This window comes from Oenanthe melanoleuca, chromosome 14 (genome assembly GCF_029582105.1).
Source record: "Oenanthe melanoleuca isolate GR-GAL-2019-014 chromosome 14, OMel1.0, whole genome shotgun sequence".
NCBI classification, from domain to species: Eukaryota; Metazoa; Chordata; class Aves; order Passeriformes; family Muscicapidae; genus Oenanthe; species Oenanthe melanoleuca.
The window spans coordinates 15,669,577-15,736,256 of record NC_079348.1 but is presented as its reverse complement, the minus strand read 5'-3'; the positions used below and the strand labels follow the sequence as shown (position 1 = coordinate 15,736,256).

At 46.5% G+C, this 66,680-nt stretch overlaps 1 protein-coding gene across 6 annotated transcripts; it reads right to left on the bottom strand.

The window, feature by feature from the left end:
- Positions 1 to 14,849: 14,849 nt before the first annotated feature.
- Positions 14,850 to 46,440, bottom strand: TBC1D24 (TBC1 domain family member 24). Of its 6 annotated transcripts, none has more exons than XM_056503267.1 (9): positions 46,349 to 46,440; positions 35,353 to 35,589; positions 32,672 to 33,706; positions 30,534 to 30,551; positions 25,577 to 25,735; positions 24,556 to 24,619; positions 22,400 to 22,495; positions 20,440 to 20,674; positions 14,850 to 18,784 (listed from the first exon to the last, which is right to left on the bottom strand). In XM_056503267.1, exons 3-9 carry the CDS (start codon positions 33,628 to 33,630, stop codon positions 18,630 to 18,632), a joined length of 1,686 nt encoding a protein of 561 aa, XP_056359242.1. In that variant the 5' UTR covers positions 33,631 to 33,706; positions 35,353 to 35,589; positions 46,349 to 46,440; the 3' UTR covers positions 14,850 to 18,629. The 6 variants fall into 6 exon arrangements, with proteins under 6 accessions (XP_056359242.1, XP_056359243.1, XP_056359248.1 ...); XM_056503268.1 differs by having other exon boundaries at positions 35,459 to 35,589; XM_056503273.1 differs by lacking the exon at positions 22,400 to 22,495.
- Positions 46,441 to 66,680: the final 20,240 nt, after the last annotated feature.

The following is a 66,680-nucleotide window of genomic DNA, read 5'->3' as shown; positions in this document are numbered from 1 at the left end:
GCCGCATCCCCCACGATGCATCCCGTATGCCCTATTCCCCGTGCCATGTCCTGTGTCCCATGTGCCATGTCCTCCACAGCACATCCTGTGTTCCATGTGCCTTGCCTGCATGCTGTGCCCCGTTCCCTGTCAGAGCCCTATCGCCTGAGCTGTGGTGACGTGTCATGGGCTTCCAATGAGCATCAGCTGCCCCCTGGGGCCTTGCTAGCTTGGGTCCCCTCTAGGGGCTTCCAGCCCCGGCACTCCACATCCTCCCAGGGTCCAGGATCGGTAGCATCTGTTGGAGTTCTACTCCCATCCCATCCATCGATCCTGCTCACTTGGATGTGACAACCACCCTCTGGCTCATCCTTTCACCCAGGCCAGAGGAGAGCAGGGGGGCTGGGTTTGAACCATGGTATCATCCTTCATAGGCTTTGCCACCTGCTTTCTCCTGCAGGCACTCCCCTGAGCCAGCCCCGTCCCAAAACATGCCAGATGGATGCTCCTACAGCCTGTCCTGGAAGGGTGGCTGATGTCATTCTGTTATCCAGGATTTGGGGTTTCATTAACAGCTCCTGCTGCCACAAACCTGGCTGAGCTTCCCATGTCCCAAAACACCAGATCTCTTAATTACTCAAGGGCCTTTTCTCCCAGGTTGCCCCTTTTCTGGACACCTCAGCCTTGTTAGAGCCCACAGGGAAGCTGAGGACAGAATTTACTTTGGCAAATTCCTTCCTGCTGCTTGAACACAAAGGGTCACCTTGTCTTTGTGGGGTCATCCAGCGCCCATGGCAGGGGCTGGCTGGAAGCACAGAGAGGAGCAGGCTGGGGGTCAGAGCCACAGAGGGAGACTGTTCTGAGCCCTGGCAGAGGTGAGTGCAGGGGCTGTGCATCCCATGTGTGGAGCACACTGTCACCACCACCACCACTGCCATAGCACTGTCACCAGCAGTACCACCACTGCCATCACTGCCACCACCAGCATCAATGCCACCTCTGCCACCAGCATCCCCACTGCCACCACCATAACTGCCCCCAGCACCACAACCATCTTCACTACCATCACCACTCCCTCCACTGCTGCTTTTCCACCCTGGACATGTTCTTTCTCAGCGTGGCCATTGTTGTCATTGCTCTGTGTGGTGACTGTCACTGCTAGCAGTGTTTCCAGCAGCTCAAATTAACCTTTCACTACCAAAGAGACAATCCCTGCCTCTAGGGCCCAGAGCAAATAGTCACCGGGTGAATTTCTCACTGCTCAGGCCACTGGCAGCATCAGCAGTTTGTTCACGAGATTTGGGCTGGTGAGGGGAGATGGGGCCTGGCCTGTGGTGCCTCATCCCACCCTGGCACTCAGGTCTGTGCCCTCCTGGTGCTCACCTGGGCTGAGTCTGGCCATGCTGCCACCAGCCCTCATCTGGAGTGGACATCTCTCCCAATACTGTGCCTGGCTTGGCTGCAATGAGGGGACTCTGCAGGGTGCAAAGCCCAAACAGAGAGTGGCATGAGCATCCTGGCCGCCAGGGATGAGCCCAGATATCTGCCCCATGGAATTTATCCGTGGGTGATGGGTGCTGTCTTGTTGTTGGGTGAGAGCTTCAAAGCCCCAAGGACACCAAGAGACTGGAGCTACACCAGCATCAATATTTTGAGCAGGGACCCAGGGCCCAGACTGGATTTTAGGAGCCCCTAGAGGATGCTCTTCCCCCTGTGCCTCTCCTGGGTCCCGGTGGGCCCTGGCTGCAGACGGAGCGGCTCCATAGCCGCACACCCCGGAATGCTGCCGTCTCCTCCTCCAGGGCAGCTCCAGCCCCGGCCCCGCTGCCCCTCGCTGGCTGGTGGCTTCCCACAGACCATCCGGCCCCATCCCCGCTCCTCGCTCTATCTGCCGGCGCACAAAGAGCCTCCTTGTAGCTGGGAGCTCACGAGTTGTGCCGGTGGTGGCGCTTTGGGGGAGCCGTGTCTCCGGAGAGCCTGAGCCGTGGGGCCCGAGGGCTGAGCTTCCCTCCCTCCACTCTTTGGAACTGCAGGATGCTGGGAGTCTTCTTGCCCCTGCATTGTGGACAAGCACCTTGAGCCAAGCCCTCTTCTCCTTCCTTCTCCTCCTCCCATGCTCTTCATTTGGGACTCAGTCAATATCTCTGGGCCTCAGTTCTCCAGCACTAATAAATAGTCCAATAAATTGCTTGGATTTCAGCTGAAATTGCTGATTCATAGCAAGGATATTTTTAAAGATCTTGGCAACAAAATTTCCTTTCAAAACGTTGCATTTTACGTTTTCACTGTGGCATGTCTTTATTCAGCCTCCTCCTAGCCAGGTGGAGCCAGGCAGGTCATGGTGGAGCCAGCGTGATTCCCACTGCACATCCTGGTGCCAACACTTAAGGATTTGCACAGAGGGAAGCTCTGGGTGCTGGAAACGAGAGCATCTACCTCCTTTCACCCACCCAGGACTGCCCAGTCTTCCTCACTCTCTCCACACCATCCTCGACTGGCCAGGCCAATGCAGGGACTGTGTGCTAAGCATCCTCCTGAGATGCCCGTGGAGCCACACTGGTGGCCCAGGTGTGGCTGTGATTGGTGGAGTGAGTGGACAGAATGCACAAAGCCCATGTAGGCCAGAGGAGGGGAAGGACTATTTGGACACTAGTGACAGCTCATGTGCCCTTGCCCTGCTCCCTGTCATGCCTGGCCAGTTGCAGCAGGTACCCAAGAGCAATTTAAGTCCTTTCCACAATAGTGCTCTTTGAAAGCACTGTGGCATTGCCACCACCAGCAGCACTGCTGCTGCAGCTGCAGCTGTGCCTCCTGGCCCCTGCAGGCCTGGGAGTGATGGCATCCTTGGCTGGGGGCTCTCAGTCAGACCTGACTCTCTTCTGGCCCCATGGTGGCTGCACACACCTAGCCTTCCCCAGGATGTCTCTGTCCCCCTGCTACCCCTCAGGGAGACACCAGGGCTCTCATGCCAGTTCTGCATCTGTCTTGTGGATGTGCAGGGGTACTTCTTCCTCAGGAAAAAGGCAACAGAAGGAGGGAACCAAATTCAACGCACACTGGGAGGCGGACACAACATCAAAGGCAAAGAGCCAGAGCCTGGATGCACAACATCCCGAATTCCTGTTCCCACAGCAACCAGCACTCAGCCCCTGGCCCCGGCACCAGGCGCTCGCCAGGCTGGCACCAGTGCGCCCACGTTCGCCAGAGGGACGGGAGAGTGCCACCTCCAGTTCTGCCTTTTCCTTTTGAGCTGGATTCACCACACAGCATGGCATGACACTGCACCAAACCAAACCCAGCTTAAGAAGGAGTTTGTGTTGCCTGTTGCTATGCCAAGGAAGGAGATGAGGGATGAAGTGAGCTTTCCAGCAGGTGCAGGCGATAGGTGCCACCACCTTTTGGGGGGTTTTCTCTGACTGGCCTCGTGGCAGATGACTCTCCTGCCACCCTGGGCCTTGTCTGTGCATGGAGCAAACATCCTGGAGAGCAATTTTAGAGGGCTCCAGCTTTTGTCAGCTGCTTCCAGTGAGAAAGAGCTGGACACTGGCTGATCCATGCTGACATACGGGACTCCAGAGCTGCTGCCTTGCCCTGACCCAGCTGGTTTTTGGCAAGCTGGAGAGCTGTTTGCCAGGGCATCTGTTTCTAAACGTCACAGCGCTGGTGATTTTGCCTATGTCATGAAGCAAGGTGGAAGGGTTCTGGAAAGCCATCTGGGAGCACCCTGTGCCTCCAGGACAGGTCTGGGTACAGAGGTGCCAGCATGGAGTTGCACTGTTGCAGGACAGAGCTGCTTTGGCAGGGAATGCCCTGAGTGCCACGAGGGAATTTGGTGTAAAGGTGTTAAAAATGCAGCTCAAGCTCAGGACAAGCCCAGATGGACTTTCAGTCTGAAGGTCTGATACACGCAGTGGAGCTGAGCTGGTGCTGGGATTAGGAATGAGAAATGCAGGTCTGCACTGTCCTCAGCCTCAGCATCAAGCGCTGGCCAGCCACGGAGCAAACCCTGCGAGCATTTCCTCATTCAGCGTCTCCTGCGGTGTCTCACCGAAATCACAGGGCAGGAGTCACGGGGGCCCATCCCCCGGCTCCTCCTCCCTCCCCGAGGCAGGACTTTGGGCCATTTGCAAAGGGGTTTCTCTTGCTCTGTTTGGGTCTTAATTAACTGATGCTGACCCTGAGCCGTTAACCCTTACCTGGGATTTTCCCCAGTGCTGGACTTCCTGATGAGGCAATCAGGGGGCTCTGATCCTATCCTATCCTATCCTATCCTATCCTATCCTATCCTATCCTATCCTATCCTATCCTATCCTATCCTATCCTATCCTATCCTATCCTATCCTATCCTATCCTATCCTATCCTATCCTATCCTATCCTATCCTATCCTATCCTATCCTATCCTATCCTATCCTATCCTATCCTATCCTATCCTATCCTATCCTATCCTATCCTATCCTATCCTATCCATCCTATCCTATCCTATCCTATCCTATCCTATCCTATCCTATCCTATCCTATCCTATCCTATCCTATCCTATCCTATCCTATCCTATCCTATCCTATCCTATCCTATCCTATCCTATCCTATCCTATCCTATCCTATCCTATCCTATCCTATCCTATCCTATCCTATCCTATCCTATCCTATCCTATCCTATCCTATCCTATCCTATCCCCTCTGCTTTCTCTCTGTCTAGGACTTTCCTATCCTGTATAAACTCTCTGATCTTCCCCTTTCCCACACCATGCTTCTCTGTGAATGCAGCTGGGAAAACATGCATGTTCCTACAGATTCTTCAGCTCCTGGGAATGGTGTGGAGAGAAGTTGGGTTTTTTCTGCCATCCTTTTCCTGAAATGCCCTGTCAGGGGCCTCTCCAGGACCACATACTGTGTGGGGCTGCTCTTCATCCTTCTTTCCACGGGGCATCCATGCTGGCTGTCAGCATTCAGCTGGCAGTGGGGATCAGCCAGGGCTTCCCACGAGGAGGTTCTACCCGTGGTTTGAAAATAGCATTTATTTGCTCTGGGTTACCATAGTTACTGGTGGAAGTCATGTGGCTCCTGCTGCTGGGTTGGGAGATTCTCTCCATTGTAGCATCACTGTCTGGTTCTACCTTCACCAATGGAAAAGGCCGGAATTTCTTGGGCATTAGGTAGGTTTGGCATGGGATGCCCCCATCCACCCTGGTACCCTTCAGCAGCCTGCTGGCTGGTCCTGCAGTGCTGTTGTGGATTTTCAGTCCTCAGTCACAGGGTTTGTAATTCTAGGAGGAGCCAATATGGTTTTCCCAGCATGGCGCCTGTCCCTACACTGTATCTTGAAGCTCTTGGAAGCAGACACTGAAAGCCAGCACATCCAACCTCCCACCATACTCCAGCCCTGGTTTTTGGGAAGCTGGTCTGCAAATGGGAGCCTGGAACAGCCGACATATCCTGGAGAGGCAATGCTGGAGACACGGTGAGACGGGGATGCAGCATGGGAAGGACGCTTGGTGGCTGGGAGCCATGTGTGGGCTGTGCTCCAGGGCTCCCTGCAGAGACAACCAGAGAAGTACAAAACCAGTGCTTGGGTTAGTCTGGCACTGGGGCCTTCCAGCCATGGGGTTTTCCTGCCAGAGGTGGGTGCAGGCAGTACTTGTTATCTTCCCACAGCCAAGCAGACACCTCCCCACAGAGAGAGCCTGGAGCCAGCCTGGGATGCTACTGGGATTCTCCTGCCTGTGGATATTCTCCTGCTGCCCTGGTGTCACCAAAACTGTGGGAAAAACAAAAACCCTCCAACAACATTTTTAAGTTAGAGAGTCAAGGCATTACTTTATTATATGGTCAGGATGTTGTTCTGGCCAGGATGTACTGCAGAAATTATCTCATCTACACAAAGCCCCAGTGTGCAGAGAGAGTTATTCCATGACACACGCTTTTACAAGATTTCCCCCAAACTTTATACAGTCAAAATCCATAGAAATGCACTGTTTCAAAGCTGATTTGTCCAGAGTTGAGTAAACCCCAGTATTCAATTTCCCATTGGATCCGAATCTCTTCGCCTCCCATGTTAATTAGATCTTCGTTCTTAGATTTTTTTCTAGGTCCTTTCTGGAGGATGGAGCTGTTGGCAGACGCTGAGAATAGGCAGCCATAGGGCACCAAACATGGGAAGGATGATTTTGGGTCATTACACTCAGTTTTGGGGAGAAAATTTGGCCTGGTGAGGGCAGAAACTTTCTGTCACCTGGGCAGGAGCTGCTTCAGAACCATGTGCTGGGCTGCTCCCAATGTGTCCTTTGTCACTGAGCTGGGACAGTGCCATGGCTCTGCCCCCACAAGCTGCTTCTTCTCTGTGCTGCCTGCTCTCCCTTGGCCTGTGGCCCTGGCAGGTAGGGAGGGAGATAAACCCTTGGCTGGCTGGCAGAACAGCACCTTCCTGCAGAGCTGCTGAGCACGAGGTGCAGAAAAGCCACTGCCATGAGATGCACCAGGGCAGGAGTCTCTTCTCCCCTCCCTGCCTGGCTCAGCTTGTATCAGAATTCTCACTACCAATTAGCAACTTAAATCCAATCCCTCTGGCACTTCCCAGGTATTCCCACACACCTGCTGTGCTTGGCTCCTCCTCCCTTGGCTCCTGCACTCTGACGGAGCATCACCTCTGCCATGCCACCATGCCAGCCTCTCCTCCAGGGTTCCCATCCCTATGGAGGCCTCAGGAACCAGAGATGAGGCTGAGATGGTGTTGGTGCCAGTGACAGCTGTCTAGGAGCCCCTGAAGCTCCTGTCCTCTGCAGCTCATGGTGTTACCCCCACCTCGCACTCCCTTCCTGCACACACACTCTGTTGGGCTTGACTAATGCCAAGGAGAAGGATATTAGAGAAGAATAGAGAAGGGTATTTTTAGCTGGGTGAAGAATTTGCCAAAACAGGGTTAGATTGTCCTCATCAATTGTTCTGTGCATGGGTTGGGGCGACCAGTTTTTCTGCAGATGTATTTCTGGGTGAGGGTGCTGGCAGTGCCCCAGTCTCACTCTGCATGGCCAGTGGAACCACAGCAGCTGTGCTCTGGCCCCTGGCAGCCCCCGTTAGCTCACAGTGGGTCAGCACATCCCACAGCCTTATCTCCCTGCCCCGCTGTTGGGCAAAGGATGTGGCAGATGGTGCCTTTCCTGGCCACGTCCCTGCTGCCCAGGACCACTCAACCTAAAATGCTGTGGGTGAGCCAACTTAACCAGCACTTGGTTATCGCTTTGTTTGAGGAAAGACAAACTGAAAGGCAGAAGGAATGTGTTTCATTTGTTATGGTTATTCCCCTCTTAGGCTGTTGTTTCCTTGCTCGATTTGCTGGGGAAAACTGAGCCTTGGCTGCCCCTGGAGCTGCTGCTGAGCAGTGAGGCACGAGACCTTTTTATTTTAAGCGTAATTTTTGTGTTTCCTGGGTTTGGCGTCTCCCTTGCAGGCAGTTCCTCTCCTCCAACCCCCACTGTGAAACCAGTGGCAAAAGGAGAGTTGGCTAATCATGGCTAATCATGGGGACAAGGTGACATCTGCTTCCATGAGCCTGGCCCAGGTGGGCAGCCCATGGTACCCACTGGCACTGGCGGCTGCAGGACCAGCGCCTGTTTCCCAAAAGCATGGGAACCTCCTCTGGAACGAACAAGCTGGCAAGGAGCAAGATTACAAGAATGCAGGAAAAGCTGTGGCTGTGGGAGGGAGTTTCTGTTCCTCTTGGGCTGGAAGAAATGCTCACCCAAACCCAAAATCCATATCCTGAGACCGGGTATGCTGGTTTGAGCTCTCAGCGTCTGCCCTATCTCTGGCTTCACGTGCTGCCTTCTCCTCTTAGCCTCTGGAGAACGAAGTGCTGGTGCCCGCAGCCAGGGACATACCCAGCCCCAGGAGATGGGATTTTAGAGCTGCCTTGGCAGGACAGAGAAGAAAAAACTGCACATTTCACCACCAGTCCAGCCCCAAGGCTGGGATTTGCCACACTACAAAGGGGACTGAGCCCTGAATGTCTCTGGCTGCTGGAGACAGGAGAAGTGGAGGCAGACCCACGTGGGACCGCAGTCTGGGGCCCTGTGTGCTAGAGGCTGATTGGGATTTCCTCTGCCCATGCCCATTGTCAACCATGGGTGTGGCATCCAACAACTCCTTTGAAGGAATCTCCCTCACGCCTAGTCAAAAATGGCCTTTTTCAGACCTGTCCTAGCAAAGATAACACACCACAGGGAAATTCAGAGACCCTCAAAAACTCCAGTTCAAGTTTTCTGTAAAGTGGGGGGCAGCTGGTTACCTGCAGGTTCCTGCTGGCCATTCACATTTGTGTTATAGGTGCATCCCAGGCCTCAGCCCATGACCATCACTAGTGGCAGGAAACGTGCCGCCCTCAGGGCTGAAATACCCAAGAAAGATGATATTTGATAGGAGAAATTACTGTGTGCCATGGACCTGCTCACCTCAATGCCACCAAAGCAGCAGATTTGCATAATGACCCCAGAGTTTCCAAAGCCCAGTCCTCTGTTTTCTAGTGTTTTTTAGGCTGCCCATCCATCATGAAATAGTTTAAGTTGGAAAAGATAACTGAGATCATTGAATCCAAGCACTACTCTAGCTCAGCCAAGGCCACCACTAAACCATGTCCTAAGATACTCTAAGCCTACTTGTTTCTTGAACACTTTCAGGAAAAATGATTTCATCACTAACTGGGCAGCCTGTGCTGGTGCCCAACTACCCTTTCCATGGAGAATTTTTCCTAATATCTGAACTTCCCCTGGCACAACTTGAGGCCATTTCCCCTTGTCCTGTCCCTGTTCCCTGGAGCAGAGCCTGACACCCCTGGCTGTCCCTTCCTGTCAGGGAGTTGTGCAGAGTCAGAAGGTTCCCCTGAGCCTCCTTCTCTCCAGGCTGGGCCTGCTCTGCTCCCTCAGCCTCTCCTGGGGCTCCAGCCCCTTCCCCAGCTCTGTTCTCTTCCCTGGATATGCCCCAGCCCCTCAGTGTCTTTCTTGTTGTGAGGACCCCAGAACTGATCCCAGGATTGGAGGTGCCTCAGCAGTGCCCAGCACAGCGGATGGTCACTGCCCTGGGCCTGTGGTACATGCTGGTGCAGCAAGGTGTCACTGGTCACTGTTGACCACAGACAGCTGTCATGGGCTAGGCAGGCATTGGGCTCCCTGCTGGGGCAGAGCCATTGCTGCATTAATCATTGAGGTTTGGAGAAGACACAGCCAAGATGGCAAAGTTCAGTGGCTGCAGATAAAAAGAGCAAGAGTGTTTGCAGATGACAAAAGATCATACAGGGATGTTGGCTCAGGAAAGGGGAAGAGGGAGAGGAGACTCAGTGGAAAGATGTGGGGGAGATATGAAAACAATTAGTTCCTCTTTCTACCATATCCCCTAAGCACAGCAGAAATGAAAAGGCAGCATATGTTGAACAGATTAAAAGAAGCTGATTTTATATATTTTGTTTATTAGCTCAGAAAGTTTAGGCATTGTTCAGAAAGGCAGAGATAAGGACAGACATGGCCCAAAGCCCAGGGAACAATAAAAGTGACAATCAAGCACTGTGTTTTTCAGCACTGCTTTGAGGGTTTAAAAAAACAAGAGGTTTTACAGTGGGCATAAAAACAGCTTTGTGTCTCATTTTGGGAAAGGGGGAAACACCATCACCTTAGTCCCTGATGGAAACAAGACAGCTGGGATGAGTGAAGCCACACCACGTCCTCACAGCCCAGTCCTGCACTGGACTCTCCTCTTCCAAACACTCTCCTCTCCCTGGGGTGAGAAAGAGGCTGGACACTCTTGGTGTGTGCTGGGAAAGGGGAGACACCTCCCTTCAACATAGGGGGACTGTGATTAGATTGCAGCCCTGTATCTTAAGATTGGGACAGAGAGCCTCCACCAGCCAAACATCTCAACCAAATCTCAGTTTGGTCCCTCCTCCATCTTCCCTCCAGGATACACAAGGCTCTGTCCTCACCCATTCCTCACACACAGCTGGCTCCAGGCTGGCTGACCCCAGAGGAGAGGGATGGCCTGCACAGTCCCAGGCCTTTCCAAGGAACAGCCGTTTCTTCCACACAGAGATTTTTTCCCATCAGCTGACACAGTCAGGATCACATGGGGAAGCTGAGCTCAGGTTATTTCAGAATGCCTGTACATGTGTATTAGTAATATCTGCTGAGGCACTGGCTCACCCCACTACTGCTTGTTCCCTGGACGCTTGTCCTCGTGCTCCAGCCCTCCCTTCCCATTTCCATGCTTGCAGGAAAGCTCCTGCTGCAGCAGCCCTTGGAGATCTCTGCATCTCACTGGGAGCTGGGGCTGCTGGGTGGGAGGCAGCAGCTCCATGTGCTGGATCTCACCAGGCAGCACTGGGGATGGCACAGCCTGCAGAAATGGCAGCAGGGAACATTTGGGATTGGGATATAAGGATTTTTGGCCCCCAAGGGCTTTCAGGAAAGATATGTCCATGGTTGTTTGGTGACAGTGGGGAACCAGCAGCAGGGAGGACGGGCTCAGGACAAGGTCCTTTGGAGAACACAAGGGTTGCTGGGGCCAGGGCAGGGCTGCTCCACAGAGGATAGTAGAGGGCTCCAGGCATCAAGTGGGACCTGTTGGATAATCCCCACTTCTGAAGCCTTGGGAGAAGGGAGACCCTTATACCATGCATAAGGAAGAACAGAGCTGCTCCCACAGCCTTGGTGTGACCAGGGGGACTGGCATTGCTGTGGCAGTGCCTGGAGCCACAAGGGCTCACTGTTGGACATGGCTGCTCCTGCCCAGAGCAATGTGTTTCTGCAGAAAACTGCCCAGAAGTCCAAAACTTTCCCCTTTTCCCTCTTCCCTGTGCTTGCAATGCAGCTCTCCTGCCTGGAGGGGGTATGTTCATCATGTGCCTTTCATCCTCCCTTCATCCCTAGCAAGTGGCTTTTCACACGGATTCACATCCCTGGATTTCACATCACTGCCCTTCTGAAAACCTCCCAGGCTGGAGGCACACAGAGCCTGGGAAGGATGAGGACCTGGAGCAGCTATCTCCCAGGCTCTTGGAACCTCTACAAGTTCTCCTCTTCAGTAGGGTGCAGATTAAATATTAAACCCTTAAAAACATCCCCTGCCTGAGAAAACCAGTGTAAAGGCAGGGCAGAAGCTGACTGGAGTGCAGCCTTGTGTGTACAAAGAAACACAGATCCAGCCCTGGCAAGCAGGCTCCGGCCGTCCGAGGGACGAACCACGGCGAAGGTCATGAGCAAATCAGGCCAAAAGCTTCTGCCTGGAGTGAGTGTGTGCTGGTTTGTGGGATAAGTGCCTGCCCTTCCACTTCCTTTGGGCAGCCCTGGACCCTCTTCTTTGCAAGCAGCTCTCAGGACAGCCCAGGACTGGATCTGACCCAGCTGGAGGTTGCTCTGACTCAGGGAATAGGCTGGAGTAAACATCTGCTCCCACCAACCAGAGGAATAGCCCATTTTCCTCCTAAATATGGGCTAGAAATGCTCCCCAAGAGACTGGTCTGAGCTGAAGGCATCTCCAACACTGTCAGAGGGCTGAGCACAAGGCAGGCAGCTGGTCTGGAGAGGTACTCCCACACATCCTTGAAAAGCCCTAACTTGCCCCTGCTTCCCTCCCAAGGCTCTGTCGAACACATTAATAAGATTTTCTCAGTGAGTCAGTTATTCCTCCTGTGGTTTCGACTTCTGCAATTTCAAAAATCTGTTCATGAGTCTGTTATTGCTCATTAGGGAAGAAAGCCATCCTGAGGAGACCCACACCCTCAAGAATTCTAGTAGCTATGGCTCTGCAGTCCTTAAATTGAACTCAGCTGAACTGCTGAGTTCAGTTTCCGAGCCAGAGTCGGAAACTCTGGGGCACAACACATGGTGGGCCGCAAGAAAAGCCGTGACTCTGAGAAATATTTCACCCCACAAGAGCACAGTATCCTGCAGGAGCTGTGGTTGTTGTTCTGAAGTGCAAGAAAAGCCTAATGAACTCGAGAGAGAGGTTATGACTGTTTGTTGGGCAGATCCTTACAGGAGCATCCACAAGTACTTCTGTGAGCTGTGGAACTGCTGAAATCCATTTTCCTCTGGCTTTGTCTGAATGGTGGGTAACTGGGAGGGATTCTGCTTCCCAGCATGGTTCCAGCCCCACCACAGCCCTTCCCTGCAGGAAGCAATGCTGGAGTTCACTGCTTTGCTTCTGTGAAACAGGCAGCCAAACCTGGGGAAAACCAGATCTCTGAGATATTGCTAACTCTTTCTCCAATAACTTGGTCTGAGTGTGGCCATGGGGAAGGCCTGCAGCTGTGGAAGCCCAGTTCCACTGTTGCACTGTGCCCAAGGGCTATCCTGCTGTCCAGCTGAGGGGAGAAGGTGGCTGCAGAGTGCTGCACTTCAAAGACACAGCTGCTCATGGCAAAGATCTGGGGATGCCAAGGACTGATGCAGACGTACCCCTCGTGCCAGCTGGCTGCCAGAACCCAGACTGCAGGGTGCCACAGCTCAGCAGGAGCCCCACAGCCACTGGCTTTGTGCTGCTGGAGCTGGCAGGGCTATCCTCAGGCAGGTGTGACTTGCCATGCAGGAAGTCCATGGATAAGATACCAGGCCAGATGTACAGCTGGACCCAGCTCAGCAGTGGTAGTTTGTGGAGATTCAGCCCTAAACCTCCCTTGAACAAAACTGGACAAGTTGCTGTTCTGCAGGATTCACAGTGTGCAGCCAACCTTGCTTGAGTTGTGGTCTTTCTTGGGCTTGAATTCAGAGCATCATCAAGCTGAGTGTGCCAAGCACGGTGTACTCAGATCCTTGCAGCAGATAAGGATGTAAAAGGGCAAAAAAATGTTCTAGGAGAAGGATTGGCTCCCTGCAGCACAGCCAAGAGCTTCACAGAGTGAGGGGGCAAAAGTGGGTCTTCACATAAACCCAGAGAAGTTTAAGGAGGAGGATTTCAGCATGAGGAGGATGTTTAAGGAAGAGGAACAGACTGTGCCCAGCCACTGCCAGTGGGAGAGTTCTGGCTGCAGCCAGCTAGGCTGCTGAGCTGGTGCAGCCAAGGCTGGTGCTGCTCTGGAACGCTCACGGATCAAAAATGTGTACTCCCAGTCATTTATGGGACAGAGGATCCAGCATTACACAGGCTGGGAGGATGAGATACTGATCACTGGCTTGGTGGGCTTGCACTTTTCCCCATGGGACTCCAGACCTGCCTCCTTCATCTCATGGCTGAGGGACCAGGAGGGTGAGCCCAGTCAGAAATCCTTCAGTCAGTGACACATGGAGGGCACAGCCATAACTCTGGAGGACATTTAATGACAGAAAGGGAGGTGGCTCAACATGTGGCCATAGATTAAAGCTGTGTCAGCAATGGGAGGTGCATGCTCAGGGTAAGGACAGTTCTGGTACCTTATCTACCCTTGTCCAGCAGCAGCCAGCTGCAGGTTTGCAAAGCAGGAACAAATACACTCCACTTTTCCCCAGCTGAAGTCTGTACCCAGCTCCACCCAAGAGCCGTTTGTGTGGTCTGAAATCAGTCAGCAGCAGCCTATGTCACCAGTGTACAGCCAAGGAGTGCAGCCACGACCCTCCCAGAGGCTCAGGCACAGACTCTGCAGCCCACAGCTGTGCTTGGGAAGGGCAATAGCAGGGCAGAGCTGGAAACACCCAGTTAGGGGCTTGAAAAGGCAGAAAACCCTTTAAACTCGCTGCCAGAGGCAATGTTGTGCCACAGCTGGTTATAAAACATCTCTCAAGGAAGCATGTGTCTCTGAGATATTTACACAAAGGCCTGTACAGAAAATCCAGAAAAAAAAGCACAACTGGCAAACAGGCTGTTCTTATACTGCAGTAGCACAGCAAGACACAGCACAGCCTTCCTTTTCCAGTTTAGGCTTCTGAAGCTACTACCAGCCATAAGACATCATCCAGAACCTTTCCACCACTTTGTAGGCAGGACACCAAGCTTCTGCTGTCTGATGCAATCAAGCGCATTCCCCTCTCAGGTCTCAGTCACTGGGTTTACAGCAGCTGTGAGGTCCCAAAACAGCTGCCTGCACTGCTCAGCTCCTCACACCCCTCACTTACATCTTCCTGCTACTAAGCACCCTCATGATTAAGTTTACAGCCTTTAAGGAAGTTGTAAAATTCTGATTTATGGTGTTTAAGACTCAGGTCACCTTTGGAAACCATGTAAAGAAAGCCCTTCTGGATTGCAAGGATGGATTTACTGGAGGCACAGGAGCAGGCTGAGAGGAACCTCTAGTGGCCACGGGCTTCCTGTGCAGCAAACCTCCTGGCAGTACAGAGCTGGCCAGAGAATCAATCATCTGGGAATTGTTTCTGCCAGCTCAGCAATCCCTTTTCCACACCGAGCCCTAAATCACAGCTCTGCTCTGTGGTTCAGCAGCACAGGCAGGCCAGATTTGTATATGAGCTGTCGGGTGGGAGTTTTTTGGGGGGAAATACCCAAATCCCTTTGGTCTGACATCAGCCTGTTTAAACCCCCAGATTTGGTGGAATTCCACCTTTTTCATTTACACCCTTGGTCACTGCATGGTCTGATTGCAACTTACAGGTGCTGGTGGACAGAAGACACCCCTAACCTCCACTCGAAACCTAGGCAGGGCTGAGGCAAACCATGCTCCCTGGCTCTGCAAAGGGAAGACGGCTCATGTCAGAATTTGCTATCTAGAGACTTTACAGTCAGTTTGACACCTGATCTCAGGGGAAATCTTGTGAGATCTGAAATCAGGAACCGTGTAACCACCTCACCACAGTGAGAGTTCTGTCAGAGAACACATGCTCCAGAGTTTCTCTCAGTTTCAGGGTGCCTTTTGCTATGAGATCTACTGGAAGGAAAAGAACAAAGGACAAAGCCAGCAGCCTCCACAGTCAAATACTTTTAATATAATCCAAGACTCTGCACAGTGACAAAAATACCATTGACGTAGGGTAGTGATTTCAAGATAGGGTAGAAAACCAATTCAGCAGCACATCACCACTCATCTGAAGAAAACACCACCCCAAATAGTACACACACACTCAACCTGACTATGAATAGTCTGAAATTCATGACAGAGAGCTGCAGAACAGCCAGGTGCCCACGCCTAGGCTGTACCCAACAGCCTGACTCAGTGTCACTCACAGAAGCTGAGCTCTTGCAGTTCCATGGTTGTGGGTCAGCTCCTGGCTGTGGCATCAGTGGCATCATGGGCAGAGGAGATCACGCCTCACCAAAAATAAGGATGAATTTCCAAGGACAAAGTTCACAATTTCAATACACACACATGAAAAACAGTTGATAGATCTGCACATGTCACCCCTCTGTGGGTTACCACAGATCTCTATAGGCATGGTTTAACTCTTCAAAGAAAAGTACTGGCCCCCACTCCATTTTGACTTCAGATATGTCATGAGAGAGGAAATGAGAATTTTTCCTTTCCCTTTGCTGATTTGCCTCTATTAACAGAAGATTGATTAATGTGCTGTATCAGAAAAAGGAGCATGCCAAAGTGCAGGAGCTGCAGGAAAGACAGCTCAGGTGCAGTGAAGTCTGTCCAGCCTGGCTGCAGCTGGATACAGTTCCCATGGCCTGCAAACAGCTTGGTTGCCATTTACAGTGAAGTCAGGTTTCTGATGTCAGGAGTTTCTAATCTTTTCTGCCTTCAAGCAATATGACAAAGCAAAAAGCAGCTTCTCAGGAAAGCACAGATGCTCTCACAGAACCGAGGTGACCAATGCCCAGCCTGCAGCTCCCAGCCCAAGCTCATCCTGTGACTCTGGCACTCTTACAGCTGCCAGCAGGATCACAGACAGGGATTACAGCCTACTTCAACAGTTGTTCAGAGGTGCAAGTAATAACTGACTAAAGCACTTAATGGCTGGAGTACTTGAGATAACTCCACTTTCTGATAAGGTGTCCATTGTAGTCATTGTCTTCAAAACCAGCCTGTGCCTCCATCTCGAGACCTCCACATGAAACAAACGGTTTGAACTTTGATATACAGCTGGTCAACAACGATTAACTACACAGAGAAAAAAATGCCTCTTTGCTACTCGAGAGACGACCAAGTAAAAATGCTGTTCTTCTAAGGTGTCTCACAACCACAACAGGAATGATGGATAAGGATTTGCACACGACAAGGAATATCCATTTTTACTGAACACAAGGACCATGTGAAGTTGCTGCAGCACTGTAGAACTGCTCTCCCTGGATTACTGCAGCTTCTTGCTCATCCAGGATATTACAGTTCAAACCACACAGACCAGTCCCACAGGGTGGCTGTAGCAGGGCAGTACTTTACCAAGCCAAACCAGTCTTGTGCCTGGTATCCAGTACTGCTCCTTGGATTCTCACACTGATATCCTATGATGAGTTTCTGAGCAACCAAGAGTTATTTCAGATTCCTAACACCCAAATCACTGCGCACCAAGAACAGAGCAGGGAAAGGAACATGTTTCTGAGGCATGTTTCTTAGATATGGCTTAAGATACTGACATAGTTGCATCTGGCAGGGATGGGAGTGAGGAAATTCCACCACACTGCCAGATGCAGCCAAGTTTTTGCAGATAAAATTTATTCATTTGGAGTAGAACATTACACTCCCACAAATCCTATCAGCACACAGCTCCAGGGATTTTCTGACAACAAGCTGGAAATTAATACTATTGTGTTTTTGAGTTGTTTTTTGTTCCCAAGGGCACTTCCTCAGACAAGTTCAAAAGAGGAGACTCAAACCAAATGGAAATCCCATCTACACTAAGGAGAACCTATACTTTTGGGTGATTTCTTTTGTCTGAGAAAGCTTGTGGGATACCTGCAAGGGCAAAGTAACACGGGTGGCTTGGAAAAATAGAGGGCAGCATCAACCAGTGTTTGCAAAAAGCCAGATATGACAGAGTTCTTCCACATCAAAATATATCAGTATAACTGAATTACCTCTTGCAGTTCAATCAAGCTTATGGTAAATCAGTGAAAAGAAAACAGGGCAGAATTCATTGTGTGGGAAGGAGATAGGGAGGCTCAATGCTGACTTTCAGAAGGGTGAGAGAATCCAATTCCAAATGGTGCAAAAGACTTCTTAAACTGTTCTGCACATAGGCTAATTTTTCAAAGAGTTACTTTGACAGAAATTCAAAATGGCACCCTAAAAAGCAAATCTTATTTCTTCCAAGTTTATGCATATACTCTGCAAGAGGCAATCAAGTCGTGAGGTACCGTCAAGCTGGACAAGCCAACATGACCAAGAACTCACCTCTGACCTCTGAGTATGAACGTGATCCTGTTCAGCCTAGCTTTTATCATTATTAATTTAAATTATTTATTTTAATGAACTTCAAGCTTTAATAGCAATAACATTAAGTAGCAAACTGACTTTACAGCAATTTTTTACATTGAACTGTTTACAAAATCAGTAATTTATCTTTCCCTTCATTTTCCCTGTTGTCATAAATCTTACTAGTGAGTTACTCAACGAAGCCCTGAGCATCCTGTTGTATGTTCTGGACTACTCACTGATGTTTATTTGTGCTTCATGTGGGAGAAGTTCCACAACAGATAGTGCATAAAGACTCTGGGGAGTTCCCTCCAGGCATTACGTGCCACAGGGCATGCCTGCAGTGAATGTAGGAATGCTCAAGAAGGAGCAAAGCCTGTTTGTATCACCCGAACCCTACCAGAATATACAGGAAGAAAACTGTTACCTTCTCAGGAGGGATCTCATCACTGGGAAGACATCTGGAGAAACAGTGTTGCCTCCAGTTCTCCTGGGAAACTGATTCACTCCCAGATTTGCCTCCTGCCTTCCTTTCTTTACTTGTGGGGAGAGGATTAAGTTCCCGTTATCACCATGTCTAATTCCCCAAACACACTGGGATATCAACACAGTTATTTTCAGATTTAAAGCTTCATTTCAGCTCCCAGAAAAGATGAGGAAAGGAGCATTTCTGAGCACTGCAGATACTCTCTGGCTTTCAGCTGCCTGAGACAGGGAGTGACTGCGAAGTCATCCTTCTGATATGGAATAGGAATGTAAACAAAATCAAGACTTGGAGATATCACCATCCAGCCTGGATGCATTTCTCAGAGGCAGACTTCTCAAACATATGCAACAGGAACATGTCAAAGATTTTAGTACAAGTAGATCAGCACTCATGGTTCTGGTGTGAATGTAAGAGCTTCATAACTTAATAGTACTGATCTGTCTACACAGTGTCTACTCATAGGAGAGCAGTGATTTTATGAACTACTGTTTTATGTGAAATCTGAGGTCACTAGTGTTCCCTGTGATATTTTGATATTCCTGGCTCAGGCCAGGTACTGGTGCCAGTGGCTCAGGGCTCTGCAGCACAACTCAGCCATGGCTGTGCCTCTGAGGAACTGTGGACTTAATCCTATCACATGATTCAGACCTGTATCCACCACTGAACCCACCACATTTTCATTTTTACCAACAGTCACTGAATACAGATCCCTAGACGTAAAGGGACAAGTAGTTAACCAGATACATTACTTCACCATGACCTGTCTTAAATAAAGTAAGAGTAAACAACTAGGCCTGCATGCAAGTGCACTCACAGCACTGAGCCCAGCAGGATGTTCTAATTCAGCTTCTGTATCGGAATTTACCTGGACAACTGAAAAACTAGCTGATTAATGATAGTCACATCAACCATTCATGGTGTCCCTGAAGCCCCATACCTCCAGGATGGAGATCTGGAAGCTTTCAGAGCACAGTGGCTGGTTATTGAAAGTGTTGCAGTGGCTGGTTCTCCCGTGGTTCAGATCCGCATCGAGGTACAGAGCCTGGCCATCACCACCACCTGGGAAGAGACAGAGACAAAGACAGGGTGAGAATGTCTCTGCATTTCTTGGGAAATTATGGGAAACAGCTGTATAAAGACTTTAGTGCTTTTCCCAAGGGGAACAACTGGAAGCCTTCAGCAATGTTTGTTTACTTGCTGTCTTCAGGTATAACAATATATGATGAGATGTATAGGTTTTGAATGATAATATCAGAACTGCATTATTTCTCATTATTTCTTTTAATAATGATAAAGAAAAGTAATGCAACTCAGTAAGAACAAAAACTACCTGCATTTAAGATTTCTGTTTCAGTGCTGGAGGATATTGGAAGCTACAACTGCAAATTTTTCTTCAGTAAAGGAAAACCAAATAATTCTGTTAGCAGTCAAAAATCAAAGCTGGGAGAACAAGATCAGTAAGTAACAGCATTGGCTTGGTCTTCTAAATCACAGTAAAACATGTAAGAGTTGAAAGCATTTTGGTTATCTGTGGGTCTGTGTCAAGGTTCAGCCAGAAAATGCAGAGAAGTGAAATAAAGTTAGGCAGAAATGTGTTAGGAGAACAAAAAGAAAGATTCCCTGTTGCTTACTGGGCAACCATCAAAGACAGTTACTAAAGCCATCTGAAGAATCAAAAGGGTGGGAATTCTGGTCCACAACTGGAGCTGTGTACAATATTAATTTCTATGTATCTATGCCCAGGCCTTTATCTCTCTTATTACCATCCATAGTGTAGTATATGGTAAATATAAGTGAATCCCTTCAATAAGGCTGATAGGAAGAGTTGGTGGGACACATCACACCTTACACCTCCCTGAAAGGAGCCTGGCACCTGGTGGGGGTTGGGCTCTGCTCCCAGGGAACAAGTGAGAGGACAAGAGGAAAATGCCTCAACCACCACGGAAGATTTAGGCTGGATATTGGGAAAATTTCTGCACTGAAAGGGTGGTCAGGCATTGGAACAGGCTACCTAGGGCAGTGGTGGAGTCACTATCCCTGGAAGTGTTCAAAAGCCATGTAGATGTGGCACCTGGGGACATGGGTTAGTGGTGGCCTTGGCAGTGCTGGGCTGGACTTGATGGTCTTAGAGGGCTTTTCCAGTCTAAACAATTCCATGATTTTATGTTTCGAGCACATGCTGCTAAGTGGAAAATCAGCCAACACTTGACATTACAGAGGAAATTATAGACCAGCTGCTCTCCTAACAAGTGTCAAGTAAAGACTTTTGGGAAAATGACAACTATGATTTTAATCTGTTCCTTTTAAATCCCATTTAAGTGACAACTTTACTAAGCAGTCTTTTGCCAAAGTCAGCAGCACCACAGATCCAATAAAGTTCCTGGAGAATTAATATGTTTTACAGTTTACTCTGTGTTTCAAAAGCCTTGATGCAAATTAATCTCCTTTTTGAGAACTACTTCTCATTGTGCATTAGGCAGTATGAAGGAATGGCTGAACTTAAATCCATGAGTTACTCTCTTCTCTAAAATGCTTGTATGCAGGTTTTCCCACAGAATATTTTGGTTGGGAAATGATGTCAGGTTTTGGGCAATTTTACCTCTACATGTAGTGATACTGAAATTGATAAAGGGGTCAGGTGTATTTACCATGTATCTAAGGTGGACAGGAAGAAGTGGGGTAGAATCTGTGCTCGAATTCTCTCACTGACTCACCTACAATGATGCACTCGCTGCTGCCAGCCATGAACATGGAGGCTGTTTTGGAAGGCAAGTTGAAGTGCCTAGCTGCCAGGAAGGGAGAAAGGCGATCTGAGGGGTCTGAGGGGATGCTGCTGGAGGAAAGGCTGCTGGAAGCTGTTTGGGCATGGTTTTCTGTCTCTGATCCAGTCGAGGCTAGTTCTGGGTGTTTTATGATCACCCACTCGTAGCGTTCCACTTCTGGCTGCAGCTGCAGAGAGGCAGAGAAGGGCAGAGCTGACGTTAGTGTACACATACTACACAGAGCTCTGCTCAGAAAAGAACATTCCAGCCCCTCAGTCTCTACCCGCACAGTCAGCAGTAAAGCTTGGATCAACCTTTCTTTTAGGCCACATGTTATCCTTTATTCCTTTGCTTTTTAGGTGATAGAAGAAATGATGCAATAACCTCTGAGTTACCTTATTACATCTCTCATCTCTAGATCATCTTTTTCTACAACTGCATAAAATAAGGGTGGAATCAGTTGGGGTAAGGCTCTGCTTCCAGATATAACAAGAGACAGACAAGAGGAAATGGCCTCAAGTTGTGCCTGGGAAGGTTTAGATTGGATGTTGTGAAAATTTCTGTACTGAAACAGTTGCCAGGCACTGGCACAGGCTGCAGTGTGAAGGGGCAGAGTGACCATCTCCGTCAGTTCTGCATGGCCTGGTTCTTGCTAGTGGGGGGGCCACAGAGGAGGCTTCTGTGAGAAGCTGCTGGAAGCTTCCACCATGTCCCACAGAGCCGATCCCTGATGGCTCTGAAGATGGACATGCTGCTGGCCAAGGCTGGGTCAGTAAGAAATGGTGGTAACACCTCAGTGATAACAAAGGAAGGGGAAAGAGGTGCTCCAGGCACAGGAGCCGAGATACCTCTGCAGGACGTGGTGAAGAGCATGGTGAAGCAGCTGTACCCCTGCAGCCCATGGGGATCCATGAAGGATGCAGAGATCTGCCCACAGCCCATGGGGATCCACAGGGGATGCAGAGATGCATGCACAGCCCATGGGGATCCACAGGGGATGCAGAGATCCACCCACAGCCCATGGGGATCCACAGGGCATGCAGAGATCCACCCACAGCCCATGGGGATCCACAGGGGATGCAGAGATCTACCCACAGCCCATGGGGATCCACAGGGGATGCAGAGATCCACAGAGAACTGCTGCTTGTGAGAGGGGAACCACACTGGAGAAGTTCACAGAGAACTGTCTCCTGTGGGAAGAACCCCACGGTCTCACATGGGTGAGCATGGATGCCTCTCCCAGAGCAGTGGAAGAAAACCTCGAATGCTGAACGGACCAAACCCCACATACCCTGTCTTCCTGCAATGATGGTGGGAAGGAGGGAGGGGCTAGGAGGAAAAAGGTGTTTTTAAGGGCTTATTTTACTTCTAATTTTTGTGCTCTGATCTCGTAAGTAATAAATTCACGCCATATCTCTAAGCTGAGCCTGTTTTTCCATTGGAGTGTTTTTTTCCCTGTCCTTTACTCATGAGCCCTTTGCTAAATTTTTTCTCCTCTGTCCAGCTGTAGCAGAAGAGGATGAGGGGCTTTCATGGATACCTGGCATTTGGCCAGTGTCAAACCATGACACCATCCTTAGAAATGTTCAAAAAAATGTGCGGATGCGACACTTGGGGACATACTAGTGAACACTCTTCAGGGTATTAGTAGTTCTGGGCTGATGACTGGACTTCATGATGCTAAAGGTCTTTTTCAACCTTGCTGATTCTATGATCTTTTAAGAAAATGTGCAGTTCAAGGGGAGAAAGAGTCACCACAAAACTTAAAATTTTTCCACCATATTAAGAGTTCAATAAACTTTATAAATTAGAAAGGCATGTAATTTAGCTCTTTAAGTGGAAGGGAGGTGATAGTTAACCAGTACAGTCGTTCTGTCTTGCTACTGGGCAGCAACAACAAAATTTTACTCACCCTAAACACAAAGCATTCCCCAGTTCCAAAGAAACTCAGCTTATTCCCACCTCGTCGGCGCTCACTCCAGTCAGTGGACAGGTAAGCCCCACAGACCTGGCACAGACACCACAGTCAGGCTTCCCATTGAAGGAGAAAGTGTGTTAAACCCACTGATATTGACATTTCAGAGGCAAAAGCTGCTGACTTGACTTTAGCTTGAGTTTCAGAGTCTCTATACCAGTGGATTAAAGCAGCACAAGTACTTGTATCTAAAGACATATTTAACAGCTTTAATTCACCAGTGGTTACCTCTAAATCCTAAGAGTGTCATAAATTATTTCTTACCTCTGATGCCTTAAGGGAGAAATTTTCTAACACAACCCCAGGTACCAAAGCATAGATCACTGCAGGGCTGTACAGCCTGACTCCCTCACTTTGGCAACCAAAGCAACAGTGCTGTCTCAAGTTACAATATGAGCTCTGCCTGAACACTTTCTGGTCAAACAGTGGCCTTGGTGGCTTTCTTACACTTCAAAGTGTAGGTTAATCAAATGCTGAACTAGCTTAAATATTTAGAGCAGCCACTTGAACCACATGGGGGCTACTAGTCTCCAATAAAGAGAAGCACCCTTTGAGGGCAGAGCTGGTCTCTGGAGTCTTGTATTTGCACTAGAATTTTTTGCTACCAGCAATACACATCTCTGCCAAGTACAGATAGAGGAAACAATGAAGCACCAAGAGTAGGATGAAAACATCTGTGTTTTTTTCTCCCAGAAACTAGAAAAACAATTATAATTATACAGAATTGTTCTAAGATACATTTGCTGTTCGGCCTTCGTGAGCATTGCAAGCAGAGCTCCTAGGACAAAATTACTGAAGATCAGACTTGTTTTATACAGATAAATATGTATTTAGACTTAAATCTAAATTTAGATTTAGAATTAAATCTAAATGACCCAGAAGTCCATTTGATAAGATATGCCTAAGGGTATAAGAGGCAGAAAATCAGAAGGCAAATTTTCTTCATTCTAAAAGTTAACTGTAGACATACAAATAAAGGATGAACAACCCTTCACAAAAACCCTCCAAATCCATAAGCACAAAGCAAACCCCCATATTTTTCTCCTAGGGTTTTTTTGGTTGTTTTATTTTATTTTTTTTTTTTCCTAATACATGTTTTATTTAGGGGTGAGAAATAAACCATCTTAAAAAAACCAGAATCCCTTACAAAGCCAGACTTTTGCCAGGCTCCAAAACAAAAAAAAAAAACTTGTTCCCCCCTCTACCCTTTAGACACCATGGGCATTCCATAAGCCACTGGCATCTCAACACGGGTCTGAATGGGCAGAAACCACAGGCAGAACTATGAAATGGCCTGGAGGATGAGCATTAGGTAGATGTAAATAAGAGTAGAAATAGGCATGTTCATTCACAGTCATCCTGTAGAGATATAGGAATAAAGCCCACAGTCTGCAATAACAGCTCAATAGCATATAGAGAATATTTAGAAGTCATGTACAGTGGCACACACAACACCACCATTATACAAAGTGTGCCCTCCTGAGAAGGTTCTGGGAAAACTTCTTATTGTATGTGTTAACCTTTTAAACAAGCACGTTGCTGTTTTCACATTATGCTGTCCAATATTGTTACACACAGGAGCAGAAATAAGGGATGTGTGTGCACTCCTCCTCAGGTTCTCAGAGTTTCCTTGGCTTATTTCTTACACAATCAAGAGTGCGATGAAGCTAAGGATTTTGTTTCCATATCATGTAGTCCAACATTACTCATACCATTTACATTCTGCTTCTTTCTCTCCTCATATCCTTGAGAAAATGAAAATATCTTCTATGAATCATAACTTTAGCACAATTCTCACTCTGTCCCTCTGATTCTGCATTTCAGAGTCTGTCCAAGAGCAAAATGAGCTACTCTAATCCATCACCCCACACTACTTGCAAGAGAAAAAGCAGTTAACCAAGACCTGGTTTGCAAAGTCTGCTCAAGAATGCATAGTCCTACAACCAACAAATAGAATAATTTAAAGCATGGTTTATTAAAAATCCAAAGCCAAACCTTGCTTATTCATTTTATTATAAACAGCTGTGTGTTGCAACACAGCAATGAACACTGCCCAAACCCCAATTTAATCACTTGTCTTTTGCCTCACTCACCTCTTTTGCTGTTGTCTTGATGAGGAGCAGAGTTGGTTCATGTCCCTCACTGTGGGAATAGAACCTGAAGTGCAGAGCACAACAAAGTGAGCCCTTGACTGCCACCACATGCAGCCCCTTTCCTCCTCAACTTAAGGCACCACCTCCTTCTCCAACTGATGCTGCAGTAAAAAAACACCTGAAGACTAAGAATATTCCTGCAAATACTTTATACAGTCCATGTAAGTAATACAGTGAGTGTAAATGAATACTATCAAGCAGCTGCTCTCTACTCAGTCTCCTGTACAATTTATGTCTCTGAAGAATAACTAGAAGCTTACCTAGATCAACTGCAGCATTTAATGGCATTTTGAACTGAAACAACCTAAAGAATTGTAAAACAACCTAGAGGACTGATGGCAATATCTGAAGGGCTTTAGGTCTTCATGGAAATTAATTGTGATGCATTCTCTTTGCTTGCTTTTGCTCTTCGTTATAGGCACATAAGGCTGGGAGAGTAGGTCACTCCCTGCCTCAGTACCTCAACTGCTGATGGCAAAGTCATTATTAGGAGCTATAGGGCTATAGTCTTCTGTACCAAGTGCAAGGACAACTCATATCTAGTTTATCTCACTTAAAAAAAACCAACCCCAAACCAATCAGATTCACAGGTAATTTCCAGTTTCTAGTTCTCTTCTTCCCTGGATCAGTTTGAATGTGTTTATCTATCGAAAGTGCCTGCAGAGCAGCTATTGAGTTAACTATTCAAACCCTTAAGGGACCAGATTCAGACCTGCAGAATCTGTGAACTGATCCAAGTTTGACTTTTCCAACTGATCTTGAACAGTTTAAAATATTCTGGCATAGGAAATATCCCAGTCAAATGCTGTAGACAACAGGAATTTCTCACATTTGTATTCCATCGTTAACGATATTCTTCAGATCAAGTTCTGACTTAGAACTGCCTTTTTGTCAATCCAGCAAACACTTCAGCAGTTGCTTCTTTGTGCCCTACAGTAAAGAAGAGGAAGGTTTTCCTTACCTGCTCAGACTACAGCCATGTTCCAAAGTGGTGAAAAGTAGGAGGGGCTGGCACAGTGCAAATCGCTCTGGGATCCACGACCAGATATCCCGCATCTCCTTCACACTGACAATTTCTGATTTGAAGTTTTCAGCATGAACTGCCAAGTGCACGTTCTGCCTGACAAATACAACACAAAACATTGAGAAGCAATAATTTAACAAGTTTTGGATTATTGAACTGAAACATGAGAAGACAGCTGAACACTAACAGCATATAAATTATTGGTCAAAGCTCCAGCCCACGGGATTAGGTGGCGGTGACCCAGTGAAGGTAATAAACTACTGCAATTAGGTGGCGGTGACCCAGTGAAGGTAATAAACTACTGCAATTTGACATAATCCTCAGAGGCAGAAATCTGGCTTGACTGTATGAAAATATCCCTCTGTACGGCAGTGGTGGCCTGCAACTTCACACAGAGAAGACACAACATTGAATCACTAAAAATGACCATGGCCTTATATTTGCTGTTTTGATAGTCTCATTGGCAGTTGTATTTAAGTACAGAGAACAGAATAACTAAACAAATAGCTGGGATCTAATAGGAAGGGGTAGTATTTTTTTCTATCTTTGAGGTAGTGCTCGTATTGTGGGATTAGAGAATTCCTAAACTCCCCAGAAACTCTAGAGGAATCAGTACTTCCAGGGCAAGCAATTTTAATCCAAGCTTTTGAGAAGTTCCACCTCTTGGAAACATGTCATTACCAATGACTTCCACTTTATTATGAATCAAAAATGTTCCTGGGATCATGGTTACAGACAGAGCCGGAGGACATTAAGGCACTGACACTGGGAAGGAAATCCCTGTATGCCCCAGAAGAGTCTGATACAGTTAGAAGAATTGATTCATGGCTTTTAAACACTTGAAGGTAACAATCATCACCATCTTAACCAGCCTTCATTTTTCAGGTTAAACAAGCACACAAACCTAGAGCCTGGGGATTAAACATTATTTGCTTCCACTATGTTAAATGCTTAAAATGCAATGGTGACAGCCAAGGACACACAGTTTACACAAGTCACTGAATTACTGGGCAGCCAGGTGTTAAATAAGTAAAGCTTTATTACTTTGCTCTGCATGCAAGGGTTTGGGTGCAAGTATTTGCCAATTTCTGGGCAGTTTTTGACCATTACACATTTCTCTCAGTTTCATGATCATGAAGGGGCCCTCAATAATGTATGTATTGCCCTCAATATTTGCATAGATCTAGAAAGCTTAGCTCACTCCCTAAAGCAAACAAAATATATAAATTTTTTATTTTTCATGCTCATAGTACCAAAAAATCAGCAGCATTTGCAATGCAGAGCAGTGCCTGGAGACACTAGGAACTGCTTTTTAGAATTCACTGTAGGCACCTTAGTGTCAGCATTTTGAACAAAGTGACTCTTTAGGTCATTTAAAAAATTACTAAAATTACTGCTTATTTTACCAAAATGAACGAAATCAGTCTTTGCATTGCTACCCTGCATTATTTAATGCAAGGAACTTCTGTGGGCAGCTATTTAAGAAGATGCAGCTATTTATGGGTTTCAAAACTTACAGTATCAGTGACTAGGGACATTATTTGTACTTCTAAATACATCAATCTGAGGCAAAGGAGAGATCCATTGAAACAAAGTAGGAACCCAGCCTTGAACACCCATGCCCACAATCTTACTTTAGGTCTCACCCTCTGTGTTCTGGCAGGTCTGCAGCTAAAACTGGTGTCACTATGGAACAGAGCTGAGAGACAAAGCCTTGGTTTCAGTTCAGCAGAAATTAAGATTTTTCTTCCCCCACATTAAACAATATTCAGGGCAGTCAACTGTTCATTAGAATGAATTTCCAGCAGAAAAGCAATGCTGATAAACAGATAAGAGTCAATAAGAAATATCAAAACAGGTTTAAATTTACACCTCAAGCAAGCCTCAGAATTATTTGTATGCCTGGTCTGTACATTTTTCACATTTCTGTGAGCTTATTTGGGCAACTAAACTACAGTTCTTTTTTCTAAAAGGCTCTCACATGCAGGGTATCTTTGCTCTCACCTTTTTTCCTTCTCCTGGCTACTCTGAACTGTTCATTTAAAGACTTTCCTACCCAAATCCCTCCCAAAGCCTGTGTTCACCAGTATTCTGAACACATCCCTTTCAGTACCCTGTGCCTTCTCACAATTCTTCCATGCAGGTAGAGATCACCTTTTCAATCCTTCTAGTCTTTCAATCTTTCTAATAAATCCTTCTGATTTACTAGAAAGCATTTACACTGTATTGGCCATTTAAAACTGTACCAGGCATACAAAGTTCCTGCCCTTTGAATATCATGGTAAATAATTTTATAGTTAATGGCAGCATGTAATTAAACCAAAGAACATGGCCACAGAATATGAAACAAAATTACCTATTTCCCAGTAACCAGCTGAGGATGGTTGAGACCGAAACCTGACCCTTGAGACAGGTCCACATAGAGCCTGCACCTATCAAACCAAACTCCATGATGCTGAGCAAAAATAAAACTTTTTTGGGAGCGTTTTAGAAAATTGCAGCTAGTTACAAGTATCTAACCTGTAGTAATTCTCTTATTTTTGACAGTATTTATCTAATGACACTGAAAATCATCTCCTTCAGTTTGGCAGTTGCTTTTCAAAGTAGTAAATGAGTGAAAATGAACAGAACACAAATGGGCTACAAAAACAACCAAATGTTTTGGTTTATATTAATTGAGGAAAATTAAGTTCAGCCTTTACCACTCCACTCCTTTCAGGGTCATCTGAGTCTACCATTAGAACTGAACAAATTCAGAAGGTTTTACCCTGCATTAATGTTTTTCTCAGTTACAGGGATTCACAGAACAACTTTCTCTTGATTGCTTGTGGAGGCCCTTGAGCCTATCAGGGGAACTTCTAAGGTAATGCCCTGGAAGAGTCTGCCACAGGCTTTGAGAATGCCTCAGTAGTTGGAACGAGACAAAGAGGCTTCCCCCGTGGTGCTCTGCAGCTCTATGTTCATCTCCCTCTATTCCCTATAGGTGACTGCCCTTCTCCCTGTCCTTGCACTGCCCCCACGTCCTCAGAACATTGACCCCATACTTAACCTGGGACACTGCAATGATTTCTGCCTTTTGTCCCTGGACTCCTTCAGTGACTTTGCAATAATAAACCTTGCTGGAACTCTATCCTGGAGACCCTTCCTGTATTTCTGGCCTATCTGTGGTGTGTATGAGTGTGGATTCAGTGACTGGCTGTGCCTGCCCGAGTGGCTTCCTCAGAAGATGCTTTTGGAAAGGTAGCAGCAATCACCATCCATTTCCATGCTGCTACAATTGCTGATATTAGAAAGACTTGTTCAACTGCTATTATTCCAAGGAATTAGATTTGAAAACCAGCACAATGAATGTTTAATAAAGCAGCATTTGCTAATTTCATAGGAATGTTGCTTTTCCAGCTATACAATCTATACAATGTGCTTCAGAGACCTCAGTCTCCAAAGGTAAAGCCAAGGCTGAGGACATGCAGCAGTATCTGACAAAGTGAATGTGCCCTGTATTATTAAAAAACCCAACAAATACCCAACTCCAAAGATTGCTCACTGAATTACATCTTCCTGCTCTACTCTGGCTTGGGTCAAGTCTTAGAGGAGATGCATTATCTTTAAAATCTATTATAATTTCAGTGAGGGCATAATTGTATGGTAAAAGGAGATTTCTTTTTCAGTCATAAATAGCAATATAAGTAATTTGGAGTACATAAACCTGAAACCTAAACCTGTGGTCAGATCAGCATCTCTGATGCTCTCCATAAGTCCCCTCAAACCCAAACTGCTTCCTAGCATAAATCAAGGCTTTCTGCTGCTTGCAGAACAACCTATCTGCAAAAATAATACACAGATGCTGACTATTTGCTTGACTGGATTTAACAGCTTACTGATTTATTAGAGGTAACACAGAAATTCTGGTATGAAACATGATTTGCTAAGTCTCTTAAGATGTTCTTTCAAAAATAAAAACATGAGGAAGTTAATTCCAACTTTGATTTTATAAATTAGTAAAAATGTTAGTGTGCATCACTCACTAAAGTTAAGTCAGGGCACCTGCAGCAAGGCCAGAGGATTCTCAAAGGCATTAATTTAAAACCAAACATCTGTGATATTTAATACTTACAGGGCAGCCTTTTTCTTTCCAAGTTCTCTGCTTATCAGGTACCACAATCCAGTCACTGGGTTTTGTTCTTTAAGATTTACTTTTCAGGCTTAGACTGAAAAATTACTTCATTAAACATTAATGCTCCATGGCTGAGTAACTCTGACCTCCTTGACACAGAAAAAGAGTCTTGTCTTCTCCACTCTAAAAAAACTCTACCTACTTAAAAATAAGTATAATCTACTATGAATAGAAACAGGTCACTTTTAGGCATGTGCCACGTTGGGGTCAGTCCAAAATTTTTCCAATTAACTGCAGAAAGCTTCCAAAGAACATAAAAAGTTGACTCTGTTTCACATCTAATACAACAGCATATACAAGGTTTGGAGGTGGGATGATATCTAACAGCTCTTCTGAGCTGTTATTTGACATGTTTAAAAAAATGACACTTTTTCTTCCAGAGTAGAAAGGACCATTATTAGAATGGCCCTTTATAGCCATAACCATAAACCCACCACATATTTTCTTCATGTACAATACTCTTTCCCACTCCAGAAAACACAGGTGTATTGCTATCTGAAGTGCTGCACTGACTCCTTGGGCCCACTACCCCTTCTGTCCCAGCTCTGCAGGTGCTATGAACTAACTTTGCAGGAGGGTATTCAGGAGATGTGGCACAGCAATCTGACAGCTGCCCTGCTTCTCCTGCCCCAACGTTAGCAATACGTGACGGCCTTGGAAAAAACAAGCCAAAGACAGCAGGAATGAGCAAAGTGCAAAGCCTCAAGTGTTTTAACCTACCTTTTGGGAAGTGCAAGACTGCAAACAGGAGTGGTGCAGTGGAGATGGAATGGACAGAAGGAGAACATACAAGGAGAAAGACAAAAAAGATAGAAAAGATCAGTGACTTCCTACATCCATGACAAAGTGAGTGAAAGGAGCCTGGAGAGAAACAAAGCAAGGTTTGATTTGAGTCACCAAGCACTAAAAAAAACAATCAGACAAATTTATATTTCTATTTCCCCCTTTTTTTGTTATGAGATGGGAAAATAAATCATCTTCTCCTTGCGCAGGCCAAACACAACTGGAGAAGAGAACTCACTATCACCCATGGAGCCCTGGAGAACAGCTCACTTCTCCTGGACTTCCATCTGCCCACACTGGGACCCAAACTGAGCCAAACCAAGCTCCTGGCAGCATTGTACCTGGGGACATTGAGAAATTTCAGTGGGTTTACAAAGGTAGCCAAGAGAGGATGAATATTTTTCAGTAGCAACTCTGCCTCACCAGTAACTACTGGCTTTATTTGGGTATATTACTGTATTTTTCCTTGAAAACGTCACTGTTGTGAGTGAGAATTTCTCTGCAACATTCAACACAGCAGAAGCTTTTGGAGTGTCTGTGGTTGGTTGATGTATGTTTTCTTTTTCCTGAGTTTATTTAAATTAGTTTTTAACTTTTATTTTTATTGAAAACTCTAATTCTGTTTTAAACAATATACTCAAGGATATTACAACTTTCCTAAACTTCCTAACAGGAGGACACAATGGAGGAGTCAATGTTTTGTTACAAGTCTCAAATACAATGGTCTGAACTGGCTACAGTGTGACGATCCAGTGGTTAAAGGCCTTGAAATATTTGAGTATGACAGCAAAATAATGAAGCTAATTGTAAACCAAGCTGTGAATATAAGAAATTAACCCTTGGAAGAGACCAGGGGGAGCTTTACATGTATGTGGACTCATGAAGGAGGTTCAGCTATCTTAGGCTGAAATGTACTGAGTATGTGTTGCCATGCTACAGAATGGTATCTGTTTGCAACGGTTGTAACTAACTCAGCAATGCAGTTGGCTGCAAGATTCCACTACATCAGTGGAGATTTTGAGAAAATGAGACTCTGTGACTAGAATATCAAGTTCAAGATGTCACACTCACTGACCCAGGGGACTTTTAGAAGTGACCTCTCTTTAGAGGGCAGGGCAGTTCATAAAACTGTCCAGCACTTAAACTTGAGAGCTCAAAAATGGTTGGGAGAAGTTTTCTGTTGTCAGAGGCCTCTGGAAAAACAGAACATGCACACACATTTGCATTTGGCAAGATACTAATTTTGTTCAGATTAATACACTGCTGCCTTTTCTATATCCATCGAGAGGCCTTTCAGTTGAGCTTTTTATTAGTATGACTTTTACTGTCACACCAGAGCAGGATTTCATTTACTGGTTTCAGAGTTGGTTCTTCCTCCCCTTATTTCTGAGAAGAGCTTGTGATTATGCAACAGTTTCTTGGATCTGTATAGTCACTCCTCCATGGTTCTTTCAAAATTATTTTTTCTAATAGTGCATGAACCTGGCACAAAACAGGTCAACTCCTACCTGTGAGTACCATACTCTTGACATCGAGGAGGTTTGCAGTCAAACTTATTTTAAAAGTAACCTGTAAATAACTCTTATTTCTTTCTTGCTCTGTTAAAACAGCTCCTCAGTCAGGCAAAACATTCCCAGCTGTGACAGTGTCTTATACTAAAGAAACTGCTGAATTCACAGTACTGGGCAGTAACAAATTGACATTCTATACAAACAAATTTAAGAATCAATTTTCACATTTCTTTGGGTATTTCTTCCAAGTAATTTATCAGTGTTTTTTCCAACTTTGCTAAAATGACTTTTAGTTTAAAAACTGCTTATGAAACACACTTTTGAGATACAACACTTGCAATTAATATATACTTGTATAAATTCATAACTGGGCAAGCTACAGGAAACTTCTGTTCCTCTTGTAACACTTCAGTTACACTTCCCCTTACAATCCCAGCAATGCTTGATTTTGGAGCTGCTGAGTTTTTCTGCAGAGAAAATGCATCAGCAGGACACCAGCATGCACCAGAGGAGCTTCCCCACCAGTCACCCAGGGCTGCTCAGGTTCCCTGTTCTGAGCCTTACCTCTTCTGTTTGACTGTGATACCCTTCTGCTGCAAAGCCTTCTCGTTGGCCATCTGCAGGAGCTGGATCTCCTTCCGAGAGAAAAGGCGGATAGCAAAGGCTTTCTCCAGGAGCCTCTCTGGGGACACCGACTTGGCAATGTCCCTCACGAAGGTTCGAATGTCCTGCTGGATGCTGTCAGACTCCATGGGCTGCCCAGCTCTGACTTTGTGAAAGAATTTCAGAAGAGCCAGTGCAACACGATAGAGAACTTTGTACCCTTCCACCAGGAAGACGTCGAAGACCCGCGCAATGTACACCATGGGCAGCTCTCCAAAAAGCCACCGCTGCCAGTCTGAGTACACCTCCAGCACGTCCTCGGACACTGCCACCATCAGCTTGTGGGCCGCCTGGCAGTACTTGTTCACCAGGTCCCCGAAGGTCATGCAGGAGGACTCAAAGGCCAGGAAGGTCTGGTCGATGAGCCGCTTGGACGGGTCGTTGCAAGCCAGGATGCGACAGACGTGCTCGAAGCACTCGGCCTCGTCCTTGCTGTAGTGCAGGAGCAGCGCGATCACCGAGGGCAGCGCTGGGCAGAAGGAGATGTCTGGGAACTGATTGGCGATGCACAGGATGATCTTCCTGACGGCCCCGACGCCCTCTGCGTTCAGGCAGTACGTGGGGATCAGGCTGTTGTCCACGAACTCTGGCAGTGGAAGGGAGCTGCTGCTGCGTTTTCCAACGATCTTCACCACAATGTCCCGGTACACGTTTGCATCCGGAGTCACTGTGCGGCATGGGATATTGCTGATGAGTTTGTGGTACACTTTGGCTCTCAGAGAGTGGTTTTTGGCCCAGTAGCCCTGCCGGGCCAGCTGCTTGAGCTCATGGAAATCTGTGCAGGTGAGCTCTTTTGTATCCTGGCTCTGGGCACTCACATCCATTTTGTCCCAGTCCACAAAGCAGCTGTATTCATCCATGGCTCCAAGAGAAGCAAATCACATAAATTATAAGAACAGAGACCTTAGATACTTATTGATAGACTCTTGTATTTTTCTGCAAAACAAAAGTAAAAAACCAGATATTTAAGCAACAGATAATATCTTATTTTCTTTATGAACACACATATGTACATACTTGTTTCTGCAATGGCAAAACAGTTTTCTAAAGCAAAGGAAGTTAAAGATGCCCCTTTTTTTTTAAGCCAAACTTTTCTTCCGTTCTGCTAGTAAATCCGACTGCAGTAATTGATCAAAGGCTAGTCAAGAGGCTGCTCCTGAGGACATGTCCCCAGGAAATTAATTTCCCTAACTGAAAGTCCAAGCTGAGGCATGGACCTTTACATTAACATCCCACTTAAGAGAACAGAAGACCCACTGCAAAAAAACACATTGCAAAGTTTGTTCAATTTACGATCCCTTTTTCCAATTCTCTGGGGAAGTATATATTCTCTGCATACTAGAAGGATGCAGTCTCACAAGTAGAGTATGCTGTTCTGAGACTGTGTGGCCAGCGAGAAGAGATACTGTGCTCCTACTAACCACAGCCATGCCCTCTGAGTAATTTCTTTCTGCTGGTACTAGCACTTGTGTGACCACATAGTCACTGAGATTAGCTTGTTAATCTGGTACAATTCTTCTATTCCATTGAGTAAGATCTGTTCATGGAAAGGGTGGTCAGACATTGGAACAGGCTGCCCAGGGAGGTGGTGGAGTCACTGAACAGTGTTCAAGAAGTATCCCTGGAAGTGTTCAAGAAATGACTGGATATAACACTTAGTGCTCTGGTCTAGTTGACAAGGTGGTGATTGGTCAAAGGCTGGACTCAATCTTAGCGATTTTTTCCATACTCAGTGACTGTGTGCAGCTGTACAGTCAGCCAGATCATTGCTAGTACCAGAAGAGAGACTAGTGCAGGACAAGAATCCTGCTTCCTGACTGCAGCATAGGGTCAAGTCAGCTTCAAATGCCTTCATTAAAGCATTTATATTTTCTAAGTGCTCCTCTGGATGCTGGCCATGCTCTGTCACACAGGCATACAACAGCTCTCCCACTGGAGATGCCACAGACACCTTTGTGACAGCATGAGGAGCTAAAACATCAGGTTCTGGCCCCTAGTGCCTTGTGCCAGGTTTATCTGATCTACCAGCTGGCTCAGGTTCAGAGCACACCTGTGTCCCAGCAGAGAGTGTGGCTGTGACCACTAAAGGCCATATCCAAACTGGCTTGAATCAGTCAGGCTTTAATCAGTCAGAGCAAAGCCAGAAGGGGATGCACAATAAACTCCACTATCGCACTGCCTAGGGCTGGAATCTCTGCCCATCTGCCCTCAGTGTCCAACTGAAGATGTGAACATGGCTGTGAATGTTGCACACTCTGCAAAGGTAGATATACCATCAAGATGAGATCTCAACCTCTTAGCTGCACCTTAGGAAAATAAATTAAACATTTTGCCTCAAGCAGCCATAGCAGCCAGTCCAGAGAGTTTCAGATTCTGAGTAAATGCTAATCTGGTATTTTGGAATCACACGCTGAAAGTCCCAAATTCCTCTTTTAAAATTTAGGCAGCAGCATGCAGGAGCCTCTCAGGGAAGGCTTTTGGATGGCTCCTCTCTACCATATTTAATTAAGGACATTTTATAAAAAGAAGACTGTTTTTGGATCATCTTTCTTACAGTGTAAGAGTGACACAGAAATGCTCACCATTTCTTTTTGTTGCATTCTTCCACATCTGAAATTAATTCTCAGACTGTAATTAAAGGAGGCAACACATTGTCCTGACTGCAGTTCTGAAAGTGAGATGTCTTACAGGGTTCAGCTGTGGGGTCTCAGTGTGAGCTCAGCATGTGTTTCCTGGAGATGCAGTAACAGCAGGACACCAGTCCATTGCAGGGCCAACGTCAGCTCCAGGGAAGTGAACATTTTTCTGTAATTCTCCACCTGGGAGTCACAGAAACACTCATTTTTAATTCAAAGCCTAGACTAAAGTCCTTTTGTAGAAGAGAAATTTAATCCTACTTTGCTGTGGTGAAAGCACAGGGAGATGAACCATTCTGCTCCAGGACACTTCAGCACAGGAACTATCACTGCCCTGTGCTTGCTGGAGTCTCTAGCACACTTCCACCTTCTGCCATTATCCCTTGGGAGCTGCTTAGATTTATATTAGAGAGGGTTAAGTAAAATGCTCATCATATAAGACAACTTCTAAGACACCCAGAATCATCTTGGCTTTTTTTTTCCCCCTGCAAACTTTCTTCTCCTGTCTTATTTTCTAAGATACACAGGCATGCTTAGAGGCTGCATCAAATAGACATTTTTCACTCTAGCAAATACTGCCTGTTCCAGAAACTAATGAATTTGATGAACATGTGCTCTTGAAGCTCACTGAAATCTGTGGCTAGAGGATGGTAGTCAGACTGCCAGAAGTTTTAATTTGAGCTCACAGTTTTATATATATTTTGGCTGGGATAAAACTGTGGGGTCTGCAAGTAGGTCTGGCTGCTTATGCTTTTCACAGGTCTAGATGCTGCAATAAAAACTGACAGCAAAACAATTGGGCATCATCAGGGCTGCCAGAGCATAACCAGCTCTTAACTGTGCTTGTAAAACCAACAGAATTTTTGTGCTTCAGTGTAATGGTGCATAGTCGCTGATACCTTGCCAGCAGCTACTGCAGGTCAGCAGGTCTCAAACAGGGAGGATTTACATCCCAAAGGAGAAGAGCCCAAGAAATCTCAGGAAAATTTCAGCCACCCTTCAACTCCTCCTCAACTCTTTCTGAATTGTCCTCCCCCTCTCCTGTGAGGCAAGTTCTCTCTCTTCTAGTAATTGTATAAGGAGTAGTGTTTAACTTTGGGCTGCTGGGAAGAGGAGACAGAAGATGTCTCGCCCTCAGCAGTCAAGAGCCAGTGAGCCAGGGCTGTCTTCTGCCCATCCCTCCCAACACAAGGAAGCAAACACGCAGTACAGACTTGTATTTGGAGGGAGGCTGGAGTTGCAGTTAGGGAGTAAAACTAGAGGATGGCTGTGTGAGAATGCAGTTCTCACCTAAACTACCTTGTTTACCCCTCCATATAAAGGAGGGATAAGACAGGCAGAAGAGAAACAACATTTCAGAATGAAATGTTTATATATACATATGGCCATAGGCAGGCAGAGAAAGACTCATTTACAGACCCTTATTGCACCAAACCTCTTTCCCTCCTGTTTTAGAGAAGTCAGCATCATGTTAAGGTAAATATCCTCTAACTGGAGATGGGGACAACAGGATGGATGAGCACCTGAACGGCACAGAATTGAAATGCAGTCTAATATGTGTTAGCATAGAATGATAATGACATTTTGACAACTAGCAAAAAAAAAATTAAAAAAATTGCATTATTCATAACAACCATAGAATTACAGAATGTTCTGGGTTGAAAGGGACTTAAAGCCCATCCCAGTCCAATCCCTGCCATGGGCAAGGACACCATCCATTATCCCAGGGTGCTCCAAGCCCTGTCCAACCTGGCCTTGGACACTTGCAGGAACGGGGCAGCCACATCTTCTCTGGGCAGCCACAAAGCTTTAAAATTCTGTACTAAGGGTAAGCCACCATTCTCCTTTCTAATCAGACTGACTTTTTAAAAAAGCAGGAATTTACATAGAGTAACAGAACCTGGAGGAAGAGCTTTCTTCTTAATACCTCCCCCACGATTTTATACTGTTAGATTTAATAGTTGTTAGCAATTGTTAGATTTAGTAGTTTTTAACTGAGCTCTTCATGTAAGTGCAATATAAAAAAACCCAAAAAACAAGTACACATGTGAGAAGAAGAATTAGAAAAATACATACTGAGGATCTGCCAAGAATGGGCGCAGCACTGGCAAAAGCTTTTTCAAGGTTAAGTTTAAACTCTGAAGCAGGCAAGCAATCATTACAATTCAAACCCAAGCAAACGCCATAGTAACATGCATGATTTTAAGTCAGTGACTGAATTTTCAGGAAATATTTAGCTTGCTATTCTAGCCACATTTTCCATTTCATTCCCTTATCTCTTCCCATTGTCTTTTGGACTGCTTTCACAAGACTGCAAAAAGCTGTCTGAATCTGTATAAAATACGTAGCAGTGAAGGCAAGCGTGACAGGCAAATTCTCATACTACCTATGAAGAAAAATTCTATGACAGTATCTAAAAACACATCAGAAAAAAAGATTTGAACTATTACTTACTTTCAGTATGGAGAATATGAGGTTGCAATTTTACTGAAGATAACATGGCTGAGGGCAACTTCAATAATTTTATTATTTAGAATAATAAGGGGTTTGTTTGTTTTTTCTTTCCAAAATGCAGGAACTAGCAAACTGAAATATCTGAACTATAACTAACTCAGAGGGCAATTATTTCTTTCAAATGGAGAGGACACGAAATACTCTACAGTAGTGAAATAGTCACAGTCTAAACTTCTTAAAAATAAATTTCAACTTTGGTTAAAGCCTGAGATTACATTATTTGATATTGTCTTAAATAAACATAAGAGAGTGTCCTAAAAAACCCAAGCTATAATTAATCAGGAGATCCTGGTTCCCTATTCCATATAGGTATTCTTGCAACTTTGTGTTCTGAAAGCCTGCCTACAGTTTAAAAGATTATTAAGACACTTCATTTAAATCCAGTGCAACTGCTCTATAACAGGAACTACAAGAATTACATTTTTTATCTTGTGCATGGGCAGTTATACCACCTTGGGTTCAGCTCTTTGCTATATACAGATACAGTTAGATATGGACAATCAATATTTTGGCAGGCGTTTTATAAGGGTTTAAGAGAAAGCAAATACTCCCTTTTGCTGCCCTGCAAAGCAAGAGTAATGTAATCCTCCAGATCTGCAGCATATAATTTGGTATTTGTATTTCTGACCAGTGTTGTAGGCATGGAAAAGACTCAAATTTACTCTTTTTCATAACTTTGTTAAACTAATCCATGCAGAAGGCACATGAAGAGATAATGAGAACTGCTTTCTCAAGACTGCTTGCTAGTAGTCCTTTTCCCAGTTAAAGCAAATTAACCCCAAAAATCTGAGGAGATGAATTCCATCCTTGAGGAATACTCAATCACCTCTGAGATGTTTGCTTCCTAAAGAGAAGTCTGACAGAAGCAAAAAGCAACACAGTAAGGTAGCAGTAACAGCAGAACAAAAGACAACTGGCAGGCAGCTTCCCTCTCCTCCCCCAGTATTTCAGTGCATCCTGCAGCTTTCCCAAGCCCGGACTTAGAGCAGCACACCTTGACATCTCTGCTACATGGATCTGGGAACAAGACTGGACACCACTGTTCCCCCCCTGCCACTCCCAAACACCTCCTGATTAGAAGCACAGTTTGTCACTTGTACAGCCTCCGGTGATGTCCTTTGTCACCCCTCCCTGGGCCAGATGTGTTTTAGAGCTTGAATTAAACACTCCATTTAGCAGTAAAAAGTGACCAGTTCATCTCATGCTGAGTGGTTGGGAGCATGTGGCTGCATTGTGCAGTGATGATCCCTTCCACCAGAGTACACACAGCTCGATGGATTGCTTTCATGTGGTTAAATGCAGTTCGATCTCTGCGATGTGCCCTGGGCGCTCTGTACACACAAACTGGGCACCACGGTAAAATTCCTGACAATGTTCTATTATAAGTTTAGCAAGAGTGTGATAGCAGATTATTAGATGCTTCCTACTTGAGTTTTTATATGCTTTTAGGACAAAGTCTAAAAACCTCTCAGTTTCCTGAGTAACTGATAAAGACCTGATATCAAAGCACCTACAGGGCAAATACTTTTAGGCATTTAGACTATTTCTCTTGGGATATCACCACTGCATAAGAAGCACAGTAACAGAGAGTTTGTCCTAGAATCCCATGTTTTCTTTCTTAGGAATATACAATCACCTTCTTAAACAGTCTTTAAATTATCTGTAATTTGTTGTGCACTTTTATTACAGTCTAAAGTTCTTCACTGCTGAGCAGGTAAGTGATAATAGCTTATAATGAGGAGAATGTGTATGCCATAGAATTATGGAACTGTTTGGGTTAGAAGAGACCTTAAAGATCATCTCACGCCAGCCCCCCACCATGGGCAAGGACACCTTGCACTATCCCAGGTTGTTCCAAGCCCAGTCCAACTGGGAGTTGAACACTTCCAGGGATGGGGCAGACACAGCCTCTCTGGGCACGCTATGTCAGGGCCTCCGCACCCTCTAAGTAAAGAATTTCTTCCTAATATCTAATTTAAATTAATCTCATAACTGCAAGCACCTCAGTACAAAGCACCCCCTTCTTCCCATCTCTGGGTTGGGATGACACAAGCACTTCTGATGTCTAGTCCCTGTGGATGCTATGAGCAGTAAGATACCAAAAAGGCACAAGGTATACACACAGAATCAAACAAGATAAAAGTCTGGCGTAAAACACAACATATTTCTGTTGAAAAAAATGTAAGAGGAAAGAAGTGGTGAACGGCTCCACAAAGGTTAAAAAAGGCTAAAGAGCAGAGCATTGTAAGAAGATACTGGAGGTAAATATTATCAAAGCCCTTAGGCCTATATCATAAAAACACTCAAGGAACAAATAGTAAAATTTAAGAGAGGTTAATTTCTACATTTTCCCCTCCAGACCAAAAGAAAACTTCACTTAACCTGCAAAACTATCTTACATGGTGCATTAAAAATGATCCATTAAAAAAAAAAAAAAAAAAAAAAAAAAAAGATACCTGCCAAAGCACAGCAAAAACTCAATACAATTTTCTGACTACATTGAGTTTTCCTCCTGATCCTTCCAAACCATAAGGCTGAAAAAGCCTTCATGTTGTGCTAATTATTCATCTTCTCTTTGTTGCAAAATCAGAAATAACTACAAACATTTCTCCCTTCAACAGCAAACTTTGACTGAACATACAATCTTTGGTCTTATTATTTTAACTTTCCCATAACACTTCAGTTTATATCTTCCTCTGTTTGGAAGTACAGTCAACTATGTAGAACCAAAGTGTTGACTGTCAGTGAAAAACTAGACATAGTATCAAAACCATACATAATAATCCAATCCCTTTTCTCTCTCTGTTGCACTGGATACTGTCAGTTTGACATCTATCACCTTGAGACCCTCTTCCACTACATTTACTGGCAGAAAAACATATTTAAATATCTGTTCTCCTCTTAGACACAGTGTCTGCATTGGTTTCTGTCAAACTGATTTATTAATTTTTCTCTTATCTAAGCCATAAAGTGCAGGACTTACTTTACAGGTATATGCAGCCACATGTTATTTCTTTTACATTTAGGGTTTCTTCAGGCTCAGAACAACAGCTGACAGCACGAATGGAAATGCAGGTAGATTTTTACAAGAAGAAGACACAATCCAAGATACCAGGAAAGGGCCTCTCTAGAAGAGACATTTGCCAAAAAGCCTTTCCCAGCTCATGGCAATATTGTGTATATATACAATATAATAAATGCATATTAAATTTTTAAAAAACTAATGCTTAGAATAACTTTCCCCATAATATTCCTATTTATCAAAAATATACCCACACAAATGACTGCTGAACATTCTCTCTTGCAAAAGGTTCAAAACATGAATGGTGCCATTTAAAGTCTGTTAAGGAAACCAGCCAATGTCCCAAATCCCCACATCATATTTAAAATAAAACAAAAAGACAATTTAGTCAAAATAATTCAACTATCAGTGTGGATACTTAGGCCAGTTTAATTCTTCTGTAAAATTAAATGATAACACATGTTTATAGTGATTTAAGACCCCCTCAGTGCAATACATGAACATACAAAGCCTTAACAAGCAGCTGGAGGTACCTAAATCGGGAAATGGGTGGATGCAGCAGTACCCTGGTGTAATGGAGTACACAAAACTTTAATCTTTGCTGAGCCTATAGTAATCACTGCATACACTCCTTCTCTTGTAAGCAAAGGGAGATGTACACTTTATTCCTGACAGCAGTTATCCCTACAACTTGTTTATTCCAGGAGAGATCTGTGCTTCCAAAATTTCAGCCAGCAGCTAAAAACAGGGTAGGGAGATTTTAATATTTCAGACTACTTCATTAACGTCTACACCATGTATAAGGAAACAGCAGTTTTCTCTTGCAAAGCAAAAGTCAATTTATAGTAAGATGAGCATATAAAAATGAAAGTTGGACTGTCATTTTACTCAGAATTTTATTTTCTTCCAGCTCTGCAAAACCCTAAGGATTTTGTCCTTTCTTCTGATGTTGCTCAGGACAAAACCTTCAAAAATCTGGTATGTCCTGTAATAGATAACCCTTTCCTGAAATGAAGTGTAGATTGCCCTACAATCTACAAGCAAAGGAGAACCTAAGCTCAGCCAACAGCTCCACTTTGGGGAACTGGAACAACACATTGCTTTATTTTGGTACTTACTTGTGTCATTTTTCTAAACTTGTGCTCTATTAAAAGAGTAGCAACAAACACTCCTGTGCCACAGCAGAAGTACAGAAACAGCACCTCATAATGAAAAACTATGAGTGTGGAACCCCAAACTAGTCCTGCTATTTTGCTTGTAAATTCAAAATCAAAGGGCATTTATAACAAGAGATTGGTCGCTAAGTTAATAATCTTACTACTAGTGTATATTGCTAATCTGCTAGTCTTATTGGGGAGAGAACTTTGGGAGACTGGCCCTGTCATAGAGTTCAGGGTCCAGGGCACAGAATTTACAGGAAACTTTGCTGTTGATGGTGCTCTGTACCCATGTGCCTGTTTTGAGCAAATTTGAAGTGACTGAACACACTTGACACACCTACTCGTCTCTCCAGTGGCACTGCACTGGCTGGATTCCAAGACTCTCACCTGGAGGATACAGGCATATTGAAATGTAAACCAGAAGCAGGAATCCTGTCTCCACACAGGCCCAGATTAGAAAACAAACATTTTCTTTATAGAATGAAGATACTACAAAACAAAAATATTAAACAAAAAGAACTCCAAAACTCCTGCACCACTCAGACTAAAGTGCTTTTATTAACCCTTACCTTAGAACTCATCATTGTATACATCTTATAACTTACTCCCTTCTGTTGGACCTGTTTATGAAGGGGAAAAAGAATATGTAAATAGTAGACTTTTAAAAAAAATTATTACACTGTTTTTTAAACAGTGCAATGAACAACAATGATATACATCAGTGATCTCCATACCTTAATTAAAAAAAGAAGGTATCTGCATGCATAGCTTCCAAGCTTCATACCTGAAATTGTGCTACAGAAAACAAGGTGACAAATCACCTCACTGAAGAAAAGAACAGCTAATTAACCACATTATTAAAGTGCTTGCAGCATAAACAAATAATTTCAGTCTCTAAAATCACAAGCAGGATTAGTACTTGTGGCAGCTGTGTCACAAATACTTCTAGCTCCCTCTATTCTATACAGGACATACAAAGTCTGCATTAAATAGGCAATCTCTGGAAATCGTCTCTCTTCAGGTGACTAACAGGTACTTGCTGCACAGGTACGTGATTCTGGAATTCCAGCTCTGCAGTTCTTGGATCCCCAGCTCTGAAACAAACCCAACCATACTCTGATGATATGCAGTGGACTATGGGGTTAGAACAGCTGATTTGCTGAGAATTGGTATGAGGCCTTTGCCCTATTAGGTAGGAAAAAAAGTAATCTAAACATTATTTTTCTTTTCAAAAGGTTGATATCCAGCATAGCAGATTCGGCAATAACACAGCACAAGTTTTCTGAAACATGGTCACTACACTTTTACTTGTGTACAAGTTATTTCTCCTTTAAGTTGTTTTCCCTATAAAAACATAACAAAAAAATGAATGTTGGATTTTGGCAGCTACACCAAAGTTACATTTATTTGACAACACAATCAGGAGAGGGAGAAAGGGTTTTACACTGACAGAGACTAAGTTTAGCTTACATATTGGGAAGAAATTTTTTCCTATGAGGGTGGGGAGGCCCTGGCACAGGGTGCTCAGAGAAGTTATGGCTGCCCCTGGATCTCTGGAAGTGTCCAAGGCCAGGCTGGATGGGGCTTGGAGCAACCTGGCATAGTGGGAGGTGTCCCTGCCCATGGCAGGGGCTGGAATGAGATGACCCTTAAGGGCACTTCCTACTCAAAGCAGTCTGTGGTTCTGTGCTGATGTAGCTGCCTACACCCCAAACATCAAGCACATATTCAACACACTCCTGAACACAGACATTTGCAGTCTTCTAGATTTCTCCCAAGTCTCCCCAGACAGTGGGAATCAATGGCTCATGGTCTTTTGCAACAAGTCTGAAAGTTCGGGCAATTGTTCTCTAACTGCAGAAGTTTAAGCAGGAGGAGAACAAATGGGTTATGTTAAAGCCCAAGAGTGTGAATACCACAGACATGAGCACTTCTATATATTAAGGTCAGAGATTTTAAAACATTCCAGAACTGGACCTCACTAGCACATATTCCCACCAACACATAAAGACTCCAAGCCACTCAGTCATTAATTATAGTGCAATAAGATCTATTTTTGTATCAGGTGACTGTCTGGTCAAGTACCAAAGAAGGAAATAGCTCAAGAACACCATTTCTGCAACAAAACCCACTGCATCCATCGATACACCCCATGCAATTGTGTTAGACTATTGCAAATAAACTTGAAAATAAAGGCATCCCCAGATGAATTTGAACTGTAGTTCTTTAGTTCCAATTCGAGGCTGTACAGACAGAATATAAGGAGCTATTTTTTCTTTCCCACCATCCACAGTTTATCCATGGTTTGTGAATTTTCAGTGGTAGCACACCCTTACCTGTGCCTGAGCAGGCAGCCACACAATCCAACAGCAGCAGTTCCAGCCGCTCTCCAACCTAACAGGGAGGGCAGAGAACTCTACAGAGCCAGAAGAACAGCAAGGACCTAACTTATGGTATGTTACCAATGCTTGTCACTGACTGTATGAGGCTTCAGCACTAAAGCAATGGCACTTATGACCTAAAAAAATGCCAGAGAATGCATGCAATACAAGACAACAATAATGCCTAAACGATGCGTTATCAGATTGCGATAACCTTGGTATTGGAGATGGTGAGGGACTCGTGCAGTGTCGACTGGTTTGCTTTGCTTGCCTTAAATATACAGACAGTTATTTTAGTACAGGAATAGTTTCTTTTCCCATTTTTCTTTACGTCCAAATAACAGGAGGATCAGAATATGGAGGTCCTTAAAGATTTCAGATTAACAGAACAAATAAGCAAATACAACCAAGAGGAGAAAACAAAGGTCCCAACAAAGTGAGTGAGCTGGGAAGAGCAGAGGTACTTAAATATGTGACAGAATCCACAAACAACCTGCTAGAAACATTTACTTAGCAGCACTTAATCATTAACAGCAAAAAACCCCAAACAAATAAACAAAAAAAACCCAAAAAACAAAAACCAGGGAGAAAGCTGTTTTCCTTCGAGTAAAATTTCTGGCCACAGGAATACCTGCAAACTTTCAAATATTAATGACAGAAAAGACATTCAGTACAAGGATTCCCAACAGCTAATTATTGCACAATACTATCCACAGCTGTTTTGAAAATTACATAGGATATAAGTATCATATATTGACTGGAAGGAACTACTGTTACCAAAAAATGCTGCTGGAACCCTTGGACTCTAGTTATCATTGCTGCTCCTGAGTAACTATGTTGGAGAAGTCTTTTGCAACAGTCTAACAGCTAGTGATTACAGGAAGAAGGAAATTCCAGCAACAGTGCCCTAGGTATGATCCATGTTTTTTCTGTGCTCTGGGTACTCTAGGAGGTTCTGAAATCCTACTGGGATTCCCTCTAAGCCAGAGAAGCTTTCAGATGCTTCAGCTTCTTGTAGGAATTGGATATAAAAAACACAAGGACTGAAATAATACAGTTCAAAGGAGAAGGTCCCACTTTACTCTCATCACAAGCACACAGCAACTGAGATAATGCATCCACCCCGCTATTGCTCGCTTGTTCACAGGCCCAGAGAGGCCGGGGAGCATTTTGGCAGGTTCTAGCCAGCACTCTAAATTTGGTGTTTGGTAGCTAACAGTGTGCCAGCCCAAATATTCCAGCAGCAATTTACACTGAAGGATGGGCCAGAAAGACTAACATGAAAACAAGCTCACAATAAAATGCTACTTTCGTTACAGAAATTTCAAAACCACGGAAGGCAGAGGCTGCAGAACACCAGTGCTGGGTTTAGAGAACTCTCCCTGAGAGGATCCACTGCCCCGCTGCAGGGGTGGGCTGGCAGGATAGGTGGAAACTGCGTGTTGGGGCGGGCGTCAGCAGCGGTCAGAGGAGCCTCTGAGGCACTGACGGCACCTGAGGCTCGCACAAGCCGAACCAACACCGAACCAACCCCCAGCCCAGAGCCTCCGCGGCCGCTCTCCGGCCACCGACACCCCCGGAGGTTCCGCCCCGGCTCCTGAAGCCCACGGGCAGACGCAGCGGCTGGGCAGACAGCCCACGGGCAGACACAGCCTCCCCGCAGCTGCTGCCCGGTGTCGCACGATCACGGCCAGAGACCCGCGGCCATGCCACGGGGGCCCGATGAAGGCCGGTCTGGGAGCCAGCCCCCTCCGGGTCTCTCCCGGCCGCTCGCCGGAGGATGCCGCCGCGGTGCTACCGCCAGACACCGAACTCCATCCCCCCCGGTCGGCTCCCGCAGCCGCGCTCGCCCTCCACCACCTCACCGCTCTCCGCCACTCCGGGCCGCGTCCGGCGGGACCGGGGGCGCAAGCAGCCCCGCGCCTGCGCAGAGGGCGCAGCAGCGGAGGACGGGCGGGCACGCGTGGAGCGGCCCGGGGCCTGGGGCTGAGCCGGGCTGTGCGAGCGGCCGCGGGCTCTGAGGGGCGGCGGGGGGCGGTGAGAGCTGATGGAGGGGTGGTGAGGGCTGTCGGGGCTGATGGGAGCTTTGGAGGAACAGGAGACTGCGACGGATGACAGTGAAGGACTGTGAAGGGGGTCAAAGGTGACCGAGTGTGAGGCGTGATGAAGGCTGAGGAGGGTGAGAGGGACTGTGAGGTCGTTAGAGATCAGAGATGGTCATGGTAGCTGGGCTTAATCTCTGATTATAACCATTTTGGCACTATAAGTGGTTGTGTTCAATAGGAACTTCCATGAGCACAGATTCTCAAATAGTGCATTTCAGCTCTTAGTCTGGTGATGTTCAATAAGAACTTTCACCATCACAGAGTCATGAATAGTGTGTTTTACTGAAGCAGCAGAAATGCAAGGGTGAATGGAAAGGGGGAATAATTGTAAGGTAGTATGTTTTGATCAGATTTTCAGAAGAAATTCTTTACTCGCAGGATTGTGAGTAAAGAAGATGGTGAGGGCCTGGCACAGGTTGCCCAGAGAAGCTGTGGCTGGCCCATGTGTGGAAGTGTCCAAGGCCAGGTTGGCCAGGGCTTGGAGTAACCTGAGACAGTGGAAGCTGTACCTGCCCATGGCAGGGGGTGGAACTGAAAGAGCTCTAAAATCCCTTTCAACCCAAACCATTCTGAGATTCTGGGATTCTATTAAATACAGATTTGGAATTGCCCTAGATGGATGCACAAGCTGTGATAAAGTTCTAACAGTTACAATAGTATAGTGTTAGCCCAGGTAATAATAATAATCATCATCTTATGTAAAACCTTACAATGAATGCTTGGGAGGAAGGTGAGTAGTAGCCCATCAACTGTCTCTGAGGTCCTTTTGGGTCTTCCTCCTAACTAGGTGAAATTTTTACCCTCCTTATATACAGTCCAATCTTATCCCCCTGCTCCTTCACACATAGCATAATCTGAGCAGAGAGCAGTGTAATACAGTAATATATGTGGGACAAATGTACTTAAGGTGATTAGCATATGCAGGGTCGTGCATTTTAATATCCAAATGACTCCTTATCAGGAAAAGTTGTTTGTTTGTTTGGTGTTTTGTTTTGTTTTGCTTTGCTTTGCTTTGTTTTGTTTTGGTGTCCTTCGAAATCCTGGTCATACGACTTTGTTCTCATTTGCTTCATTCATCAGACCCAGAGGAGGATCTTTGCATCTCCACAAGACCTGCCCCTTCAGGGCCTTTCCTGATGTCAGCCTTGCAGCTCTCCATCCACAGAGATAACACAGAGGGTACACAGCATAGACTGTAGGTATTAAGCCTTAGCCCTTGCTTAGCTCCTTGGTCATCATCCCACAGAGAGCAGTGCTGTGCCAGGAGAACTTGGGCTGTGCTTCTCCCCTGAGGCCTGAGAAAAGTTAAGCACAAATACTAGAAAAGATTGTTGCTTTAGGAAAGCTTTAAAATCTGACTACTTTTGTGCTTAGTAAGAATGTGTCTGTTTTTTTGGTTTTTTTTTTTTTTTTTTTTTTGCAAAGCCTGCAATGGCCAGGACAGAAATTGGTTCATTTTAAAGATGAAAGATTTCCATAGAGTTTATTTGACTTGCCTTGGCAGCAGTGTTCTGTTTACAACTGGATAAATAACTGCCACATTAAAGATTATTAACTAGCAATGCTTCAGTGGCCAATAAAGCACTAATCTTTTATATGGTGTTGTACATGTACACAGCTTGGGACGGCTGGATCTTGCCAAAGAGATAACAAATCCCTTACCCTGAAGGTTTACAATCTAAAGGAAACCACAAAGGACCACAAGAAAAGTACAAAACATGATAATGAAACATAAAATACACAGAAGACTTGGAGCCGCTTGCAGCTGCATTTTAAACAGGGACTTAAGAGGGTGTTTTGTATTTACCTTAAAGCTACTGGGCATTGATTAGAGGAAAGATAAAATCCTAGAGTGGTTTGGGTTGGAAGGGACCTTAAAGCCCATCCAGTTCCACCCTGTGCTGTGGGCAGGGACACCTTCCATTAGACCAGATTGCTTCAAGCCCCGTCCAACCTGATCCTGAATGTTTCCAGGGATGGACCGGCCACAGCTTTTTTGAGCAGCCTGTGCCAGGGCCTCAGCACCCTCATTGTATAAACCCTTTCCTAATATCTGGTGTAAATCTCCCCTCTTTCAGTTTAAAACCATCCTCCCTTTTCCTATCATTACAGGCCCTACAGAAGAGCCTGTCCTCACCTTTCTTACAGACTCCTGTTAAATCCTGCAGACAGACACAGACACTCTGCTGTGACAAATAGCCAATGGAGTCTTGGGCAGTGCTGTGCCCCTGCCTCTGCTGGTGGCCAGGCAGGGCAGTCCCACTGCTCCAAACTGGGGGAAACAGTAAACAGTCCTTGTAATGTGCTTCCTTGTGACTGGCTAATGCCACTGTGGACAGCAATCAACTCGTGTGGCAGAGCATAAGAGCCATTTACAGAAGCTGTGATGAGAAATCATTTGTTTATCCAAATACAAATTGGAAATATAATACATTATTTTATATTCGCTTGTGTTTGATTCTGCAGGGTCCTAGAGGACACTTCCACACATGTAAAGCATTATGTTCCTTGTGCTAAATGAAGCTGAGCTAGTAAGGAAAGCAGGTTTAAAAGAGGATGAAAGTAGAAGGAGAAGTGTGAGGACAGAGATAACTGTGGGCAGCATTTGCTAAGATTTTGTAGGAGGATGAAAAACTTTCATCTGTCTTCAGCATTTATAGATCCTTTCACTGTAATATGTGAAACCTATGTATTTTGCATACTTGGGTTCATGGTTGCCCCTCTGAGGTAAAGCAGTGCTGCTGTTCTCATGTCCCTCCCAGGAAACTGCGGCAGAGACAATGTGTTCACATGAGGAAAAAAAAGCTGGGGGTTGACAGGCTTTAGAAAAGCAAGAGCAGGCACAGGGAGAGGGACCAAACTCTCAGAGTTTCTCTGCTGAAATGTGAACCATGATTTGAGCTGAACATACTGTTTAGCCAGACAGTTGTTCTCAGTGCTCTGAAAGTAGGAATAACTACTCTTTCCAAACTTTTGTCCTGATGCTCAGTGGTGCATTATTGAGAGATATTTTATGGATGAAGCCTGTGACCTTTGGGTTTGTACCTTGCTGGTGGCTCCTCTCTGTTCTCTGAAGAACAAGAAGTGAGCTCATACTGAACTGTCTCTTTGTGTGGGAATGCTATTTCCCCTGAACATACATTTTCCAGAACCTACAGGAACAGAAATTTCTCTGGTGTGTACAGTTGTATATCTCACATTTTCTTATGAAGCCAGGCTGGAGTTATGGACTAGGCACTTGATGTAATGGAGGCTTTTCGACAGGAGCAGTGGAGGGACTGGGAAACCACATGCAAGCAAGAAAAGAAAAGCAAGTGAGGAATGGCTAAGTGGATGGAATGATCCATAACATGAGACCTATCCTCCTGTGTGTCCAACAGCCTTGGAGGGGAGATTTGCACTGGTAAGGTGGGCAGAGGAGCAGCTGGAGGATGATTGGAGAATGCCAGGAAGCACAGAAGGGTCTTAGGCCAAAACCTAACCTGGGCTAGTAAAACAGTGGCTTTACTGGTCGCACAGCAATGGGATTTGCCCTGAGCTGCTTGCATGGAAAGCTGATAAGCCTCGGCAAAGTCTGACCTCCTGTGGGTAAAACTGGGAATTACTAGGGGACAATTAAGGAAGTCTTTTTCCTATCACGTGCCAGCATCTTAATGAGAGGTTTGCTCAGTGGTATGGATCACTTCCATTTGCAGCAGCCAGATGTGGTCCTGCTCCTCTAGATGAGCTCCTTGTGTTACTCCTAACAATGAGGGTGAGTCTGATTGTCCTAAAACTGGGAGAGTGCTGGTGGATGTTTTAATGACACAAAAGGAATGTGGTCATGAGGGCAGCCAAGCATTTCTCTGTGACTGAAAGAAGTACTCTGTGGGCATCGTGTTTTCCATTTGGTTGGATGGGTTGCAGCCAGCTTTTCCTGTTTCTTTGTTCCTTCCCTTGCCCCAGCTATGGCAACTCCTGCCTCTTTAGGGGTGAGCAGCCACATTGTACCATGAATTTGAAAGGCTGTCTTCTGGTACTGGGTGATTCTCTTGGTGTGGAGAGGGGATTTGTGAGAAGGGAATTAGCAGTTTCCCTTTAGGATGAGTTTAATCCCCCTCATCTGTGAGGAGACTGTAGTGGCATGTGGTACATTACCTGCATATCGCACCAGGTATTCCAGAGTGTGATGTTGCTTGTTAGGATCCAGCTTTGGTTGCAGGTCCTGCTGTGGTGTTCCATACCTGGTAGGGTCTGGTCCACAGAGATTCCTCTGGCTACTGGACATCTTTGGAGCCCTCTTACCAGCTCCTGACTGTGGAGGAGGAGAGTTCATTCAAAAGGATCTTGTACATGACCGTTTGCCTCCCCTCGTGGGGTTCCTGCCTGATGATTTGTGGGATCTCAGGGAATGGCTCATACCTGGCAAGGTGATTCTGAAGGAGTTTGGTTTATTGCAAGTGCAGGTGTATCCTTTAAGCTCCAGAGACTGTTGGTCAGTCACATGCTACAGACATGGATAGATAACCAAATGTTGCTTAATTTGTGTCCTGCACTGTCTTTGATGTTGGCTTGATTCCTTTCTTCCTCCTGCAGTCTGCTGCACCAATTCAAACACACCACCATTTTTCTCAGGAGGCTCATTGGCTTTCATCAGGCAAAGCACAAACATTTTTTGGGAATTGGGTTCCCTCATGGTATTATGTCTCTGGGCTACTGGCTCTGGGTCTTCAGGGTCTCTGGTACATTTAACTCATAGTGTGATTGAGTGGGAACAGTGAGAGATCTGCAGAATTCCCAACAAAGGTGGCTGGACATGTAAGTTCAAAACCAGGCTGCAATCCCATGGATTTGCTTTTTAGAGACCTGAGAATAGGCTGAACCTCCCTGGGTGAGGGGTAAGAGGGTATGGTGCCTAGATGGCCTCTGCCTGAAGAGGGATCCCATCTGTCACAGCCAAACAGCCAGGGCAGGCTCAGCTCTCAGGAGGGCTTTACAACAAAATCCATGGCACTGGGTGCTCTCAGGCCTGCCTGTGTTCTCCTCTAATGCAAAACAGAACCTGCAATTAGTGTTTCCAGAAGGTGTGAAATGAAGCTGGAGCAAAAGCAGGCTCGGTGGTGCTCTGGCCCAGGCCTGGTCCTTGCAGCCTTTGCACCTGTGCCAGAGCATGAATTGCTACTCTGTGCTGGTGCCCCTCACCCCTCGGCACACTCTGTTTTCATTAGTGTGTGCTCTTTGGTTAAGGACCCTTCTCACTTCCAGCTGAACAAACACTTTCCATCGCGTGTAAAATCCAGCTTGGTGCTAATAGGCGTCTCCCCCCACCTTCCTCCCTCCCCTTTACCACCTTTTCTGCAGTTGGCAGGACAAAAAAGTGTCACTATTACCTGACTTATTATCAGCACGGGACTGTAATTTATGACATATGCTTGGTAAAGTGCCATGCTGAAAACATTTATGGCCCTCTTTGAGTCCTGTGGGGTGGTGGGGAGAGCAATGGCTGTGGAGGGGAAGCCAGTTGTTCCACCCTTGCAAAATACAGCACAGTCCAAAGACTTCCTCTGCCTTCTGACAGCAGCGCTGTGGGCAGTGGGCTCAGTGCCCTGCTCTGCTGATGTCAGAGTGGGTTGAGACACCACTGCCCAGAACAGATACCCAGAAACCCAGAAGGTTTTTCTATCCTTAGGAAACACACAGTTTCTCTCTTTGGAAACTTATTGAATTCTCTATCTTTATTGCTTTTAGTCCTGTACAATCTTACCCCTCAGGCAAGATCTCAGAACCTGCCCTCCTCGTGTTTTTCATACAAGTGTCACCTCCTCTTTCCTCCCCTGGCTTCAAGTCCCTGTTTCTCATGGGAGGTTCTGCAGCTGCTGCCTCATGTGCAGCAGATCAAGACAGGAGCTGTGAAAGGCATTGCAGCAGGGCAGCTGCCCTCCAGCAATCAGGTTCACGCTCTAACTGTAAGAAACAACCTGATCATTTTGCTCTCCATGTCTGGATTTGACCTGAAAATGTGCTGTGGACAGAACGGGGCAAATGAATTGTCATTGATGTAGGTGGGCTAGATTTGAATAGCAATCTAAGGGGCAAGGGAAAGTCCTGGCAGCAGTGACTTTTTCAGTGATTGAAGAGAGATTTGTGAGAAATGGGACTTTATATCCCAGTCTTGAGATGGGTGGTATGGAAATTTGGCATGGGAAAGAGTTTTTTGCACTGGGCTATTTGCTGATTACTGAAAAGTTAATGTTGACTGTTGAGCTCCTCTCAGGAAAATACTGCCGTTCATCTTTCAGAGGTATTTGGAGCTTGGCTTGGAGTTTGCCCTGTCCACTTGTTGTGATTCAAAGGATGGGAGCAGAGATCATTCAAACCATTTCCCAGGTTCAGGAGCACACTTTCCCTGAAGTTGCTCAGTTAGAAGGAGCATTTGCTTGGCCTGCAGTGAGGCAGACTCTCTGTACTCTGTGGGAAAGGATCACGTGGCAGTTTGTCCTCTTTTTTTGGTTCAGGTTTTGCCAGCTGCTGAGTTAGAAGCAGGTCTCTGCAAGAAGCAGAAGCCTTCTGCTTCAACAGTGCCATGTGTGCATTCATGGGCTGGAGCTAAAGGGGATGTTCTGGCTGGGGTTGAGTCCTGGATGCTCTCTGCTACTTGCTGCAAGATAAAGCCTTGGGAGCTGGATGACATAAGGAGATGTGCAAAGCCCAAAATGCCAAGCTAATGCTGCTTCCAGAACCATCATCCCTAGTTGCTGTTATTGTCCAAAGGGTCTCAAGGCTAAGGGTTTGGTCTGGGAGAATGCCTTGAGCCGGAGTTGCTTAATTCCTGCTGTGGTTGGACAGAATGTGTATTATGGATGGCATTTATTTCCCCAAACAGCAGCAATGTAGCAGTTTGCCATCTGGTGTAATTTTGTCCTCTGAGCTCCATCTGTCCTGTACAGTGGGGAGAGACTGAAGCCTCCCGTGAGTGAATCAGCTCATTTTGTCTTAAGCTCTATTGGGTGGAGCAGGTTGCTCTGGAACTGATTCTACTTTTTCTCACTGGAGCTTAGGTATTTAGTGCCAAACTGGGTGCTAAAACCAGAGATGAAAACCCCTCCTTTCATTTTTTGTGTGAGGGAGGGCTGGTGGGAAGCTCATATCGTCTGGAGTCTGAGCCACCTTTAAGCCTGGTTCTGTTGACTGAGTTCCAGACACCCCATGCCCAGGTCAAATCTCTACCTGGATCTCAGAAAGAGCCCCCCTTTCTCAGATGGTGAGAAGCAGATGGGTGGTGCTGTATCCTGCTGAAAACAGGGAAGAACCATGATCTTGAAAGGTTTCCCAGTGTCCTGCAGGGTGAAAGCAGTTTAGCTGACAATAAAACCTCTGCTGGGTATCAGATTATTCAATGGGAAAAGATGAGGGGAAATGGCAAAAAATGGCAACCTGTCTTAAGAGAGTTCACTGTATGTGCACCTGATAAAAATCATAACATGGGATCAGCTTTCTTCTCTGCTTTCTTGGCTTTTGGCATGTGTAACCAGGCTCTGGCATGCAGGGCAGATTTTCTTCTCCCTGGGGTCATTAAAAAAGACCATTTCCCTATTTAAGGAGTGAGAGGGAGATGGGGATGGAAAGGGGAGCTGAGCCAGGCAGCAGGCAAGCCCTGCCCACACTGCTGCACGAGTTAGCAGAGCCATGGCTCTCCCACCCCCACCACTCTTCACGGCGTTAGGCACGTGGGATTGAGGGGGGCTGGATGGGTATGAAAGCAAACACACATCTGGAAGTTCCTTCAGTTAATTGGGCAATTATTCATACCACTCTTGCTGGAAGCAGCCTGCTACTGCTGAGCCAAAACCAACAACAACAGACTGTAGGCGTACTCCATCCCTGCTTGGAGTGGGGAGGCTTGTGTGGTAAGGTGGGGCTGCAGAGAGTGAGTTAAGCAGTGAGGGCATGCACCCACTGATCCTGGGCTGCTCTGCTTGGCTGTAGAGATGTGTAGGGAAGCCCTGGAGACCCTGGATGTGGTGAGATGCTTGAGAAGCACTTGCTCACAGTGCATTTGGGCCCCAGGTGGGGCGGGGGAAGCTGCTGCTCTGGAGCAGCATGAGAATCCAAGTCAACCTGTGTTCGGGTTTATTAGGAGCTTGGCAGGCTGTGGTGTTGGTAAAGGTAGTCCAGGCACAGCTGTGCCCTGTAGCACTTTACTCCTCGTAAATAGTGGATTCACTGCCATTTCTGCCCAGCTTCCACCCAAGTGAGGCTCTGGCAGCTCATGTTCACCTTTTCCATCCCTCCTCCTTCACCTTCCTCACATCCTTGTTCCTTCTTAGTCTGACAGGAATGTCACTGCATGTCCCCATTCACTGCCTGTTTTCTGGTATGGGTGCTGTGCAGGTGAAGTTCTGGGGGAATGCAGAGCTAGATGGCCTTTTCTTTGACAGTTCATTTCCCAGGATTTGCCTCTGAGATGGGAGCTGGGAGTGACCACCTCATTCTGAGTGGCTTTCCCTATGACAGAGCTGACAGGCCTCAGCAGATCCTCAGGGCGATGATGTTCAGGAGTACCCTGGACACCATCAGCCTTGAAGAGTTGTTTTTTCTCCTTCTCATCTCTGTACCTGGTGGGATATAGGGTTGCTCCCGAGGCTGAATTCTCTGGGATTGCATATCAGTGTGACAGACCACATCTTGTAAGCGTTTCCCTGGAACTGTGGCTGACTACTTTTTGAGTGCTTTGCCATTCCCTCCTTGCTGCTGAAGCCCACATAAAGCCTTCCCCTTCCAGCAGAATCTCTTGATTGATAAAAACAATCCCCTTCTCTCAAACCGTGCCTGCTGCACAAGTTGGGGGTGCTGTGTTTGGCCTGTCTCCTTCCCACTTTGCCTGAGAGCACATCTCTGGCACTGGGAGTCATTGTGGCAGCCTCAGAAATGCACGCTGTGCTGGACTCCACCAGCATAATTGGAGCCAGCTCCAGCCAAGCCGAGCTGGGATATGAAAGGAGAATTCCCGTGGTTCCCTCTTTCCTTGTCTTTTCCCCTCTGCCATGAGATGGGTCTTCTCTAAAGAAATTTATTGCCATTAACTCAAGATCTTCCTTAGGATAACATAAATCAGACAGACAGTTTGGCTCCAGCATGAACGTGCAAACGTAAGCAAGGCTGGAGTGGGTCACGCCATGGAGCTGTTCAGTACAGGATCTTCTCCACAGCATCACTGGAGTGAGTGCTGTAGGAAAGGTCTGGAAACAATGCATGCATGGCATGTGTTGTCTTGCCTCTTCTCTGATGGTCCATAGATGTGGTGAAAGGTTTATCTAGTGGATGATCAGCAAATATTTTGTATCTTTGTCTGTCCGTTTTTGAAGTGTCTTAGATGGTGCTAAGTCAGGCTTGGGGATGTAAAGTTCTCTGCATGAGCTTTAGTAGTGGTCTCAAAAGTACTGTGAGGACATCTCAACATCAAAAAACACTGCAGAGAGGGGAGCATGATTCCCAGCTTTACAGGAGGGAGTGAAGAATTTAAATGACTTATCAGGAATTTCAGTGGGAATCCTTAACAGAGTGTGATGTTGAAACCAGATTCTCAGACTCTTGTGACTGTTCAGCTTTCCTCTTTGATAATCACCCACACAGAGATCTAAGTTAGGGTTGGAACTTACCCTCGAGCTAATGCAGAAATAAACCTAACTGAAGGGAAAGCCTTCCTTACTGTCCAACTAGATGACTGTACTGGAGGAGGACATAGCCAGGTGGAGAGGCCAACCAACAAAACCTGCTTTGTCAAGGATTAGGAAATGGAAACATTGCTGAGGGTCCAGCTGAGGAAATACAATCCTGAAGGTGGTCAGAAAATCAAGATTGGTGATGGAAAATAGTTTCAGGGAACAGGAGAGAGTTTGGGACAGGATCTGCTGTTCAGCCAGAAAGGAGAGGGTAGAGCCGCCAGCCATGTGGAAGGGATGGGAAAGGTAGAAGGGTATGTGGAGCTGGGCACTGAAATGGAACAGCTGAGATACAAGCACCGAGGGACAGCTCTCGCTCTCACTGAAGGGAATGGACCAACTCCCATTGACGTCAATGAGGGCTGAACTGGGACCCTTGTGAGAAATATATTGAACACAGACAAATCCAGCAAAGTCAAAACAGATGATGCAGGCTGCTTAATACAGTCACAGGGAGCTGATTGCGAAACCTCCTAATGAGACAGTTCTGTAAAGCAGCTGTCCAAGTCCAGTAGGCTTCAGCCTAGGAGAGGAACATGGGAGGCTGTGGTCCTGGATAAGGCATACCCAAGATGGAAGTCTGAAATGACATGGGATGTGTCCTCATTGTGCTTCAGCTTAACTCCACTTGCCAACCTGTTTGTGTGACCTTAGCTATTTTACCATATTCCAGGTGCTTTTTCTTGGGCTTCTCCTGTCCCACCAACGGAGCTGTTCTGAAGCTAGAGCTGTGGACAGACTGGACAAGTTGCCAGAGAGAAATACGCTGCTGTACCTCAGCTGGCAGTGGGGGGCAGCTGTGTGTGCACATGCCTAATCCATGGCACATGCAAGTCAGTTCAATTTAGCCAACGCAACAGAACCGCACTAAGCTGGCTGAAGTGACCTTATTTGCACGGACTAAGCAAATGCACATGGACTGTAAGGCTGACACACAGTAACCGCTTACCGCGTGATAGCCGGATCCTGTATTTGCGCTCAGCCTCTGACTCATCACCCCAAACTCTTCCCTTGCTGTGCTTCTCAGTCCTTTGTTCCAGGTTCCCAGTGCTTGGTTTCCTCTGCGTCAGGGATGTCTGTGATCCTACCACAGCCCGTGTCTGTCCAGAGAGTAGTTTTGGCAACTGTCCTGTTCTGCTCCATGGAGTCTCAATGATCTGCTCCAGGTTCAGGCTCTCCTAGTCCTCTTCTGAGGGTACTCAGCCAGCCAGTTCCCTGTGAGAACCCAGGTCATGGCTCAGAGTGTATCCCCTCACTCCACAAATCCTTTCCAGCCCAGCAGGCCTCCTTGGGCACGGGCACCAGGACCTGCCTCTCCTCCATCTTTACTTCTGTTCCCCACTTGGAGAAAGTAGAGAGTCCAAACATGGCTCTACCCTTAGAGAGCAAGAAGATGCAGAGCACTCTAGTGACGTTAGTGGCGAGATCTTGGCAGTATCTTCTCTCTGGCACAGTGGGAATTTGGAAAAGGTGATGGAGTTGAAAGGAGAGAGCAGGATGAAGTTACTACTGTGGAACATGAAGCTGAAAATTGAAGGAGCTGAGTTTCTGGGTGCTCCTGAGGATGTGTTGTTCTTGACCAAACACTGATTCAGGCTGAAAAGCAGAAACTTCAGTGAAGCCACACTTTACACCATGTTGAAACAGAATTCAGTCCAAAAAGATCCATTTTCCCTAAACCTGGAGTTGTACCACAGTTGTAGCTATGTTATGACAGAAAGGGACTGCTCTAAAGCAACTGATTTGTAGGTGGAAAATTCAAAGGAATGGGAAGAGTGTGCAGGAGTGGAGACAGCCAGGGGGCATTGTTGCTCTTAAAATGGTCCTATACTGTATGCACTGTTTAGATGTTTTGGGAAGAGTGGAATTTCACTTTTGATTCCCCATGGATAGACTGGACTGAAACTTTATCTTCCTTTTCACCCTGGATCCACTAAAATAGCAGCATCTACAAAGGATCAGCTTCCTTGATGTAAGAGTAATATTTGGTGGGGAATCCAAGAATGTACACAGGGACAGGTTACCTGCAGTGGGTATTGAGGCATTACCTGGACTTTCAGGAATGGAATGAGCAAAGTGAAAGTGCTGGAACCAGCAGACGTGAAAGACACCAAGAGGGGCCTCTTTCCAGGCCAGATGCAAAATGAAGGCTATGGAAAATATAGTGGGGCAGAGGACCTAGAAACATGGGCATGAAAAAGGCAGATATTCAACACTTCTTTAATACTGGGATCCATAATGTTTAATGCTCTTTTTAATGGCTTAGAGTGCACTCTGAGTGAGATTAGGGACCTCCAAGGGCACAGCTGGTAGTCAAAGGGCACTTCACAAGCTGTCCTCTATCCTGTGCTGTAATGTGCATTTCAAGGCTGATGGCCTGGCCTTTTCTGCTGCCTGCGCTGCTTGTTTGCTTCTGTCTCCCATTTCAGGAAGCCCTCTTTCTTTGAAAATCCTGGAAACAAACACTGATTCTCTAAGTAGGCAGCTGAAGGGACTGTGTTAGGCTGGTCATGCCTCAGCGAGTTAAATTTTCACCATTAGCCATAGTTGTATGTTTGTGGGTTTCCCACAGTAACAGCACCAGGATGTAATCACAGCATTGTCCCGTGTAAGCCACTGCATCAGCCTAATGCACTTTTGCTAAGGTCTTGCCTCTGGGTAGTGAGATGGGAAAGGACCTGGATATGAGAGGAGGTGTGTGCTTGAAGGAACCCTGCTCCACATTAGCTCTCCAGCCACAGCCTGGCACAGAGCTGCTTCCCTCTCCATGCAAACTGGCACATGGGGACTGTGTTTTCAGAGAGGAGCAACCTGAGTGGTTCACCCTGTGTGGTGAGGTAAAGGTGTTCCTGGAAGCACACAGGAAAGCAGCAGCATCACCACCTCCTTAGCTGGGCCCAGCTGTACAGCAGTACAAGCAATACTATGTCTTCTGGAGTGCATCAGGGACAGCCTCCTCCATCGATGTTCCTACTTTTCCTTATTTATGGGCATATCATAAAGTGAGGAGTTATTATTAATAAGACTGAATTTTCTCTCTCCCTTGTCTTTTTATAGCAAACACTGTTCTTCTCCATGTTCCATGACTCTTCACCTCCCCTGGATATCTGTATGGGTATGTTTATTGACATGACAGCATGCAGCAGTCAGTGCTGCCAAAGTCAATGTGTCCTGTGTCTGTGGAGGGTAGGCTGGGGCTATCAGCTTTGTGTCTCCTGAGAGATACCAAGACTGTTTGTTGATTTTGCCTTTAGCTGGTGTTAGATAAACAGTGAAATTGTATTATTTTTGTGCTTCTTCGTATGACCAGCTTAAGCACTGTAGTGGGCTCATCAGTCACTGACATCAATTGTTTCCCCTGGATTTTGCTCTGAGTGTTTGGTGAAGCCTGGAGAAAAAACACCATTATCTTTGAAAATTATCTGGAAGGGTGAGAAAATCAAGACCCTTATGCTGTTCTGGCACCTAGCCGTGGTTGATGCTGCCATGTGCTTGATGCTGATATTTTGGGGTGCTGGTCTCACAAAGTGAGGGGCTGCTTCTGCCCATCAGGTGCAGGTGTTCCCATCATTCTGCTTATCAGTATTAAATTTGCTGTTTTATGGTGGTGACATCCTCAGTACAAAACCAGAGTCAGCAAGCCTGGGCAGCCTATTCGAGGAAACCTCACCTCCCAGGGCTTTCTTCTCTCTGGTGGATCCTCTAGTGTCCTGGAAAGTGTGAGTCCTGCCTAAAGTTTCTGCATGAGGAAGTGTTTGGGGAAACTCTGTGTTCTCTTTTCTGGTGTCTGATAGAAGTTGAGCTTTCACAGCAGCTTTCTGTATGGGCTCCTCCTATGCAACTGATAAAGAGAGGAATCCCGTGTCACAGGTGAGTCAGACCATTAGCTTCTTGATGGCTCAGTCTTATTTGGGTGAAATTTGCTGATGGGTTCCAAGCTGTTGGGGATGGATGAACAAACACATTTTTTGCTTTAGTTTTATTTCCATTGGAAAGCAGGCTGAAGGAGCCAGCTCTACCATTCCCTATGGGATTGCTTGTGACCAAAAACATTGCAGAGGTCATGCGTCCTGGTACCTGCATGGGATCTGTTGTTGGTGTAAACTCATTCTGTGCCTTTGGAAACAGCTGACAGATCTTGATATGCAACAGCTGGCCTGAAATGGTAGATCCTGCTCCACCAGGGTTTCAAGGAACAGGCAATCAGAGGAGAAAACTGGGTGAAGAAATGCATGATCTTGGGCTTCTGCCAACAGAAAGCAAGACCCGCTGACACAGTGGGGACACAGAAGTAAGACCAGTCACGTTCTCGGATGCTGGGGCCTTTCAAAGTGAGTATGCTGGCCCTGGTAGAGTGGGCTTGCTCTAGACAGGTCCTTCCTACCAGCCTTCAACAAGCAGGCGGATGAAGATACTGGGAGAGGTAACCCAAGTAGTTTTTTGGTTTGATTTACTCACAACTTGGGACTTCTCTCTGTGATACAAATGTAAAAGGTGGGGCCCAGTCTCCCTCTGCACCACAGCAAAATAACAGAATTTTAGAAACTCCTGAATTGGAAGGGACCTACAAGGATCATCAAGTGCAGCTGCACAGGACAACTTCAAGAATCTCACCATGTGCCTGAGAGCCTTGTCCAAACATTTCTTGAACTCTGAGAAGCCTCGGGACATGACCACTGCTTGGGGAGCCTGTTCCATTCCCCAACCACCCTGTGGGTGAACAATCTTTTCTTAATATTTTATCTAAACCTCCTCTGACAAAGATTCATGCTTTGGTTCTTCACCATGTGTCAACAAAGTATGCCTAATCAGCAGGATTAGAGCATGTCACTGTTTCCTTCCAGGTTCTAAGACCAGCTTTCCTTCCCACAAAACTCAGTGAGGGAGAGGGCAAGTCAAAGAGTCCGCAGCTGGTGTGAGTGATGGTTTAGCACAGACAACATATTCTGAACCACAAAAATGGGGAGTGGAGTTGCTGCCCTGGTGTGATTCAAGACCCTTTATGAAGCACAAAAGAGATAAGGACAACCCAGCAAACTATCCTTGGTAAGATAAACAAAGCAATACAAAGTGAGTTACTGGTGAGTTAGGAAGAACAATTGCTGAGAGCAACAAAGGTGTTTCTAGACAAAGAACTGCAAACATTTTAAAATGGAGCCAGAATAAAGAGACCATGAACAACTGGGCAGGCTGTGACCTCCTCTGAACCTGAAGAAGGAGCCTGGCAGAGCTCCCAGGCACATCATTTCCACATGTCTGATGCTCTGCAAACATCTTCCCAGCACCTTGAGGTCTTGCTAAAGGCAGTGGTGTAGTGGTGGACTGTAAGTCCAGGACAGTGCCTGACAGCTCAGCTCCTGCTGCCTGGACTGACTGACTTTGGCATCGAGTGGGATGGATGACTGTTATCCTGCTGTAGAGCTGTGATGTGATTTGATTCCCACAAAATACTGGTGCTGAAATGTGTTTCTGGGTCCTACAGTTTGGGTACAGCTGTTGTTTCTTTGGACTGTCTCAGACGTCTCAGTGCTCATCACGGAAGCCCTTGGAGAACAAAGATGAAGAGCTGAAAGACCTTATTTTTACATTACAAAAAATATCTTTCTTCTTGTTTTCTATCATGACCAGTCACACAGCCAGTCTCCCTTTCCCAGTTCTTCTCATGGCACGTAGTGAGATTCTTGTGGTTGTCTTGTGCAGGGCCAAGAGCTGGACTTGATGACCCTTTTGAGTCCCTTTCCAACTCATGATATTCTATGGTTCTGAGTTTTCCACCTCTCTGTAACCATCCATTGCCCTTCTGCCCCATCCTTTATCTCCCTCCTTCAGCCTCCGTGGTGCTGCGATGCCGTGAGAGCAGATATGCTGCCAGTGGTAGATGGAGATGGTTCCTGCCATGCCAATGCTGTCTGTGAGCTGTCTGGCTCCTAGTGCAGTTCCTGGCATGAGACTCTGCATGTCAGCTCTATGCATTGTGGTCACGCAGCTGTTTGTGAAGCCAACTCATGGCTGCAGTATTCCATGCATTTCCCACTGATTGCAGCACCCATGCAGTCATGGATGGCAGCTGGCAGCAATGTGCCAAGCAGCAACAGCACATCAGCATGTCAGCACTGTCTTGTGGTTGTTGTCCCTGGACACTTCAGAATAGCCCAGCCCTGGAGCTATGTGTTTTCCCTGTGAGTCCCCTTCCTCCCTGAGAGGATTGTACAAGGTGACCTCTTCAGGTCTCTTCCACCCTCAAGCATTCTACGCAGTAAGAATTCCCCTCTGCAGGGGAGGATGTTCTGGTACTGGGTTGGCATGGCGCTTGGGGTCTGTAGGTGTGGGGAGGTGCTTCCCTGCTGGGGCAGGTAATCTTGTATTCAGACTCAAAGAGGAGAAATGCAACAAGTCTTTTACTGGGAAATGAGCTCAGGAAACTGGGTACTCGAGTGATAAATTACTGGACTGTGTAGATGTGTGTCCTGTAGCCCTGTGTGGGACCTGGCCAGGAGGCCAGGAGTGCTTTATAAACAAGACAGTAAAGATGTGCCTAGGGTCCATGGAGCACAACCTCAAGCAACCAAATGTTTGCTTTCCCAATGCTGCTCCTGGGAGCCTTGGCTACCTGAGATGATAGTGTGTGTCTGTTATTTCAGTCAGGCAGGCTGAAATGCCCGGACACTATAAGGTTTTTCTGCAGAACCAGTCTGAAAGTCTTTCTTGGAGGCTGTGTGTACACCTGTCTGCCATGGCAAAAACTGGCCATGTATGAAACCATTTTACAGGACAGTTGGAAACAGAGATGCTAAGGTAAGTTGCAGGTTCCCCCTTTGAACACACTGTCCTGGCTGTGGATGCGGTGCTGTGCTGGACCACAGAGATTCATGGTATTCATCAGGATTCTTGCACATCTTGCCTTCACCCAAGGCCACTGTTGTAACTTGACCTTAGCTTCAACATGCCTTCTGCTTCCCTTCCCTGAGGAAGTGAGCTGGCTCCTACATCCCCAGCAGTTGCTCTGAAATAGGTAGGGGAAGACTGTAATATTGGCATAGATGTTCATTCGGCTGCTCCTTCCCACCCTCCAGATAATGCCACTGAGACTGGCTGGGATGTTTTGGTACATGGACAAACTTCTACAGCAAGTGGTGGTAGGTGAGTGATGCTAGAGGCCTCCTTTGTGATTTCAGAGCACAGCAGGGTGTGCCTGTCCAGAGGCACCCTTTGGGCTGAGCCTGCTACAGGCCAGCTCTCTGAGTATGCACACCTGAAGGTGCATCCCAACAAGGGGAAGGACAGGATCCTTATGCTTTGCAAACCCTTTCTGCTTGTGGCTGAGGACACACAGGATTGAAATAGAAGGACAGCACGGTTGTGCTATGTGGCACCTCAAGTTCACACTACATCAGGACCTGACCTGGTCTGGAGTCTCTACCCACAGTAAGAGGTTTCCCTCGGTCACAGCAGCTCTGCTCTGTCTCAGATGAAGCTGCCTGTGAGCAGACTCCACTCAGGCCCGTGGTTCCATCAACACCTCCTGCACTGGGAGTGCATCTGCCTGGAGCTGGGCCTGCCCAGGGGAGCTGGCGTGGGACAAGCACACACAGCCAGGGGTTGTCTGCAGCCCCTGTTTGCTGTTGATCCTGACACGGTGCCCTCTTTCCCTGCTATGGCTCTGTGTTGTGAAACATTGACTGCCGTACACCAATAAGATGGCCAGGAAGCAAAAGACAGTAAAGGTTTATTGTCTGGTCATGCAGGGCTCAGGTTCCCCCATACTGCTCACAAACAGCATTATAAGCAGGGCAGGGGTACAGTGTCAAAAGACAAAGATCTAGGGCAAATACTAAGAAGAAATGGGATTGTCCCAAAGCAGAGAGAAGCAAAAACAGTTACAGAGAAGACAGTGAGGAGCTGCTTCAGAGGAGCCTTCTGCTGAGCTCTGAAGCCTGATTCTCCATAGGCCAAGTCCTCAGCCAGTGCACAGATGCGGGCACTGAACTGCACAAACTGCACCTCCTGAAAAATGCTCCTGCTGAGCTCTCTGAGACTCTCATGGTACACCTGGCCAGGGCTGGTCAAGACAGTCACAGAGATTCACCCTGGCATAGGAGCAGGGCCTCAGGAGGGAGCAGCATCCCAGCCACAGTGCTGCTGGCAGTGGAGCCTGCCAGGGAATTACAGATTAATGTGGAGCTGCTCTGAGATGAAACACTTTGGATCAGGACCACAACCGAAAATATTTCAAGTTGGATCAAACTGATCCAAACAAATCTGTTTGTTTCCTGCTTTCCCAGCAGGCAGCCAGTCTTAAAGGTCACAGAGCTGAAAAGTGTGGCTGGGCACAAGTGGATTTTCCTTTAGGAAAATTACAATGACAGAAAATTCCTGACCAACTTTGCCTTAAGGGTGAAGAAGGGGGTGATTCACCTCTCCCAATTTTAGACCTCTTTGTGAGGAGCTGAGAGAGTTTGGCATCTATAGCCAGCACAGAGGTCCCCACTCGCCAGGGGACAAGGCCAGCAGGAGTGATGGCTGGTCTTCTGCACATTCCTGCATGCTGAGTGGAAGCTGGGACTCCTCAAAGCAGCCCTCCAAACTGCTGACTTGGGAAGTGGGAGCCTTTCCAAGCCTTGGGGACTGTAGTGACATGGTGAGATGGTATGCAGACAGGTTTAGCCAGACAGTGACAAGAGCAATCAGACTTATCCCTTCTGACAATTGCTTTTTTGATAACTGCCTGTATTGTTAGCCTGCATCAGCCAGTGACACAGAGATGGAAATATGCAGGGACAGGCTTTATAAATGTCTCAGCTGCTGGGTCCTCACTCTCTCCCAAAAGCAGGGCTGTGATACCCTGATCCACACCCCTGTGGGCCAAGCTCTGGAGCAGCTGCTTATGGCAGGAGCAGCCCGCAGGCTGCTCTCTTTTGCGGGTGTCTCACTGCAGGCAGCCACGTTGGAGGAGATGCTCGGAGCTGGAGAGCTGCTGGCTCCCATCTGAGTGCAGGTCACTGATCCAACCCGAGGGCTCCCAGCTCTGTGCTGTGAACTCACCTCAGCATCCGCCTGATCCCCGAAGTGATCTCACCCACCAGGTTTTTCGGCAGGTGGGACCGCCCCGGGGCTGCGCAGCCATGGGAGAGCTCAGCGAGGTACTGGCCGCTGGCAAGGCGCGCTGCTCGCCGCACGGCCAGCTGCAGCCTGCCGTGCTGCTGCGGCTTCCTGCAGCTCCGCGCCCGGTTCCTGTGGGAGCCCGGCTTTCCCAGGCAGGTGTGCAGAGGGAGCTGGCCCAGGACATCCGCTCGGCAGCCGGGGATGCTGCTGCTGGAGAAGCAGTGCAGAGGCCAGACCTGTGCAAGCAGCTGTGTGCACGTAGAGCTCTGAGCAGGAGCACACTGGGGTACTCAGTGTGTTCCTCATCTCTGCTGCTGTCCTGTGTCTAACTGATGCACGCTGCCTTCTAAACTAAGAACTTGCCCTTCAAATTTGGCAATGTCACTTTAATTCAAAGAGCACTTTTAAGATGCTTAGATGTATTTGGCAACTGGGGTCTGTTTTTATTAGTAAAATTATAGCATATGATATTAAAAGGTTTGTTTTCATTGCCCTTGTTGAAAGGGATGCCAAATGCAAATCCATTTAGATGAGTGAATTGGATTTATAAACTTCCTTTTACTGTCCCAATTAAACAGGTGACAAACCAGGGCCTTGGAGTTTCTTTCCTTTTCTGGGTGTGGGATCAGGAGCAGCAACAGAGAGTGCTCTGACCCTGCCCACTGCCTAGTCAGGCAGGTGAGCAGAGCTGCCTGCCTAGTGCACACTCAGCTCTACCTTACCTGGAGCCAGCTGGGAAGGGAAGGGAACAGGCTGTTCAGTTTGGGAGTGGGTCAACTGGAGGTGGCTCCTGTGGAGCCCGAGGAGGAGTCCCTGTGCCTTCACTGGGCTCTGTCATGACACAGCTGCAGCAGGAGCTGCCTGCAGACTCCCTGGCAGACAGCTTGGCTGCCATGGCCTGCAGAATGCCCTCAGTGGCACTGGGGCTGATATGCCCAGGGCCACAGCAGAGTCTGGGGCAGAGGAGAGATGTTCCCAAACCTCTGCAGCCCTGGGGACAGAGCTGGACAGAGCTGAGACCACTGAGTGTTACTTTTGGTGGGTTGCTCCCCATCCTGTTTCCCCCCTGAGATCCCAGTATCTGCATTATCTGTGGAAGATACCTGTGTTCTGGCGCATGTATTCTTCCTCTCTCTGTCTCTGTGGCTGCTCATTGTGCACTGTGGAGGGTCTGGCACCCGGCTGTGCACCTGAGGTACCTCTGTACCCTGCAGAGGGGAACAGTGCCCTTGTGAGAACGCTGTCCGTGGTGGAGGTGCTGGTCAGGGTGCCCCAAGCTTGTTCTGTAT

What these genes read in the sequence shown, in the direction of transcription:
- TBC1D24 (XM_056503267.1), bottom strand. Translation starts at nt 33,630, where the DNA reads ATGGATGAATACAGCTGCTTTGTGGACTGGGACAAAATGGATGTGAGT. An exon ending in TCAAGACAACAGCAAAAGAG is followed by an intron (nt 22,496 to 24,555) that starts GTGAGTGAGGCA and finishes TGTCTGTGCCAG; the next exon opens with GTCTGTGGGGCTTACCTGTC. An exon ending in CAGCGAGTGCATCATTGTAG is followed by an intron (nt 18,785 to 20,439) that starts GTGAGTCAGTGA and finishes GTCTCTTCCCAG; the next exon opens with GTGGTGGTGATGGCCAGGCT.